We start from the raw sequence: 70,210 nt of genomic DNA, 5'->3' as shown, positions 1-70,210 counted from the left end.
CGGTAGCTCACGCCTGTAATCTCAGCACTTTGGGAGGCCAAGGCTGGTAGATCACTTCAGGTCAGGAGTCTGAGACCAGCCTGGCCACATGATGAAACCCATCTCTACTAAAAATACAAAAATTAATCAGGCATGGTGGTGCGTGCCTGTAATCCCAGCTACTCGGGAGGCTAACGCAGGAGAATCGCTTGAAACCAGGAAGCGGAGGTTGCAGTGAGCAAGATTGTGCCACTGCACTCCAGCCTGGGTGACACAGCGAGATGCCATCTCAAAAAACAAAACAAAACAAAAAAAAACAACCAGCGCTAATATTAGGTTGGTTCAAAAGTGACTGTGGTTTTGCCATTGAAAGTAATGATAGGCCCGGCATGGTGGCTCATGCCTGTAATCCCAGCACCTTGGGAGGCCGAAGTGGGTGGATCATGAGGTCAGGAGATCGAGACCATCCTGTCCAACACAGTGAAACCCCGTCCCTACTAAAAATACAAAAAAAAAAAAAATTAGCCATGCGTGGTGGCAGGTGCCTATAGTCCCAGCTACTCGGGAGGCTGAGGCAGGAGAATGGCGTGAACCCGGGAGGCAGAGCTTTCAGTGAGCCGAGATCACGCCACTGCACCCCAGCCTAGGCGACAGAGCAAGACTCCATCTCAAAAAAATAAAAGAAAATAATGACAAAAATTGTAATTACTTTTGCACCAAGCTAATAGAATGAGAATTCACTTATCCAAATACCTTCCATTAGGCCTTACCTCTAACGTTGAGGATCAAATTTAAACATGAGATTTGGAGGGGACAAACGTTCAAACTATAGCATCTAGTTATGTAACAAATTACTCTCAAACATAGTGGCTTAAAACAAGAATAACCATTTATTATCTGACTATTTCTGTGGGTCAGGAATTCAGACAGGGCACAGTGGGCATTGGGGACGGTTTGTCTTGGCTCTATATGTCTGGGGTGTCAGCCGGAAGATTTGAGGGTTGGGGGGCTGAAATCACTTTTGAAGTCCTCACTCCCATGCCTGGCAACTATTTCTTCTCCATGTGGGATTCTCCATAAGTCTCCTTGAGTGTCCTTCCAACATGGCGGCTGGCTTCCCCCAGAGCAGATGATCCAAGATGGAGTGAGTCAAGCTGATGCTATCCTTTCTATGACCTAGCCTCAGGAGTTACATGGGATCCCTTCTGCCACACTCTGTGTATTAGAAATGAGTCCAGCCCACATTCAAGAGAACTGGGGAGAATTAGTCACCACTTTTTGAAGGTAGGAGTGTCAGACAATATCTGTACATATTTTTAAAACCATAACCATTCCTCTTTCACAGAGCTTATATCCTGGGTGGCATGGAGGTAGAAGGAAGACAGAAAGTACAGAAACAAGTAAGATAGGTCCAGATATGATAATAATTATGAGGATAATAAAATGGTATGTATAAAAGAGAGATCTTTATAAGAAGAGGGACACTTTTCCTAGGGTGGCAGGGAGGTCTCCTTGAGGTGGTAATCTATCCTTAGAATGAGAAGGAGCTGGCTAGGTGAAGACTGTGGTCTGAATGTTCCTGGCAGAGGCAATAGCAAACGCAGAGGCCCTGAGGTGGAAACAAATTTGGCATTTGAGGACCCGAGAGAAGACCCGTGTGGCCGGGGCGTTGTGTGTAAAATACTGATAAAGCTGGATGGAGGTTGGGGGTTCAGTTGTGTCCCCGCAATAGGTATGTTCAAGTCTTCAAGTCCAAACCCTAATACCTGTGGATATGACTTTATTCGGAAAGAGTCTTTGCAGATAGAATCAAGCTAAGATAAGGTCATACTGGATTAGAGTGGGCTGTAATTCAATGACTGGTGTATTTCTTTGTAAGAAGAGAGAAGGCCCAGCATGGTGGCTCACGCCTGTAATCCCAGCACTTTGGGAGTCAGAGGTGGGAGGATAGCTTGAAGCTACAAATTCGAGACCAGCCTGGGTAACACAGACCTTGTTTCTACAAAAAATAAAAAATAAATCAGGTAGCTGGGCATGGTGGTATGCACCTATAATCCCAGCTACTGGGGCGGCTGATCTAGGAGGTTGAGGCTGCAGTGAGCCAATATTGTGCCTCCGCACTCCAGGCCTGGGTGACAGAGTGAAACTCTGTCTCAAAAAAAAAGGGGGGGAGGGGGGAAGTTAAGGGAGATGAGAAGCACCAGGATCAGTCAGGTGTAGTGGCTCATGCCTATAATCCCAGCACTTTGGGAGGCCGAGGATGGGCAGATTGCTTGGGCCTAGGAGTTTGAGACCAGCCTGGGCAACACAGCGAAACCCCATGATATGGTTTGACTTTGTGTCCCCACCCAAATCTCATGTTGAATTGTAACTCCCAATATTGGTGGAGGGACCTGGTGGGAGGTAATTGGATGATGGGAGTGGATTTCACACGAACACTAACACTAACAATAGGTGATGAGCGAAAAAAAAAAGGGTCCGTGCATAATTTTCATGATATCCATCTCCACAGAGAAGCAAACATGTCCTCACATTCATAGCCATCCTGGGCTGAATTTGGCCCACAGACTGCGGGTTGCACAAGCTTGCTCTAGAGCGTCCAGAAGGAAACAGCTCTGCCAACACCTTGATGTTAACCTTGATGTAAGATCATTCCAGACTCCTGGCCTCCAGAACTGTAAGAGAATAAATGTGCTTCAGGCTACTAAGTTTGTCACAATCTGTTACATCAGCAATTGGAAACAAATACAGCTGCCCTCTTGTGCCCTTGAAATACTTGTTAGATATGTGTCCATTTTTTATGTGATCAGTACAGTTTTTTTATTTTTTTATTTTTTTTTATTTTTTTTTATTTTGAGACGGAGTCTCGCTCTGTTGCCGGGGCTGGAGTACAGTGGCCAGATCTCAGCTCACTGCAAGCTCCGCCTCCCGGATTTACGCCATTCTCCTGCCTCAGCCTCCAGAGTAGCTGGGACTACAGGCGCCCGCCACCTCGCCCGGCTAGATTTTTGTATTTTTTAGTAGAAACGGGGTTTCACCGTGTTAGCCAGGATGGTCTCGATCTCCTGACCTCGTGATCCGCCTGTCTCGGCCTCCCAAAGTGCTGGGATTACAGGCTTGAGCCACCGCGCCCGGCCGTGATCAGTACAGTTTTTATATGTAGTAGTATATAGCATAGAAGGAAAGCTTGTGGATACAGGAACCAGTTTATCCTGGTTTGCCCAGAACTCTCCTGGTTTTAGGACTGAAAACTCCACATCCTGGGAAAACTCCACGTCCTGGACAGACCGGGACAGTTGATCACTCTGTATCCTAGCTGCATTTCCTATTTAGTTCTGTAGCATTGAGCAAATTACTTAACTTTCTCTGTGCCCCAGTTTCCTTATCTGCAAAATGGGCATAATAACAGGGTTGCTGTGAGAGTGAATTGGGTTAATATGTGTAACAGTGCCTTGTCCGCAGTAAATGCTTAGTTAATGTTAGGCTTATTATTATGTAAGACCAGGTGTGGTACAGAAATTTCTGGAGTTGGCCAGGTGCGGTGGCTCATGCCTGTAATCCCAGCACTTTGGGAGGCCAAGGTGGACAGATCATTTGAGGTCAGGAGTTCGAGACCAGCCTGACCAACACGGTGAAACCCTGTTTCTACTAAAAGTATAAAAATTAGCTGGGCATGGTGGCGGGCACCTGTAATCCCAGCTACTTGGGAGGCTGAGGCATGAGAATTGCTTGAATCTGGGAGGCGGAGGTTGCAGTGAGCCAAGATCATGGCACTGCACTCCAGCCTGGGCAACTGAACAAGACCTTGTCTCAGAAAAAAATAAAAATAAAAAATAAAAAATTTCTGGAGTTGCTTCATTAGGAAGGAAAGGTAGTGCTCCTCGCTTATCCATGAGGGATATGTTCCAAGATCCCCAGTGGATGCCTGAAACCATGGGTAGCACTGAACCCTATATGTACTATGCTTTTTCCTATACATAAATACTTATGATAAGGTTAATTTATACATTAGGCACAATAAGAGATTAACAATAGTAACTAATAAAAAATAGACAAGTATAACAATGTACGGTAATAAAAATTATGTGAATGTAATCTTTCTCTCAAAATATCTACTCAGCCTTCTTGTGATGAAGAAAGGCTCATTCAGGATGGTGCGAGATTTCATCACGCAACTCAGAACAGTGTGCAGTTTAAAACTCAGGAAATTGTGAATATTGGAAGTACTGCAAAAAAAGAAAAGATAAAAAGTTTATGAACTGGCCGGGCATGATGGCTCACACCTGTAATCCCAACACTTCGGGAGGCTGAGGCAGACGTTCGAAATTAGCCTGGCCAATATGGTGAAACCCCGTCTCTACTAAAAATACAAAAATTAGCCGGGCGTGGTAGCTCACGCCTGTAATCCCAGCTACTCGGGAGGCTGAGGCAGGAGAATCTCTTGAACTCAGGAGGCAGAGATTGCAGTGAGCCGAGATTGCACCACTGCACTCCAGCCTGGGTGACAGAGTGAGACTCCGTCTCAAAAAAAAAAAAAAAAAAAAAGTTTATTTCTGGAATTTTCCATTTAATATTTTTGGACTGTAGTGAAACCTCAGAAAGTGAAATCATGGATAAAGGGGACTGGGGCCGGATGCGGTGGGTCATGCCTGTAATCCTAGCACTTTGGAAGAGGCTGAGATGGGCAGATCACCTGAGCTTGAGAGTTTGAGACCAGTCTGGGCAACATGGTGAAACCCTGTCTCTACTAAAAATACAAAAATTAGCCACGTGTGGTGGCACACGCCTGTAATCCCAGCTCGGGAGGCTGAGGCAGGAGAATTGCTTGAACCCGAGAGGGAGGCAGAGGTAGGCAGAGGTTGTAGTGAGCTGAGATCGCGCCACTGCCCTCCAGCCTGGGCAACAGAGCAAAAACTCCATCTCAAAAAAAAAAAGACTACTGTAGTTTTCTTGCAGATCTCATTTCATGACTTGAATCTCTAACATTTGTCTTTCTTTACCTTCTGATCACCAGGGGGTCCCTCCCTTCTCTCTGAGCCCATGAAGACTTGCTTCATTGGGGGCAATGTGACACTTACTTGCCAGGTGTCTGGGGCCTACCCCCCTGCCAAGATCCTGTGGCTGAGGAACCTTACCCAGCCTGAGGTGGTCATCCAGCCCAGCAGCCGCCATCTCATTACCCAGGACGGCCAGAACTCCACCCTCACCATCCACAACTGCTCCCAGGACCTGGATGAGGGCTACTACGTCTGCCGGGCTGACAGCCCTGTAGGGGTGAGGGAGGTGGAAATCTGGCTGAGTGTGAAAGGTGAGTGGTGGAACTGAGCCTGAAGGAGGAGGGTTCAGAGCTTCAGAGCACCCAGCACCAGCATGGGCACAGCCTGGTGCCTCCCTGCATGTGGGTCACTGCCAACTGGGAGAAGGCATATCTGCTTGCTTATGACTTGACAAGATAGCTGGAATAAATTATTATCCAACCCTAAACTCACTAATATTTACATAGATAGCAAAAATTACATACTATCTATACACACCAAAGAATAGATATCTAGTGTGTATCAGTTGTGAAGCATAACAGCAAAAGGAACACCTAAGAAACTGTCATCCCATTTAGGATATAGAATAGTGCCAATATGCATTAGGTTACTTGTATGTCTCAGGGCCAGATTTGGAAACAACAATAGGACTGAGCGCAGCGGCTCACGCCTGTAATCCCAGCACTTTGGGAGGCCGAGGTGCGTGGATCAGTTGAGGCCAGGAGTTCGAGACCAGCCTGGCCAATATGGTGAAACCCCATCGCTAGTAAAAAAACAGAATTACTTGGGAGGCTGAGATGGGCAGATCACCTGAGGTTGGGAGTTGGAGACCATTAACTGGGCATGGTGGCAGGTGCCTATAATCCTAGTTACTTGGAAGGCTGAGGCAGAATCACCGGAACCTGGGAGGTGAAGGCTGCAGTGAGCCGAGATCGCGCCACTGCGCTCCAGCTTGGGCGACAGAGCGGGAGGTGAAGGTTGCAGTGAGCCAAGATTGCGCCACTGCACTCCAGCTTGGGCGACAGAGCAAGACTCCATCTCAAAGAGAAGAAAATAACAAATAGAACTTGAAAAACAGCATGCCTGCTTAAATTTGAGTTTAGAAAAATAATTTTTTTTTTTTTTTTTTTTTTTTTAGTATAAGTGTATTCCAGATATTTCATGGGACATACTTACACTGAAAAACTATTCATTGTTTATCTGAAATCCAAATTTCACTGGGCATACTGAATTCTACCTGGGAACCCTCCCTGTAGGCCTAGTCCTGGGCCCCTCTTGAAAGGTAACCATGGTCCTGAATTTTAATTTTTACTATAGATGTCTATACTTCTTTCTTTTTATTTTTTATAGAAATGCGGCCTCTCCATGTTGACCAGGTTGGCCTTGAACTCCTGGGCTCAAGTGATCCTCCCATCTCAGCCTCCCAAAGTGTTGAGATTACAGGCATGAGCCACCACACCTGGCCTCTTTCTTTCTTCCCTTCCCTTCTCCCTTTCCCCTTTTCATCTCCCTTTTCCCTTTCCTTCCTTCTTTTCTTTCCTTGCCCTTCCCTTCCCACACCTCCCCTCCCCTTTCTTTCTTTTTCTGAGACAGAATTTCACTCTTGTTGCCCAGGCTGGAGTGCAATGGCGTGATTTTGGCTCACTGCAACCCCCACCTACTGGGTTTATGCGATTCTCATGCCTCAGCCTCCTGAGGAGCTGGGATTATAGGCATGCACCACCACACTTGGCTAGTTTTGTATTTTTAGTACAGATAGGGTTTTACCATGTTGGTCAAGCTGGTCTCAAACTCCTGACTTCAGGTGATCCGCCCTCTTCAGCCTCCCAAAGTGCTGGGATTACAGGTGTGAGCCACCATGCCCAGGCTCTAGTACCAATTCTTAAATAGTGCTTCCTTTGCTCAATACCCTGTCATATATCAAGTATATTTACGTGTGGACGTGTTCCTGGATTCTCTGTTCTGTTCCATGGATCACTCTGTTTATCATGGCATTGATAACTCTCACACTCTTACTTACCATGGCCTTATAAATAGTCTCAATGTTTGGTAGACAGAGAGATTTTTTTTTTTTTTTTTTGAGGCAGAGTCTTGCTCTGTCACCCGGACTGGAGTGCAGTGGCCGGATCTCAGCTCACTGCAAGCTCCGCCTCCCGGGTTTATGCCATTCTCCTGCCTCAGCCTCCCGAGTAGCTGGGACTACAGGCACCCGCCACCTCGCCCGGCTAGTTTTTGTATTTTTAGTAGAGACGGGGTTTCACCGTGTTAGCCAGGATGGTCTCGATCTCCTGACCTCGTGATCCGCCCGTCTCGGCCTCCCAAAGTGCTGGGATTACAGGCTTGAGCCACCGCGCCCGGCCAGTGTTCACGTTTTGTCTGTGTTCAGATGTGCTTCTTTGTGTCTTGCTCCATCATGGTCTCAGAGTGACTTTGTCTAATTTTTTAAAAAGTTTATATCTTTTTGAGACAGGGTCTCATTCTAGTGCCCAGGCTAGACTACTGTGGCACAATTACCTCACTGCAGCCTCAACCACCTGGGCTCATGTGATTCTCTCGCCTCAGCCTCCCAAGTAGCTGAGAATACAGGTATGTGCCACCATTTCAGGCTAATTTCTTTTTTTTTGTAGAGATGGGGTCTTGCTGTGTTGTCCAGGCTGGTCTTAAACTCCTAGGCTCAAGCAATTCTCCCTCGGCCTCCCAAAGTGCTGGGATTACAGGCTTGAGCCACCGCGCCCGGCCGACAGAGATTTTAACTTTCCATTGTTTTTTCACATTCCCTGCTCCATCTCATCCCCACAAACTCTCAGAGGTTGGGTGATAAAATATTTATCTGGCATTACAGACAGGTCATAAGCGGTACCCAAAGTCAGCAATCAAGATAAGACAAGAACTGGATCCACGCAGAGAAAGGGAGGTGTTGTTCTATTTGCACACATATCTGATGGAAGAATCAACGGTGTGATTTGTCTTTACAGAACCTTTAAATATCGGGGGGATTGTGGGAACCATTGTGAGTCTCCTTCTGCTGGGACTGGCCATTATCTCAGGGCTTCTGTTGTATTACAGCCCTGTCTTCTGCTGGAAAGGTAAGGGCTCCCTGGGTCCCTTAGCCTCTTCCAGGCTTTTGAAAAGGTGCGGGTTGGGGAAGGTTGGCCCCTGTCATGCGCCCACCTGAAGTTCTGTTCTCTGGGCTTCTTCGTTGGGTCGAGATGTACGGTAATAAGTCATCTAGGTACCATCCCGGGACACCCTATCACCTGTCACATTGAGTCAGTTTTCTTATTTGTTCCTCTGGTAAATGTTAGCCTGAATAAGAACCTGTGAGGTTGAAGTGGCTGTTACTGGATATTAATGGTTTTTCCTTTCTCTCCTCAGTAGGAAACACTTTCAGGTGAGTGTTCCCTAGACTCAAACCCATTCCCACCATCTGTCTTCACTTCTGTTTTGTTCCCTTCCTTTCATAAGAACAATAATAGCAACTACCACTGAGGACCTACAATGTACTAGACACTGGTGTAGGGGTTTCATCGGGTATTCTTATAAACCCTTTCATCATCCCCTCAGGGTGGTGGTGACGTCTCCATTTTCCAGATAAGGGGATGGAGGCTCAGTGAAGTAATTTCTGCAAGCTCATTCTGGAAGAAAGCAGCAGTGCCTTCCTTCAGGTCCAGGTCTAATCAATTCCAAAGTCTGTGTTCTTTGACAACACCAAACCTCAGGGCTGGACACATTGCAGGTCTGTCATTGAGACAGAAAGACAGTGTGTACATTTTTTTCTAAAAAGAGCTAAAAGAAAGAATCAATCATGGTCTTAGAGTTTTTTGTTTTGTTTTGTTTTGTTTGTTTTTTGTTTTTTGAGACAGAATCTCGCTCTCTTGCTCAGGCTGGAGTGCAATGGCGCGATGTCGGCTCACCGCAGTCCCTGCTTCCTGGGTTGAGGCCATTCTCTTGCCTCAGCCTTCCGAGTAGCTGGAATTACAGGTGTGCACCACCACGCCTGGCTAATTTTTGTATTTTTAGTAGAGACGGGGTTTCACCATGTTGGCCAGGCTAGTCTTGAACTCCTGTCCTCAAGTGATCTGCCCACCTCGGCCTCCCAAAGTGCTGGGATTACAGGCATGAGCCACCAAACCCAGCCAGTTTTACAGTGTTTTAGAGGACTACTATGAGCATGCCTAGAACCCCCTCCCAAAAGGAAACCCCAGTAGGGGCAAAGGAACCAAATGGAACTTGTGTATTACATTTCCTAAGGAGATTCTGGGTGGGAGCAGAGTACTCTTCTCTGTGATCCTATGGAAAAACAGTTCTTTACCTATTCATAACAACAGGATGTTATTGTTCTGGGACCATTTTTCGTAGCAAAACATTAGCTTTACTGCCCTGTATTGGAGGGCCATTCTCTCAGTAAGTCTGTCATTCCCTGGGCTTGTTTCTCACCAGAGGCATCAGTGTGGTATAGGAGGAGACGGCATTGAGACTATTGGACCTGGGTTCAAATGACAGCTGTGCCATTCCCAAGCCCTGTACCCAGAGAAAATCCCTGACCTTCTCTGAGCCTTAGTCTCCTGATCTGTTTCACCAAGGGGTTTGTGAAGATTAAATGAGAATGTAACACAGCTCCTCGGGCAGGTGACTGACCTGTGCTTTCATTCTTTCTTCCTCAAGAAATGCATAGTCCAGGCTGGGTACGGTGGCTCACGCCTGTAATCCCAGCACTTTGGGAAGCCAAGGCGGGCAGATCACCTGAGGTCGGGAGTTTGAGACCAGCCTGACCAACATGGAGAAACCCCGTCTCTACTAAAAATACAAAATTAGCCGGGCGTGGTGGCACATCCCTGTAATCCCAGCTACTCAGGAGGCTGAGGCAGGAAAATCGCTTGAACCCAGGGGGCGGAGGTTGTGGTGAGCCGACATCTCGCCACTGCACTGTAGCCTGGGCAGCAAGAGTGAAACTCCGTCTGAAAAAAAAAAAGTTTGTTTTGCCGGGTGCGGTGGCTCATGCCTGTAATCCCAGCACTTTGGGAGGCTGAGGTGGGTGGATCACCTGAGGTTGGAAGTTCGAGACCAGCCTGACCAACATGGTGAAACCCCGTCTCTTCTAAAAATACAAAAAATCAGCCAGGTGTGGTGGCGCATGCCTGTAATCCCAGCTACTCGGGAGGTTGAAGCAGGAGAATTACTTGAACCTGGGAGGCGGAGGTTGCAGTGAGCTAAGATTGTGCCATTGCACTTCAGCCTGGGCAACAAGAACGAAACTCTGTCTCAAAAAAAGAAAAAAGAAGAAATGCACAGTCCAGGCTGGGCACGGTGGCTCATGACTATAATCCCAGCACTCTGGGAGGCCAAGGTGGGTGGATCACTTGAGGCCAGGCATTAGTGACCAGCCTAGCCAACATGCTGAAACCACATCTCTACTAAAAATACAAAAATTAGCCAGATGTGGTGGCGCATGCCTTTAGTCCCAGCTACTTGGGTGGCAGAGGCAGGAGAATTGCTTGCACCCAGGAGGTGGAGGTTGCAGTGGGCCAATATCGCCCCACTGCACTCCAGCCTGGGCAACAGAGCAAGACTCCATCTTGAAAAAGAAAAAAAAAAAAAAAAAAGAAAAAGAAATGTATAGTCTGAAATGCAAAGTCTGGCTGGGTAGGCAGAGCTAGTGAGCTGACAGTAAATAAGCTACAGTGTGGACGCTAAATGCAATCATTAATTTAGGTCTTTAGCGGGAGAGAGAGGACTTTACTTGTGTCTTCCAAAATGAGGAGGGGGACAGATTTCGGTAAGTAGAGCAGAATGAGGGCATTTCCGAAAAGGAAAAACATTTGTCTATCTGCTGTAAGGGGACATGAAATGGTAGATGCCTGGGACATGGTCACCTGCCCGAGGAGCAAGGGAGTAATAGAACAAACCCAGCATGAGATACCATCATCTGAAGCAATTTGTGGCAGCATCTCTCTCTGCGGTTACCACACCATCATCTCATTACTTCACCAAGCTGAGTGCATGAGGAATTTTCCATATTACTAATGGGGTCGCAAAAAATCTAGTGTTTCCTATTCAGTGAGGGCTGAAGTTGGGAAAAATAGGAAATCTTCTTGATTATTTTTTCCCTTTTGGAAATTAGGGGACAAAACATGGATGATGTCATGGTTTTGGTGGATTCAGAAGAGGAGGAGGAGGAGGAAGATGCTGCGGTAGAGGAAGAGGAGGAAGCACACGAGAGAGAGGAGTTGCCAAAAGAAATACCTAAGCAGGACCACATTCACAGAGTGACCGCCTTGGTGAATGGGAACATAGAACAGATGGGAAATGGATTCCAGGATCTACAAGGTAAGCTCTTTTTCCTTAAACAAACAAATAAACAGAAAACAAAGAAAGGCATGTTGGCTCATGCCTATAATCCCAGCATTTTGGGAGGCCAAGGCGGGAAGATCACTTGAGCCCAGAAGTTCGAGACTAGCCTGGGCAACATAGTGACACTCTGTCTCTACAGAAAAAAAAAAGAAAGAAAGAAAGAAATAAAAATTAGCCAGGCATGGTGGTGTGCACTTGTGATCCCAGCTACTTTGGAGGCTGAGGCTAGAGGATCACTTGAGTGTAGGAGGTCCAGGCTGCAGTGAGCTATGATCACGCCACTGCACTCCAGTCTGGGCAGCAGTGGGACACCTGTCTCAAAAAACAAACAAACAAACAAAAAAAACAAAAAAAGCCCACAAACCTCTGAACTGCTGCAGTGAGCTTCTCAGCAGGAAATCTCTAAGGGGTGAGTTTGGTTTTGTAAAGGCTGGGGAAGATAGCTAAACTTTAGTCTGGAACCTGAGACTACTATCAACTACTAACATGAAAATCAAATTGACAAACTCTTATCAAGGTCCTGGTCTAGGGTAGGCACAATATTGGCATTGTGGGAGAACAGAAAAGAGAAACTGGTAGTGTCTTCATGTAGGGAGCTTTACAAGACCAGTTCAGGCCGGGTGCAGTGGCTCACGCCTATAATCCCAGCATTTTGGGAGGCTGAGGTAGGTGTATCATTTGAGGTCAGGAGTTTGAGACCAGCCTGGCCAACATGGTGCGATCCCCCATCTCTATTAAAAATACAAAAATTAGCTGGGCATGGTAGGTGCATGTAATTCCAGCTACTTCGGAGGCTGAGGCAGGAGAATCACTTGAACCCGGGAGACGGAGGCTGCAGTGAGCTGAGATTGAGCCACTGCACTTCAGCTTGGGTGACAGAGTGAGACTCTGTCTCAAAAAAAAAAAACAAAAACCAGTTTAGGTGAACAAACTAAAACCCACAGGGGAAATGGAAACAGGAGCAAGACTGAACCAACACTTTGAGAGAGCAGTAGAAGAGCTGTTGCAGAAAGATATTTGATTAATTGCCTGATGGACAATATTTAAAAATTATAGGTGCGGTGGCTCATGCCTGTAATCCCAGCACTTTGGGAGGCCAAAGTGGGTGGATCACTGGAGCCCAGGAGTTTGAGACCAGCCTCAGCAACATGGCAAAACCCGTCTCTACTAAGAGTACAAAAAATTAGCTGGGTATGGTGGCATGTACCTGTAGCCCCAGCTACTTGGGAGGCTGAGGTGGGAGAATCCCCTGAGCCTAGGAAGTCGAGGCTGCAGTGAGCTGAGATGGTGCCACTGAACCAAAAATTATAGGACCTCAGAGAAAGATAAAAGCCTGGAGAGGTGCACTGGTCAGGGGAAGCTTTATGGAAGAGGTGGACATGAAGCAAGGCTTTAGGACGGCTGAGCTGGAATAAGCAGAAAGGAGAGAGGGTGTTTCAGGTGAGGGCAGGGGCATGAGCAGAGGACATGAAGGATGGCTGGTATCAAGCATGCCTAGAGGTTTTGAATGTAGAAAACAGGTGAAAAGGGGAAAACATACCCTACCCCACCTTCTTCTCCATGAGATCCCATTCTGTGACTCACCAGGAAAGGACTAGAAATCACTGAGATGATTGATGAATGATGGTTGAAATAGGATCACACTCTGATTACAAAGCATTGGGTTTATTTCCCCCCTGTGCAGATGACAGCAGTGAGGAGCAAAGTGACATTGTTCAAGAAGAAGACAGGCCAGTCTGAAGAAGAGGATGGTCCATGGTTGTCTTGCTTGGAAAGCTTGGAAAGCTACACTGAAGATGAGATCTTCATTCAGCTTTGACTCGACCTGCACACCCCTGGCCGGGGCTTGCACTAGCAACATTTGGGTCTCAGCAAAAAACAAAACCAAGCACACACATCTTTCCTTCCATTTATTGAAAAACGTTGGTTTGATTTGCTCTAAGTTTTCCCGATGATGTTTAAAAGCTTTGAGAAGGAAGGCTGCTTTGGTGTCTGAGGTGCCACTTCTGCTGTGAACCCTGGCTTTATCCAGGTTGATCTACTGTGATAGATGCTTATTTGGAGGGAGCAGAGGTCAGGGAAGCACTGGGTCTTGGTGCCTTTTGCCACTTTTTTTTTTTTTTTTTTTTTGAGACTGAGTTTCCCTCTATTGCCCGGGCTGGAGTGCAATGGCACGATCTCGGCTCACCACAACCTCCACCTCCCGGATTCAACCGATTCTCCTGCCTCAGCCGTGCCACCATGCAAATATCAATTCCTTGGAACAGGTGAAGTTCCAGGTACCAATGCCAATCAGAGGAAGGCAGTTTGGTTCAGGCTTTGGAGTTAGAAACACCTGAAGTCGAATCTGGGCTCTGTTGCTTCCTTCTTTCATGGGCTAGGGCACGATTCTTTATCTGTCTGTCTCTTGGCCTCAATTTCCTCACCTATAAAATAGATGAGGAAATTGCTCACTTATTGTCATCTCGTTCGGAAAGCTCGGAAAGCTACACTGAAGATGAGCTCTTCATTCAGCTTTGACTCGACCTGTACCCCTGGCGGGGGCTTGCACTAGCAACATTTGGGTCTCAGCAAAAAAACCAAGCACACACATCTTTCCTTCCATTTATTGAAAAACATCTTTGTAAGATCCATTCATTGAAAAACATAATCCATTTATTGAAAAACATCTTTGTAAGATCACCTGCTAAATATGAAAATCTGACTTGAATTTGTACTATTTAATATTGAGTATCTGCTCTAGTGGGCAGGACCTAGGGCTTAAAGGGGAACTTCCTTTCTCCAATTCTAGGAACTGGGACTCTAAAATGAGAAGCTGGTTGTCTGAAGTAACCCTGAAGGTGTTGTTGGGGAAGGTCTGTTTTCTTGGATGAAGGAACTAAACTAAGCATATCAGCACTGTCTTAACCATTTTTATTTCCCTGGAGATAGAATTCTTTTAAAAAGAGTTAGGGAGCTGGTAATAGGAAGTGCCTTTCATTATAACCACATTTTGCAGAGCTTCATATTTATATACAAGCCTCCTAGGTGATACACTATTAGCTTGCAGACTTTCCTATGCTTCATTTCTCCTGTTGCTTTCAAAGAAGGCAGGAGACATGTTTAATAACGGAGTATCTGGTGATAAGAACTGCTTGGGCAAACCAGCTCATCTGGACTGTTTCTCAATCTTGGAAATGGGAAGAGGAAAACTTGTTTCCTTCCTGCTTCTTAAGGATATTCTGAGGGTACACTGATCAATAACACTAAATTTGGAATGAAAATACCATGTGATGAGTTTAGCCTGCTGATGCTTCCAGTAGATCCTTGTATAGTTTCAATATTTAAGTTTTCTGATTTCATATAAATTTCTTAAAGTCAAGGATCTTGTAAGGATGCAGTGGATGTTTGTTAAATATGAAAAACTTACTTGAATTTGCACTCTTTAATGTTGCGTATCTGCTCTAGTGGGCCGGACCTAGGGCTTAAAGGGGAACTTCCTTTCTCTAATTCTAGGAACTGGGACTCTATATGAGAAGCTGGTTGTCTGAAGTAACCCTGCAGGTGTGGTTGGGGAAGGTCTGTTTTCTTGGATGAAGGAACTAAACTAAGCAAATCACTAGAAGTATGCCCTGTCCCCTGCTCAGAACACTGGGGAGCTCAAGAGTGGGCTGCAATGTGCACCCCTCAGGAATAGCTGTGAATTGCAGTTCTACTGGCTTTTGGCTTTTTGTCTTTTGCTGCAAGGCACCCACGTACTTAACCATTCTCAACAGTGTAAATCAGTGTCAGTTTAGAATGAGATACTCGGCTTGCTTCTAAAGTCACTGAATACTGAGTGAGTCTCTCCTTTAGAGTCTTTGGCAACCAAATTCCAGAACTTAAGAGTCTACTACTCAGAGGCAACAAGATTAAAAAAAGAAAACACAAAAACTGTTGAGGTGAAAAAAAAAAAAACCCTAACTGGGAACACAGAGAATGTTTTGTAAGATCACTGGGATATTTTCCACAACTTCCTCTTCTCTTGCACACACATCTGTTGATAGGAAATATTTGAGCGTTTTTCCACTACCAAATGGGAGCTTCATGGTCCTGGTGCCAAACACTATAAACCTTTGACCAGCTGAGCTGTGACTGCCGTCACATATCTGAATCCTGTGTGCACATTAATATCCTGGGTCAGGTAAAATCCAGGTCTTCAAGTTTTAAGGATTTTTGAAGAATTCGGGCTTCTTTAAGACGATCCATGCCCAAATCCACAAGCTTGTTGACAGCAGATTACAGTTTGTGTGGCAAAGTCCGAGTTGTTACACTGTGCTTTAAAAAAAATCTTATCTGCATGTATTTTTAACTTAGAGACTGTGAGATCTATTTATCAGGACCAGGAAGATAAACACTTCAGGTCCATTGCAACTGACTTTTTTCTTGTTTTTCTCAAAACCTGGTGGACCCAGGGAAGGGAGCCGCCACAATTCTGTGGCTTTGATATTGGCTCCAATTCTCACAAGCACATACAAGCCCCATAATTGCCGCAGGAAAACACAAGATGGAAAATTGCAATAACCCATGCACTGAGACTTAGAAAATCATCCTTACTAGGTAAAATGTATTACGATGCAATAAGGGCCAACTGATATTTCTCACGTTGGGACTGGCCAGGAACTGCTGCAAAGAAAAAAAAGCAGCTCCTTCTGCATTATTTACATTTTAAGATGTGGTGGGGGGAGATTGGGAGAAATTAATCCTGAGGTTATCATATGCATTTTTTAAAAGATAATGGAATAAAGCTATTTTTAAGTAAGTGCTTTTGTGATCTTGATTGAGACCTGCTTAGTAAATTGAAAGACTTGGAAAAACGAACTTGACAAAAAAAATTTTTTTTTTACTAGCTTTTTAAAAATTGGTTAACAATATTCTTCTTCTCGCCTCAGCCCCACTTTTTTTTTTTTTTTCTTGAGACACAGTCTTGCTGTATCGCCCAGGCTGGAGTGCAATGGCAAGATCTCAGCTCACTGCAACCTCTGCCTCCTGGGTTCGAGTGATTCTCCTGCCTCAGTCTCCCAAATAGCTGGGTTTACAGGCGCCAGCCACCATGTCCAGCTAATTTTTGTATTTTTAGTAGAGATTGGGTTTGGCCATATCGGCCAGGCTGGTCTCAAACTCCTGACCTCAGGTGTTCTGCCCGCCTAGGCCTCCCAAAGTGCTGGGATTACAGGCATGAGCCATCGTGCCCTGCGCCCTTACCCTTTTATTCTTTTCCATGATGTGTACATAAAAATGAGGCCTGTAAGTCTCCAGGAATCGAAGGAATTTGGAAGACAAAAAATGGAGACTCAGAAAATTAGAGAAAAGTGGGAGGGGGGAGGCTGGACAATAAAACGGGGGTCCTCAGGAGGCAGGAAATTAGCGATTAAATGGGAGCAGAGGTGGAGGAGGCCGACACTGGTGCCAGAGATAGAAAGTGGAGACCCAGAGGAAGGGGTGTGCTGGTCCGTTTTTAAAATTAGGAAACATAAAAAATACCCAGTGGAAAATGAAGGGTGAGAACGGGACAGGCTAAAGTTAAAATGGGCGGCGAGGAAGGGACAGGTAGCCAGCGGAAAACGGGGAGGCTGAGAAACCGGCAGGTTCAAAAAAACAAACAACAACAAAAAAACCGGCCAAGCGGGGTGAACAGGAGTGTAACGCAGGAGGCCAAACGGGACACAAGAAGGACGGGACACAAGAAGGAAGTACCCAGGGCTCATAAAACAGGGTCCTGGGTAAAAAAACCAAAACATCAAAACGGAGAGACCATGGCGAAAAAGAACACGGGAACCTCAGTTACCGCAGAAAACACAGGTTGCGTTAGAAAGCAAAGAAGTTTACAATGGAACCACTGCGATCCGGAGCTCTGGGACCAGTGACCGGGAAATGGAGACGGCACTTGGAGGGAAGTGAAGAAAGGCGGGGAGAAAGGAATGAGAAGCGCGAGAGTGACTTGAATGAAGCTGACACCAAGAACCGCGGGAAGAGCTTGGACTCAAAGCAGGAAAGGGAAGCGCTCGAGTCGGGGGTAAAGGGAGGCATTTTGAGGACAATGAGCTGAGCTCAGTAAGAAATCCCCAAGCCACTGACACCACTGGGGACCGGACAACTAAGAAATGGGGTCTTTCAGGCAGGAAAAGCCTCCATGATGACTCTTGCCCTGGCCCTGGAATGTTAGAAAGGGGGCGTCTGACCCAAGCGAGCCATTGCTTGAGGCTATGCAGGTACACAGGGAGCAGCTTTCTCAGGGGGACGGGGACAGGAGAGGCTGTCGCAGTAGGTAGTTAAGGGGACAGTCTTCTTCCGAATCGCCCCTGCCCCGTTTTTTATCTCGTTCCCACCCCCACCCCGGTTTTCACCCTGCGCTCTTCTTCCCACTGCCCGTTTTCTCCTCACTTCCCTCCCCCATTACCAGAGCCATTGAGCGGCCCCCCTTGTTTTACCCTAGCCTTGACCCTCGCCGCACCCCCCCGTTCTTATTCATGTCCTCCCCCAAGCCCCAGCACCCGGTTATTACACTTTCCTTCCACCCCCTCCCTCCGCATTTTCGCCTAAGCCCAGCTCTCCCCCAGGTTTCTTCTCGGCCAGTGTTCCCTCCACCCTATTTCTCCCGCCCCCATTTTTACCCGTTCCCCCCTCATCGGGCTTCGCATGGCTCCATTTTCACCTGCCCCTCCCCTCGACTTCGCTTCAGCCCCTTTGGTTCCCCTTCCCCCCACCGCCCTCAGTCCCCCTCTCTCCGTTTTCCCCGGATCGCCGCTTCCCCCGCTTGGTTTTTCCCTCAGCCTGGCTCTACCCACTCTCCAACACCCCCTTTTCCCCTGAGCCCGGCTTCCCCTACTCCGGTTTCTGTCGCTCCCCTTTCCCCGGTTTCCCTCAGCCCAGTTCACCTCCCTCCCTTCCCCGTTTTCATCCGGCGCTGGTTCCCCTCAGGACCCCGCACAACCCCTGGGTTTTCTCCGGCTCGCGCCCCACCCCGTTTCCGCTCACCTCCCCCACCCCTGCCCCATTTTTATCTGGTTCGCGCGTCTTCCCCGCCCCCGTTTCCCCTCAGCAACCCCTGGGCTTTTATCCCGTCAGCGTACCGCCCCCCCGATTTTCCATCTTTTCCCTCAGCTGCCTCCCCACCGTTTTTATCCCGTCCGCACCCCCTCCCTCCGTTTCCCCAGCGCCCCGCCCCCGCGCGTCTCCGCCCGCGCCCACCGCCATGTGACGGGAAGCAGCTGATGGCCTCTCCGGGCGGCGGCGGCTGCCGGGCCAGGGCGGGCGGCGCGGGGGCGGCATGAGGGCCCGCGGCCCGGGGGGCTGAGGCGCCCGCCGCCTGCCGCGGGGGCCGCGCGCGTCCTCCATGGAGGCCGGAGGTGAGTGGGGCCCGGCGGCCAGTTCCCGCCCGGCGGGGCCGTGGCCCGTTCTCCCCGGGGAGGGGGAGGCGACCCCGGGGCTGGCTCGGCGGGGCGGGGCGGGGGCTGGACGTGGCGGGGGCGTCCGGCCTGGGAGGTCCGCGCGGGGCCGGCGGGGGTGCGCGCCCGGCGACCAGCTTTGTTTCACTTTCGTTGTCAGTGGCCGCCACCCCGACTCCCGCTGGCGACAGGATCGGGAAGATCGGGCTTCTGCGGGAGGGGATCCCCCGACCGGGACAGAGGGGGCTCCTGGGTGGGGAGCCCAAGCCCTAAAACGGAGATCCCCAAGGGGGTGGGTGCCCCTGGGTACCCAGGTGCCAGGGGACGCACTCGCATGTCTAGATGGGAGTCACCTCTGCCCCTCACAAGCTGTGTGATGGTGACAGTGGACGAACCACTGAACCACCGCCACCCACGTCTCAGTGTTGTATCTGCAAAATGGGATAATTCTAGTACCTGCCTCGGAGGGTGGTTGGAACCCGGTAAAAATGGTGTCTGGGTTCCCTGTTGAAACAATCCATTCCCAGCCTCTCCCACTGGAGATTAATTCAGTGGAGGTGGGGCGGGACTGGAGATGCTGATCCCTGGCGATATGTATGATCAGGCAAGTTTAGGATATATTGATGGGTGAGGACCTTGCCTCTATTCTTGTTGACTGTCATCCCCATCAGAAGACAGCGTGGAAGTCAGGATATTGGATATACCTCAAACCAGCTCAGATGAACATTTAAATCTCAGTGGGAAAGGTGTGTCTCTTATGCAAGGGGAAAAAAACCTCAAGACGCATGGCACGCCTCCGCCCTCTCCCCTCCAACGACCCTCCCTCGGAACCCCACCTGTATAGAAACTTGGGATAGATTTAGAATTGATTCCTGGCGTCCCAGCTCTTGAAGGACCCGAGTTTAAATGCAATTTCCTTAGGAGAAATTTTCAGAACGGGGTCAAGGCCCAGGGCTCAGAATTTGTTCCAGAACTTCATTGTAATCTTGCAGCCAAGTTCAAGCTTCATCCTGGTCTGGAGGATTCTGATTGCTGATGGCTTGTTATTGTGGGTGGGAAGGTTGAAATCTGGGTATTCCCTGGGGTGGTGTTACTTTTTAATTTAGGAAATGACATTTCTTTGTTTGCTGAAGTCAGGCATTGAGTTAAAGGCAGCTCTCTCCCCTTCCCATCTAGATAAGGGCTTTCTTTTCAGTGAGTGTGTTACCCGTAGAATTCTTTTTTAAAGGGCCCCTACTGTTTGTGTAGATCCTGTGTGAATCTTTTTATAGCTTCCGTTTCATTTCCATTGCCTCCTTACAGTTCAGTCTGAAAGCAATCTGTAGCTAGCCTCCCTTTTTAACAGAAATCTGTTTCCAGTTCTGGGGTTTTCCTAAAGATTGACAACTTCGTTTTGAGGGTGTGGGCAGGGTTGTTGAGAGCTGCCAAGTTACTGTACAAAAAAGGCCAGAGTTGGCCGGGCGCGGTGGCTCAAGCCTGTAATCCCAGCACTTTGGGAGGCCGAGACGGGTGGATCACGAGGTCAGGAGATCGAGACCATCCTGGCTAATACGGTGAAACCCCGTCTCTAAAAAATACAAAAAACTAGCCGGGCTAGGTGGCGGGCGCCTGTAGTCCCAGCTACTCGGGAGGCTGAGGCAGGAGAATGGCGGAAACCCGGGAGGCGGAGCTTGCAGTGAGCTGAGATCCGGCCACTGCACTCCAGCCTGGGCGACAGAGCCAGACTCCGTCTCAAAAAAAAAAAAAAAAAAAAGCCAGAGTTTTAACTTCTTTTCAAATGGAATAAAGCCCATTGTAAAGGAAATACAATGGGCAACAGTTGAAATCTTAAGAGCAATGGTTAGAATTCATTTATTCATTCAACAAATATTTGTTGAGTGTCTACTATGTGCCAGGCACCCTCTAGGCCAGCCCTGACCAACACAAGTTTAATGTGAGCCACGTATGTAATTTAGAATGTTCAAGTAGCCACATTAAAAAAGGAAAAAAGAACTAGGTGACAATTTAAAAACTCTTTCAATCCAACATGTCTAAAATATTACTGCTACATGTAATCAAATAAATTGTAATGTTTTAGATTTTTTTTGTGTGCTAACTGTTCAAAATGTGTTGTGTATTTTATACTTTCAGCCCATCTGAATTCTGACTTGCCACATTTCAAGTGGCTAGTAACTACATGTGATTTCCCTATTAGACAGTGTAGCCCAATAGCAGTGAACTGGCAAGTTTGGGTGCATTGAGAAAGAGATAGACAATAAATATGTAAAAATGACAGGCAATCAAGAAAATATCAACCAAACATGCTGGGGTGGCTCACGCCTGTGATCCCAGCACTTTGGGAGGCTGAGGCGGGCAGATCACTTGAGGTCAGGAGTTCAAGACTAGCCAGCCTCACTAACATAATGAAACCTCGTCTCTACTGAAAATACAAAATTAGCTGGGCGTGGTGGTGCGTGCCTATAATCCCAGCTACTCAGGAGGCTGAGGCAGGAGAATCGCTTGAACCAGAGAGTGGGAGGTTGCAGTGAGCCGAGATCGCGCCATTGTACTCCAGCCTGGGCAACAAGAGTGAAATTCCATCTCAAAAAAAAAAAAAAAAAAGAAAGAAAGAAAAAGAAAAAGAAAATATCTAAGTGATGGTTATAAAGAAAATCAAATGGTTAAAGGAAAGTGAATAGTGCCAGGCGCAGTGGCCCAGCAGTTTGGGAGGCCAACTTGGGTAGATCACTTGAGCCCAGGAGTTTGAGACCAGTCTAGGCAGCATGGCGAAACCCCATCTCTACAAAAAATACAGAACTATAGGTGTGTAGAATGCGGCTGTAGTCCCAGCTGCTGGGGAGGCTGAGATGGGAGGATCATCTGAGCCTGGGGAGGTCGAGGTTGCAGTGAGTCATGATCGCGCTACAGCATTCCAGCCTGGGTGACAGAGCAAGACCCTGTCAAAAAAAAAAAAAGAAAATGAATGGTCACTTTAGATAGTGAGGCCAGGATGGTCTCTTGAGAAGGTGACATGAGGACTAATCCCTGAATGATAAGATGGAGCAACCGAGGAAAGCTTTTGAGGCCGGTGGAATATCTAATGTACATGTCACAGGAAAAATCACCTAGCTTCCTGCTGGCTGGGGTCATAGCTTTCATCTCTGTGTTAAGGCTAACTGCTTTGCCTAGAAGAGGCTTATAATATATACCTTTCCACTCAGCCTGATTGTCCAAACACGTCCCATTGTTTAATTAGTAAACCCTGATCCAGGCCCAGGTGTGATGGCTCATGCCTGCAGGAGGATCGCTTGAGCTCAGGAGATCAAAACCAGCTTGGTGAACATAGCCAGACCCCCATCTCTATTAAAAATTTAAGTTAAAAAAAAAAAATTAGCTGAGTGTGGTGGTATGCCCCCATAGCCCCAGATACACAGGAGGCTGAGGCCGGAGGATCACTTGAACCTGTGTGGGAGGTTGAGGCTGCAGTGAGCTGTGATCGAGCCACTGCACCCCAGCCTAGGTTTCAGCATAAGACCCTGTCTCAAAAAAAAAAAAAAAAAAAAAATATATATATATATATATATATATGTATGATACGGTTGAAATTTGCTAAGAGTAGATTTTAAGTGTTCTCACCACACAAAAATAAGTGTGTGAGGTAATGCATATATGGTAATGAGCTTGACTGAGCCATTTCACAATGTATACATATATCAAAACATGTTATATGCCATAATATATACGATTTTTATTTATTAATTTAAAAAAGAAGAGGCCAGATGCGGTGACTCACTCCTGTAATCCCAGCACTTTGGGAGGCTGAGGTGGGCAGATCACCTGAGGTCATGAGTTTGAGACCAGCCTGGCCAACATGGTGAAACCCCATCTCTACTAAAAATATAAAAATTAGCCAGGCGTGGTGGGGCATGCCTGTAATCCCAGCTACTCAGGAGGCTGAGGCAGGAGAATCACTTGAACCCAGGAGGCGGAGGTTGCAGTGAGCTGAGATCGTGCCATTGCACTCCAGCCTGGGCGGCAGAGTGAGACTCTGTCTCAAAAAAAAAAAAAAAAAAGGAGAAAACAAAGAAACCCTGATACGTAGGCCTTTTCACCAAGAAGGGTCTGCAAGTACCATACCAGATGAAGCTAGATCCCCCACCCCAGTTCTGTTTTTGTTTGTTTGTTTTGTTTTTAAGTTCTGCACTAATTAGGGCTTTCTCTCCCTGTAGCCAAGTTTAGTTTGGGCCCAGACTCCAAGAGACAGGAGTCACTGAGTTTGTTCTTCTTTTAGCTCTTGGATTCCTGAACCTGAAATAGCAAGAGATTAAATCCCTAAATCACAGAAATAGAGTGTGAATTCTGAGTAGGGCTTGTGTTTAAGGAGCATTTCATGTGAAGTGTTTGGCATAAGCATCATCAGAGTTTAAGGGGCTTTATTTATTTTTTATTTTTGGGGGACAGAGTCTTGCTCTGTCGCCCAGGCTGGAGTGCAGTGGCGCGATCTCTGCTCACTGCAACCTGTACCTCCTGGGTTCAAGTGATTCTCCAGCCTCAGCCTCCCAAGTAGCTGGGATTACAGGCGCCCACCACCATGCCCGGCTAATTTTTGTATTTTTAGTAGAGACGGGGTTTCACCATGTTGGCCAGGCTAGTCTTGAATTCTTGACCTCAAGTGATCCGCCTGCCTCGGCCTCCCAAAGTGTTGGGATTACAAGCATGAGCCACCATGCCCGGCCAGCTTTATATTACTTTTTTGTTTAAAGAGTTATACCATATGTATTTTTTAGACAAATATTTACTTAACTGCCTGCCCTCCACCAGGAACTCTGCCAGGTCTGGGGATAAATATACAAGGTTCCTGCTCCCTGGAATTGATGTCCTAGTAGAGGGGAGACAGATGGCAATCAAATGGTGTTAGGGCTGTAAAGAAAATAAAGTGAGGGGTTGGGAAGGAGGTTGACAGGGGTCAGAAGACTCTCTAAGCAGTTGTCATTTGAGCTAGACCTGAATAAGAGTAGATGCCAGCCGAGGAGAGGCATTCCAGATGAAGGGAATGGTTGGTGCAAAGGCCTAGGGTCAGAACGAATTGAGCATTGGCAGAGGGTAGAGAGAAGGGCAATGTGTTGGAGCCAGGGGCAGGGAGAGAAGTACAAGCCCAGGGAGGTTCAGATTATGCTGGATTTTGAGGGCAGGGTGAGTAGCTAGAGTTTTATTCTAACAGTGAAACTGATGACTCTGGAGGCAAGGAGAACTGATGGTGCGGGGCTAGAGGGGAAGCAGGGAGAGCAATTGGAAGGTTGCCTACTGGGCCAGGCGGGAGATGGTGCTGCATGGATGAGCGTAGAGATGGAGAGGGGTTAGATTTGACAAGTCTTTTGGAAACAGACTTCAAAGAACTTGCTAATGGATTTGGTTTGGGAGATTAAAAAAAAAAAAAAAAGGTCAGGCATGGTGGTTTATGCCTGTAATCCCAGCACTTTGGGAGGCCGAGGTGGGCAGATTGCTTCAGTCCAGGAGTTTGGGACCAGCCTGGCCAAGATAGCAAAAACCTGTCTCTACTAAAAATACAAAAATTAGCTGGGTGTGGTGGTGCATGCCCGTAATCCCAGCTTCTTGGGAGGCTGAGGCTGAATTGCTTGAACCCAGGAGGCGGAGGTTGCAGTGAGCCGAGATCGTGCCATTGCGCCATTGCAGTCCAGCGTGCGTGACAGAGCGAGACTCCATCTCAAAAAAAAAGAAAAAAAGAGGATAATGTAGAGGAAGTGAACCAACTGTGAATGTTATCAGGATGGAAAAAAAAAAAAAAAAAAAAAGACATTTTCATTCTGGTCATTTGATCCGGAACTCCTGGTCTCAAGTAATTCTTCCACCTCTGCCTCCCGGACCGCTGGGATTACAGGTGTAAGCCACATCCCAGGCCATCCAGGTCATTTGAAAATGTTTCTCTAGATCAGTCAATGTCATTTAATACTTGACTACATCTGGGTTTCTTAGCCTCAGCATTGTTGACGTTTTGGGCCAAATGATTCTGTGCTGTGGGCTGTCCTGTGCACTGCAGGGCCTTGAGCAGCACCCCTGGCCTGCACCCACTAGACGACAGTAGTAGCATCTCCAGTTGTGACAACCAAAAATGTTACTGCCAGATGTCCTCAAGGGGCAAAATAGCCCCCAGCTGAGAACCCTGGGTCTATACAAATAGCTATACACATGTGATTGTATAAATGAAACTATCACACGTGCAAATGTACAGATTTCTAGGAGGATTTACCTGGGTCTATACAACAAGCTGTTTACACAGACCATATATATATATATATATATATATATATATAAATTTCTTTCTTTCTTTCTCTTTCTTCTCTTTCTTTCTTTTCTCTCCTTTTCTTTTCTTCCTTTCTTTTCTTTCTTTTCTTTCTTTCTCTTTCTAGAGATGGAGTCTTACTATGTTGACCAGGCTGGTCTTGAACTCCTGGCCTCAAGCGATCATTCCATCTCAGCCTACCAAAGTGCTAGGATTATAAGTGTGAGCCACCATGCCTGGCCAGACCTAATACATTAAAACCCAGATCTACACGTAGAACCTCTGAGAATGAATATTCTCTTTACAAAGGCTTGATATGATTTATTAACATTATATTTAAAGACAGAAGTTTCAGCAACACACACCTATTTTATATAACAAGATATACCTATGTTATTATTTTCCTATAAATGCGTATACTAGAATTTATTTATTTATTTGAGACGGATTTTCACTCTTGTTGCCTAGGCTGGAGTGCAATGATGCCATCTCGGCTCACTGCAGCCTCTGCCTTCCACCTCCCGGGTTCAAGCAATTCTCCTGCCTCAGCCCCCTGAGTAGGTGGGATACAGGCATGTGCCGCTACGCCTGGCTTATTTGTATTTTTAGTAGAGATGGGGTTTCTCCATGTTGGTTAGGCTGGTCTCGAACTCCTGACCTCAGGTAATCTGCCCGCCTTGGCCTCCCAAAGTGCTGGGATTACAGGCATGAGCCTATTTTTTTTTTTTTTTGAGACACAGTCTTGCTCTGTCACCCAGGCTGGAGTGCAGTGGCGCAATCTCGGCTCATTGCAACCTCCGCCTCCTGGGTTTAAGTGCTTCTCCTTCCTCAGCTTCCTGAGTAGCTGGGACTACAGGTGCCCGCTACCATGTGTGGCTAATTTTTTTTTTTTAATGTATTTTTAGTAGAGACATGATTTCACCATGTTTGCTAGGCCGGTCTTAAACTCCTGTCCTGAAGTGATCCACCTACCTTGGCCTCCCAAAGTGCTGGGATTACAGATGTGAGCCACTGCACCCGGCAAAAATATTTTATAAATATACACATATGCATCTCTACCATCTGCTTTACTGAATCCAAGATACCATGGATTGTATTATCATCATCTATAACTGAGAAAAAAATACTACGTATTTAACTATGAAAAGTCATTGATTGTAAGATACATCCTGATTTCGGCAAGGTCAAAATGTAGAAGATGTATAAAGATGTGTCTTAACTTATGTGAAATATGGGTTTTAAAAATGAGTATCTGTCTGGTAACAGCCAGGGTCAAAGTCTTCCACATTCCACATTCCTTGTGTGGAATGCACACATCAGGAACTGACCTCATTCAGGATGGAAGCCAGTTTTTGTATTAGTAAGCATCACAGTCATAATGGTCAAAAAATTCATTCTGAAGACCTTTAATTTATGAGCTTCCTCAGCCATTGAGAATCTTCCACCGGAGTAAAGAACTGAACTAGGAACTGTGGGTCAGTCAATGAAGAAGCTCCAATCTGGTGCCTACTCTTTCACAAAATGGTGTGCTAGGTCCTGGGAGAAACAAAGAGGAAATGATCTGGGTGTTGGAACAAGGTATTTAGACACTGATAAGGAGGGCCGGGGGCAGAGGGAAATTGGTTACACAAGAGAGAACGAAATAAACAAGGTGCGACTTATTTCCGTTTCGATAGTGTGAGATCAGGGTACGCTTCTTAGTTGTGAATCTAGGTGGGATTATTACTTTTTCTTTCTTTTTTGTTACTTTGAGAAGCTAGGGATTCTCATATGCAAAAGTGGGTCCAGGTGTGAACGTAAATAAGCCCCTTGCATGTCAAGGAGATTTTGTGGCCACAGTGTGGCCTGCAGGGAGGGGATAAGGGAAGGAGTCTGGACCGACGGGCTGGGGCAGATGGCATGTGGTGGAAGGCCTGGGCTCAGTTGCCTTTATGATGTAGGCAGGTGGGAGCTTTCAAATGTATTTGAAAGAAATGATGTGATGGTATGTGTATTTCAGCTTTAGCGGCGTCTCTAGGGGTAGGAAGACCGATCAGGAGACTGTAGCAAAAGATCTGGGCAAGATGAGATGAAGGTTTAACCCCGGACAGAGGATGTGGAAGCAGGAGAGATGGGGAGATGGAATCCATACTTCTGAGTGTGAGGAAGCAGGGCAAGGGCTGAGCGTTTTTAGCTTTAATGATGGGGAGGATGCAGGCAAGTGAGAGGGAGCCTTTGAGTTTCATATATTCCTTCTTTGACAGCAGCAGGTTCTTTTTTTTTTTGAGACGGAGTCTTGCTCTGTTGCCCAGGCTGGAGTGCAGTGGCGCGATCTCGGCTCACTGCAAACTCCGCCTCCCAGGTTCACACCATTCTCCTGCCTCAGCCTCCCAAGTAGTTGGGACTACAGGCGTCCACCACCACGCCTGCCTAATTTTTGGTATTTTTAGTAGAGATGGGGTTTCACCGTGTTAGGATGGTCTCGATCTCCTGACCTTGTGATTCGCCCACCTCAGCCTCCCAAAGTGCTGGGATTACAGGCATGAGCCACTGCGCCCGGCCCTAGCAGCAAGTTCTTTTGAAGAAAACTGAAATGCATTGGAAGGCCTTGCTATTTTGGCCCCATAATCAGCACTATCTAGCATATTCCTGGTCTGGCTATCTCTCCACTTTTCTCCCCTTCAAGTATTCACAGAAAAATGAGGCCTCCATTCACTGAGTTCACGGGCACAAAGGTTACTGTGAGTCATGGTTAACCAGCAGTGAGGAGTGCCAGGATTGAGTAACCATGGTGGAATGTGGCCTGTGGCTGCTGTTACTGCCCTGGGTCATTTAAGTGACAACTCCCTCTGGGAATGGATAGTGTCGCTCTTTGCCACAGGGAGACGGTGGCTTTCCTGTGTCTGGGTGGTCAGGGAGCAAGGGGTTATGTACGCGAAGCATGTTGTCTCCTGCCCCAGAGGAACCGCTGCTGCTGGCCGAACTGAAGCCCGGGCGCCCCCACCAGTTTGATTGGAAGTCCAGCTGTGAAACCTGGAGCGTCGCCTTCTCCCCAGATGGCTCCTGGTTTGCTTGGTCTCAAGGACACTGCATCGTCAAACTGATCCCCTGGCCACTGGAGGAGCAGTTGTAAGTGTTCTCTCACTGGGGCCCCATCCAGCGCATTTCCAAACACCCCTTGTTCTTTTGCCATCTCCCTGCCCGAGAACCAGAGAGAGGGAAGGTGGCTCATGGTTCAGGAATTGATCATGGGGGTTTCCAGAGCCCCAAGTTCTGTATACGTGAAAGTCAATTCGGTCAAGATTATGTTACCCCAAGTTGGCTTTTTTTTCCATAGCTTTATTGAGATGTAATTTATATACCACACAATTTGTCCATTTAAAGTATACAATACAATGGCTTTTAATCTATCTGCAGAGTTGTGCATCCATCACCATCATCAGTTTTTACTTTATTTATTTATTTTTTGAGACAATCTCCGTCTCCTAAGCTGGAGTGCAGTGGCGCAATCTTGGCTCACTACAACCTCTGCCTCCTGGGTTCAAGCGATTCTCCTGCCTGCTTCAGTCTCCCGAGTAGCTGGGATTACAGGCGTACACCACCATGCCTGGCTAATTTTTGTATTATTAGTAGAGATGAGGTTTCGCCATGTTGGCCAGGCTGGGCTCGAACTCCTGACCTCAAGTGATTCACCTGCCTCGGCCTCCCAAAGTGCTGGGATTACACATTTCTCCCATGAGTCACTGCACCCAGCACATAATCAATTTTAGAGTATCTTTATTTCCTCAAAAAGAAATCCTGTACCCCTTAGCTTAGATCCCCTAACCCCCCATGCACTCTCCAGGCAACCCTAATCTACTTTGTCTCTCTAGATTGACCTATTCTAGATGTTTCCTATTCATGGTTCATACAACACGTAGCCTTTTTTGACTAGCTTCTTTCATTTTACATAATGTTTTCACAATTCGTCTGTGTTCTAGCATATACTAGTATTTCATTTCCTTTTATTGCATCATATGGAGATGACAAATTTTGTTCATACATTTATCAGTTGATGGACATTGGGTTGTCTTCATGTTTTGGTTGTTACAAATAGTGCTGCTATGAACATTTATATAGAAAACTTGTGTTTTCTATGTTTAACTATTTGAGGAAGTGTCAGACTGTTTTCCAGAGTGGCTACACCATTTTACTTTCCCACCAGCAATGGATTCAGGTTCCAGATCCTCTACATCCAACCCTTGTTATTGTCTGTCTTTTTATCCTAGTGGGTAGCCATCCTAGTGGTGTGAAGTGGCATTTCATAGTGGTTTCGATTTGCATTTCCCTGATGGCTATGGATGTCAAGCATCTTTTCTTTTTTTTTTTTTTTTGAGGCAGAGTCTCACTCTGTTGTTCAGGCTGGAGTGTAGTGGCATGATCTCTGCTCACTGCAACCTCCACCTCCTGGGTTCAAGCAATTCTCCTGCCTCAGCCTCCCAAGTAGCTGGGACTACAGGTGCACACCACCACGCCTAGATAATGTTTGTACTTTTAGTAGAGACGAGGTTTCACTGTGTTGGCCAGGCTGGTCTCAAACTCCTGACCTCAGGTGATCCACCCGCCTTGGCCTCCCAAAGTGCTGGGATTACAGGTGTGGAGCCACTGCACCTGGCGGAGTATCTTTTCAGGTGCTTACTGGTCCTTTGTATACGTTCTTTGGATAAATGTCTACTCCGAGCCTTTGCTCATTTTTGTCTCTTTATTATCAACCAAGTTTATTTTATTTTATGTTATTTTTTGAGAGAGAGAGAGGGGGTCTTGCTCTGTTGTCCAGGCTTGAGTGCAATGGCTCAGTCATGGCTCACTGCAGCCTCAATCTGCTGGGCTCAAGCTATCCTCCTGCCCTAGCCTCCCAAGTAGCTGGTAATACAGGCGCACCACCATGCCTGCCCAACTTTTAAATATTTTGTAGAGACAGGGTCTCGCCTAGGCCTGGTCTTGAACTCCTGGCTTCAAGCAGTCCTCCTGCCTCAGCCTCCCAAGTAGCTGGGATTACAGGTGTGAGCCATGGCGTTTGGCCAAGTTTAGTTTCTGATACTAGTTTTTCTTTCTTTGGGATGGACAAGCCCTAGTGTCAGAATGCTGTGAGCTCCCATACAGATGGTCCAGCATTTGTATGTTTTCATTTGTCCCAGGGCAACTCTATGTCTGTATTCATTCATTCAGCCAGCCTTGGTTGCGTAGGTTCTTTCTTTTTTTTTTTTTTTGAGATGGAGTCTCGCTCTGTTGCCCAGGCTGGAGTGCAAGGGCGCAGTCTTGGCTCACTGCAATCTCCGCCTCCTGGGTTCAAGCAATTCTCCTGCCTCAGCCTCCTGAGTAGCTGGGATTACAGGTGTGCACTACCACCTCTGGCTAATTTTTTTGTATTTTAGTAGAGACGGTGTTTTACTATGTTGGCCAGCCTTGGTTGCATAGTTTCTTTGCGTAACACTGAGTTAGGGACTGAAAGTCCTGAGATAAATCAAACATGGCCCTTGCCCTTAAAGCTCTCATTTATTTTGCTTTAAGCATTTTTTATAAATAACATTAGATTTAAGGTTTTTATAAGTTGGATATGAAATTTGCCTTGATAAGAGGGAATGTTGACAGGAGTTTGTTGAGATGTGTACTCTGCATGCTGCTAGGGTTGAGGGGGATAAATTTGTGCAGTTTCTGGAAGGAAGGCTGGCAAAACGCATCAAAGACCTGAAAAATGTACTTCTGGGCCGGGTGTGGTAACTGATGCCTATAATCCCAGCACTTTGGGAGGCCGAGGCAGGTGGATCCCTTGAGGTCAGGAGTTTGAGACCAGTTTGGCCAACATAGTGAAATCCCGTCTCTACTAAAAATACAAAAAGTTAGACAGGTGTGGTGGCGTGCACCTGTAATCCCAGCTACTCAGGAGGCTGAGATAGGAGAATCGCGTGAACCTGGGAGGCGGAGGTTGCAGTGAGCTGAGATCCGGCCACTGCACTCCAGCCTGGGTAACAGAGCAAGACTCCGTCTCAAAAAAAAAAAAGAAATCTCAGAAATGGTGTCATCCATTTATATACACTGATCTTCATTATGAAATTAGTTGTATATTAAGAAAATTGGAAACAGTTTGAAATCCAGGAATGAGAGGGCGGTTAAGAAAATTTTACCATTTCCATATGATATTTTTGCAGCCATCAAATTTTGTTATGTGTTTTTAATCAGAGTTTTCAGTTCCTTCTGTGGTCAGTTTAATGATAATGCCAAGGTCATACATTGTTTACTAATTCCCCACTTGAAATACAAGGGTTGCTCCTTCATTTCAAGACTTGACATATAAGTAAATTTACTATATGAATTTATAGTCTGTTTTTTTTTTTTGAGACAGAGTCTCGCTCTGTTGCCCAGGCTGGAGTGCAGTGGCGCAATCTCAGCTCACTGCAAGCTCTGCCTCTCAGGTTCTTGCCATTCTCCTGCCTCCTGAGTAGCTGGGACTATAGGTGCCCGCCACCACGCCCGGCTAATTTTTTTTTTGGTATTTTTAGTAGAGATGGGGTTTCACCGTGTTAGCCAGGATGGTCTTGATCTCCTGACCTTGTGATCCGCCTGCCTCAGCCTCCCAAAGTGCTGGGATTACAAGGCATGAGCCACTGCGTCCGGCTTAGTCTGCTTTGTTTTTAAAAAGCACAACCTGGAAGATCTGTCAGTTTCCTGAAAATCACTCTTGTTTTCAAATACGTGCATTTCTATAGGTAAATATATCCTTTCACTATTAACTAAGGAAAATGGAAAAAGGTATTTGAGTATTAACCATTTTTTCATATTTATTATTTAACATAATGAGCTAAGTGTTATTTTTTCCTGTGTTGAGTGAGAAGTTACTGGTTTTGGAGAAAAATCACACTTTTTTTTTTTTTTTGAGAGAGTCTTGCTCTGTCGTCCAGGCCAGAGTGTACTGGCGCATCTCGGCTCACTGCAACCTCCGCCTCCTGGATTCAAGCGGTTCTCCTGCCTCAACCTCCTGAGTAACTGGGATTACAGGCGTGTGCCACCACACTCAACTAATTTTTTTTGTATTTTTAGTAGAGACAAGGTTTCACCATGTTGCCCAGACTGGTCTTGAACTCCTGGCCTCAAGGGATCCACCCGCCTTGGCCTCCCAAAGTGCTGGGATTACAGGCGTGAGCCATTGCACCCGGCAAAATCACATATTTTGAAGAACAGTATTCTGAGAAAATGTTTGCAGTATGAAGCTTATTGAAAAAAAAAGAGGCTATATGGCCGGGTGTGATGGCTCATGCCTGTAATCCCAGCACTTTGGGAGGCAGAAGTGGAAGGATCACTTGAGGCTAGGAGTTCCAGATCAGCCTGGGCAACATAGCAAGACCCTGTTTCTACAAAAAAAATTTAAAAATTAGCCCGACGTGGTGGCACATGCATGTGGTCCTAGCTATTCAGGAGGCTGAGATGAGAGGATCACCTGAACCCAGGAATTAGAGGCTGCAGTGAGCTCTCATCATACCAGGCCACTCCAGCCTGGGTGACAGTGAGACGCTGTCTCTTAAAAAAAAAAATAAAAAGCAGTTTGTAAAACCATGTATGCAGTATGATATCAGATTTGTTTTTAAAAGACGTGTATATACACAAAAATTTATAGTGAGATGTTTAGAATGGTGGTGTTAGGATTATAGGTAATTTTTACTTTATTTGTCTCATTTTCACATTTCTCCCATGTTTCTCTACTATTTTTATTTATTATTTTTATAATTTAAAATAATTGCATTTTTTGGGGGGCAGAGACAAGGTCTTACTCTGTCACCCAGGCTGGAGTACAGTGGCATGATCATAGCTCAATGCAGCCTTGAGCTCCTTGCCTCAAATGATCCTCCCTCAGCTTCCTAAAGGCGTAGCCACCACACCCCGCCAACAATTGCTATTTTAAAAGTCTTTTAAAAGAGAGAATTTGGGGCATTTATATTCTAGTTAGGGTAGTTTTACATTTTTTAAAAATCATATTATGCAGTGCTTTTGATATTGAGCAAATAGTTGATATCAACCAAATAATTGTACTACTTTTCGAAATAAAGTTTTTAGAAACTTTAACTTCAGTGAAGCTAAATTCTGCCAATGAATCTGTCTTGCCTCATCAGCCCTTTCCCACGGTCCGACCTCCCTGCTTTTCATGTAGCTCATCCCTTGATTCATTAGCAAACTCAAAGTATTTGTTAAGCATTAGGCCAGGATACCCAAGACCTTAGTTCCAGTTCTGCTCCTGATTTTGTGACCCCGGGAAAGTTAATAACCCATAAAATGGAGATTTTAGTATCTCGTTCTAGAAAAATTAAATTTAGGATATTAAAATGAAATGACAAATATGCCTTAATTCTTTTGGAATAAAGTAGCTACAGGTGTATTCCTTAATTCAAATACAGAAATTAGGGCCAGGTGTGGTGCCACACGCCTATAATCTCAGCACTTTGGGAGGCTGAGGTGGGATGGATTGCTTGAGGCCAGGAATTAGTGACTAACATGGGCAACACAGCAAGACCCTGTCTCTGCAAAAAATTTAAAAATTAGCTGGGTATGGTGGCATGCACCTGTAGTCCCAGCTACTCAGGAGGCTGAGGTGGACGGACTGCTTGAGCCCTGGAGTTCAAGGCTGCTGTAAGCTATGGTCACACCACTGCACTGCAGCCTGGGTGCCAGAGTGACCGTCTCTAAAAAAAACCAAAGTAAATAAAACAAATACAGAAATCAGGATTTTATAAGAAATAAAATAAATTTAACTGGTGGCTCCAAGCTGTCTTAAACCTCTTCCCATAGCCTGCCTCTTAAGTGCTTCTTCTCGTGACAGCAAACTCAGTGGCCAGTGCCAGGGCCAGAGCCAGGTAGGTCTGGACAGTCTGTGGAGAGGCAACCGATCAAAATGACATTCATGGTCACATTCAGATTGGCCAGAATAACAAGTTTCAGCCTATATTTGGCCATTTAGACCCAGAGGTTGGCAAACTTTTTCTTTTTCTTTTCTTTTCTTTTCTTTTTTTTTTTTTTTTTTTTGAGATGGAGTCTTGCTCTGTCATCCAGGCTGGAGTGCAGTGGTGCGACCTCAGTTCACTGCAACCTCTGCCTCCTGGGCTCAAGCGATTCTCCTGCTTCAGCCTCCCGAGTAGCTGGGACTATAGGCACCCCCCACCATGCCCGGCTAATTTTTTGTATTTTTAGTAGAGACGGGGTATCACCATGTTGGCCAGGCTGGTCTCAAACTCCTGACCTCAAGTGATCCGCCCACCTTGGCCTCCCAAAATGCTGGGATTACAGGCGTGAGCTATAGCGCCTGGCCAACTTTTTCTGTAAAGCAAATAGTTTAGGCTTTGTAGGCCATAAGGTCTCTGTCTTGACTGTCGAACTCTACTGTCACAGTGTGAAAGCAACCTCAGACAATACCTAAACAAATGCGTGTGACTGCGTTCCAATACAACTTCATTGCCAAGAACAAAGTCTGTCATTTGCTACAACATGGATGAACCTGAGGGACTTTATCCTAAGTGAAATGAACTAGGCACAGAGAGACAAATACTGCATGATCTCACTTACATGTAGAATCTAAAAAAGTCTAACTCATAGAAACAGAGAGTAGAATGGTGGTTACCGGGGGTGGGAGAGGGAGTGGGGAGATATTGATCAAAGGTATAAAGTTTCAGCTAAGCAGGGTAAGTTTGGAAGATCTATTGTACAGCATGATGACTGTGGTTATTAATAATGTACACTTGACAATTGCTAAGAGCGTAGACCTTTTTTTTTTTTTTTTTTGAGACAGGGTCTTACTCTGTCACCCAGACTGGAGTACAGCGATGTGATCTTGGTTCAGTGCAACCTCCGCCTTCTGGCTCAAGCAATCCTCCCATATCAGCCTCCTGAGTAGCTGGGATTACAGACGTGTGCCACCAGGCCCCTGCCACCACACCCAGCTAATTTTTGTATTTTTAGTAGAGACGGGGTTTCACCATATTGGTCAGGCTGGTCTCGAACTCCTGACCTCAGGTGATCCACCCACCTCGGCCTCCCAAATTGCTGGAATTACAGGTGTGAGCCACCGTGCCCGGCCCCTCCCTTCTAATTTTGTAAATGAGCTTGGTTAAAATCCTTTTGTGTCTTTCACCACACAATTGACAAAAATATGATTTAGTTAGAATTTTTTGGGAACATCTATAATATTGGGTTGGTGCAAAAGTAATGGTGGTTTTTACCATCTGTAATATTGGGTTGGTGCAAAAGTAATGGTGGTAATTGCAAATACTGCAATTATTTTTGCACCAATTAATACATAAAGTTGTCAACTACTTATGCATCGAGTTTAGGATTTCTCATGGAACCAAATCTGGCGTTCAGCTTTCTCATCTCCATTTCCCTCAGTTTAACCAACCAGAGTGTGGTCAGGTCACATGGAGACCTTTGTGCTGTGTACTGCAAACAGTAAGCTTCATGTTTTCAGGCTCAACCCCAGGGCCGGCCCAGTGCTTGTGCATTTGAGACACTGTTTCCTGGGCGCAGTGGCAGCCAGGGCCCCATGTTTTAGCTTATCTGGGCCTGTTTCACTGTAAGCTGAATTGTAGGAGAAGGTCGGGTTAAGAGATCTTCCAGGACAGGCTACCTCTACGCAGCCCTGTGAATTCCTTTTCTCTCTTGACTACCTTGCTGTTTGATTCTTGTGCGGGTTACCATCAGGGAAGTAAATGAAGGAGCCTCATTAATCAGTTGGAACATAGTAAAGGTGGAAATTAACATGTACCAAACAAACGGTGTTGGCAAGACAGGGGTTTATTTTCCAGCTCCTTGAGGATTTCTAAGCTAGAGATAAGGGAACTCATCAGGCAGGAGAGTGGTGGCTATTCAGGCTCTAAGTTCTGCCCTAGTTCCAAACCTGCATTGCGCTTTCTTACTCATGGGAAAAACTGAGTGTCTTTTTCCTTCCACTCACCAAAACCCAAGATAACTTTCTGAGCAAGCATGTGACTCCCTGGAGCATCTGTGATTTAGTTATCCCACAAGGCAGGTCACCCCATTGCAGGGTTGCAAATAGATTGAGCCATGGCCAGTATAGCCTGTGTTACATCAACTCTTTTTTTTTTTTTTTTTGAGACAGAGTTTTGCCTTTGTTCTCTGGGCTGGAGTGCAATGGTGTGATCTTGGTTCACTGCAACCTCCGCCCCCCGGGTTCAAGCGATTCTCCTGCCTCAGCCTCCCAAGTAGCTGGGGTTACAGGCACCCGCCACTACACCCAGCTAATCTTTTTTTTTTATTTTTAGTAGAGATGGGGCTTCACCATGTTGGCCAGGCTGTTCTCGAACTCTAGAACTCAGGTGATCCACCTGCCTTGGCCTCCCAAAGTGCTGGGATTACAGGCATGAGCCACCATGCCCAGCCTACATCAACTCTTAAAAAGAAACAAAAAGAAGTCACAGCAAATTGCACCAAAGGCCAGCTTGTTTCTAGGATTTAAAATCTTATGTGGCCCAGTGGGGTGGCTTATGCCAGTAATCCCAGCACTTTGGGAGGCCAAGGTGGGCAGATCACTTGAGCTCAGGAGTTCGAGACCAGCCTGGGCAACATGACAAAAGTCCATCCTACAAAAAATACAGAGTTAACAGAGCCTAATGGCACATGCCTGTAGTCCCAGCTACTTGGTGGAGGCTGAGGCGGGAGGATCAGTTGAGCAGGGAGGTCAAGGCTGAGTGAGCCATGATTGTGTCACTGCATGCCAGCTTGGGTGACAGACCCGTCCCTCCACTCCCCAAAAGTCTTACATGTCCCAGGATGAAAAGTTGATAGACTTGGTAACAATTGCAGATTCATTAAGAAATCTCTGCTTCTCCCAGCATCCCTAAAGGGTTTGAAGCCAAAAGCCGCAGTAGCAAAAATGAGACGAAAGGGCGGGGCAGCCCAAAAGAGAAGACGCTGGACTGTGGTCAGATTGTCTGGGGGCTGGCCTTCAGCCCGTGGCCTTCCCCACCCAGCAGGAAGCTCTGGGCACGCCACCACCCCCAGGTGCCCGATGTCTCTTGCCTGGTTCTTGCTACGGGACTCAACGATGGGCAGATCAAGATCTGGGAGGTGCAGACAGGTAGGTCATTCCTGGCTGGCGCAGGGTTCTGGGAGGCTCGGGTGCATGTTCTCACTGTGACGCCTCCCTGCTCCACTCATGTTGGCCGAGGGGTGTGGCCGTGGCAGGCACACCTTGTGCCCCCTCTCTGGCTGACTGAGTGCCCCTGCTCTCATGCCAGGGCTCCTGCTTTTGAATCTTTCCGGCCACCAAGATGTTGTGAGAGATCTGAGCTTCACACCCAGTGGCAGTTTGATTTTGGTCTCCGCGTCACGGGATAAGACTCTTCGCATCTGGGACCTGAATAAACACGGTATGGGAAGAGAAGGAACTACTTGGCAACTCCAAAAATACTGTATTTGCTTTCTCCACTTTACCAGTTTCATTTTGATCTAAAACAGTGTTTCTTGATGTTTTTTTCTGTGATTGCCCCTTAAGGAGCCTTTTTAGACAGTTTTTTCCTAATTGCCCCTGCCCGCCCCAAAGATAATACCGTATCAAAGAGAGTTTAATACCAGACATATACTGTGTATCTATTTAGGCTATTGTAATATTGAAGATCTATTGTATATCTGCTTATGTGCTGAATGCATGTCTATGCTTTGTATGTAAAAAAATGTTAAGATTTTTTTGGCTACCAAGAACTAGTTTGTACCCTCTTGGGGTGAATTGCCCCTGTTAAAAATATTTGATCTAGAACAGGTTTTCTCATCGGCACTATGGATATTTTGGGCTGGATAACCCTTTGTCGTGGGCTCTCCTGTGCATTCTAAGACGCTGAGCAGCATGCCTGGCCTCTTCTCTTTTGATGCCAGTAGCATCCTCTCCAGTTGTGACAAGCAAAAAAGTCCCCATGTCCTGTGAAGGGCAAGGTCTCCCCAGGTTGAGAACCACTGATGTAGAAGTCCCTGTTGGGTGCTTCCTGTTAGACTTTCTTTTTGAAGCAGACTCTAAGCCTAGAATAATTCTCTCAGGCTACAGGGCGTCAGGTTTGTGAAATTCTGCCTTGAGCAAACTATATACGGGGGTGGCCCAGTAAGGAATTCCATACATCTCTGGTTTGATCCTTAACTAGAAAGGTGATATAACAGGCCAGGCATAGTGGCTCACGCCTGTAATCCCAGTACTTTGGGAGGCTAAGGCGGGTGGATCACCTGAGGTCAGGAGTTCAAGACCAGCCTGGCCAACATGGCAAAACCCCATCTCTGCTAAAAAATACAAAAATCAGCTGGGCGTGGTGCTGGGCGCCTATAGTCTCAGCTACTCGGGAGGCTGAGGCAGGAGAATCACTTGAACCCAGGAGGCGGAAGTTGCAGTGAGCCGAGATTGCATCACTGTACTCTAGCCTGGGCGACAGAGCGAGACTCTGTCTCAAAAAAAAAAAAAAAAAAAGTGACATAAGAAAGGGGAATTGATTGCAATGCCCTTTTTCCAATCCCTCCAGCCCTGGATGGGGCTCAGGGGCTGGAGGGATTGGAAGGAGGCAGCGGTAAAGGGTCATGAAGAGGATCAGGGGCAGGAGGGATTGGAAGGAGGGTCATGAAGAGGCCACTCATCCCCATGGTGTGAAGGCACTGGCACTCTCTCCCAAGTGATGACTGTCCAGCTCCACACAGCCATGGGAGGAACCTTTCCCCTGCTCTTTTAGCAATGAGCCCAAAAACTTGTATCTTAGTCAGTGCCAGAGACTGGGTGGCTTAAACAACAGACATTTATTTCTCCCAGTTCTGAATGTTGGGAAGTCCATGAGCGAGGTGTTAGTAGTTTTGGTGTCTGTGAGCACCAGCTGTCTGGTTTGTAAACAGCCACCTTCTCTCTATATCCTCATCTGGCAGAGATCTCTCTCTTTCATGTCTCTTCTTCTAAGGGCACTAATCCCATTCCCGAGGCTTCACCCTCATGACCTATTGACTTCTCAAAAGCCCTGCCTCCTAAGACTATCACACTGGGGACTAGGGCTTTATGTGTGGGGGACACATTTAGTCCATAGCAAGTTGTCAAACAAACTAAGGCATGTGCATCCTCATCTGAAGGCATCTGATCACAAAGATAACTCTAGGTGGTTTTTGTTGTTTTGTTTTGTTTCTTGAGACGGAGTCTCACTGTGTCACCCAGGCTGGAGTGCAGTGGCACGATCTCAGCTCACTGCAACCTCCGCCTCCTGGGTTCAAGTGATTCTTGTGTCTCAGCCTCCCAAGTAGCTGGGATTACAGGCATAAGCCACCACACCTGGCTAATTTTTTGTATTTTTAGTAGAGCCGGGGTTTCACCATGTTGGCCAGGCTGGTCTCGAACTCCTGACCTCAAGTGATCCGCCCACCTGGGCTTCCCAAAGTGCTGGGATAACAGGCGTGAGTGAGCCACTGTGCCTGACCTACTCTAGTGGAACCTGTAATCACACAGCGTAAGATATGCTGCTGATCAGGGCACCTTCTCCAAGGCAGTGCCTTTTTTTTTTTTTTTTTTTTTTAAAGACAGAGCCTCCTACAGGTGTGTGCCACCATGCCTGGCTAATTTTCATATTTTTGGTAGAGATGGGGTTTTGCCATGAAGGTAAGGTCAGGCTGGTCTTACACTCCTGACCTGAAGGGATCTGCCCACCTCAGCCTCCCGAAGTGCTGGGATTACAGGTGTGAGGTACCACGCTCGGCTGGCAGTGCCTTTTTAAATGCTGGCTTAATGCGTGTACTGAAGCAGCTTGCCACCATCTCAGGAAGGTCCATGCCGTGGCTCTGGAAATCACTTGATGACTTGGAAGAAAAGACCAAGTGAGAGTGACCAAGAGTGGGCGGGATGGAGCAGGCCAATTATGAGAGCTTTTCAAGGAGAGGAGGGGAATAAAGTTGCGTTCCCAGCTGCTGGGCGCTGCCCCACTGACCTGACAGGACTTAATTTATTCAGTACTCACAGCACCCTGAGATTTGACGGCTGAAGAAACCATGATTGACCTTTATTTTTTTTTGAGACAGAGTCTCACTGTGTTACACAGGCTGGAGTGCAATGCTGCGATCTCAGCTTATTGCAACCTCTGCCTCCTGGGCTCAAGTGATCTGCCTCAGTCCCCCGAGTAGCTGGGACTACAGGCACCATGACTTTTTAAAAATATTAATTAAAGCACTTTGGGAGGCCAAGGCAGGCAGATCACTCGAGGTCAGGAGTTTGAAACCAGCCTGGCCAACATGGTGAAACCCTGGCTCTACTAAAAATATATAAAAATTAGCAGGGCGTGGTGGCAGGTGCCTGTAATTCCAGCTACTCGGGAGGCTGAGGCAGGAGAATCACTTGAACCCGGGAGGCAGAGGTTGCAGTGAGCTGAGATCATGCCATTGCACTCCAGCCTGGGCAACAGAACAAGACCCTGTCTCAAAAAAAATAAATAAATAAAAATAAAAAATAAAAAGTACTAATTTTTGTAGATCCATACATCCGCATAAACTTCAATAAATTCATATATATGACCATGTACAGGCATATAACAATTCTTTTTTCTTCTTTCTTGCTTGGCTCTTTCCTTCGCAATTCTCTCTCTTGCCCTCCCTGCTGTCGTCATCCTCCCCTCTTCTCCTGCATCCTGGTACCCCGTTAGGAGCCTAGTATATACCCTTCCATATTTTTCTCTCTGCTTATATAATCCTGTGCACACACATTTGCATTCATGGCTTTTGGGTCATTGTTTCACAAAAATAGAATCATAATATCTTCACGATTTTCCCCTGCATCTCGCATTTTTCATTAAACGGTAGGTACCCCATGGAAAATCTGTCTCTAATTCCAACTGCATTAATGGGGTAGATATACTGCCATTTATTCACCCATCCCCTATATGGACGGGCTTTTTTTAAAGCAAGAGCTGGAGACATTGTGTGAGTCGCCCTGGGTTATGTGCTGAATTAGCAGGGGAGTCAGGATTCACACCCAAGCTGTCTGACTCTAGAATGTGTGCCCCTAATGACTCCACAACACTGCTCATCCGAACATCCTGGCAAGGCTGGCAGGGTGACAGTCTGCAGCAGGATCCTTGTGATTACAGAGAAACCTTTACAGTTTAAATGAGGGAGAATTGAAGATAAACTCTCTCAAAATTGGGAATGATGCTTCAGGGTACTCGAGGTGGTTGGGGAACCGAAAAAGAACATCCTCTGCTATCAAAGGCTCCCTTTGATATGGTTTCCTATGAGGAAACCTTTAAGGCAATTCAAGATTATATTAAAAAAGTGATCAACACCTGAGGTCAGGTGTCCGAGACCAGCCTGGCCAATACGGTGAAACCCTGTCTCTACTAAAACTACAAAAATTAGCTGGGCGCAGTGGTACGTGCCTGTAATCCCAACTACTCAGGAGGCTGAGGCAGGAGAATCACTTGAACCTGGGAGGCGAAGGTTGCAGTGAGCTGAGATTGCGCCACTGCACTCCAGCCTGGGAGACAGAGTGAGACTCCATCTCAGACAAAAAAAGTGATCACCATACCCCTTTGCCTTTACTGATCTTATAGATTGTGTTGAAGCCATAGATAATGGTTTCCGTGGGGAATTAGAATATCATATTCACAGATTACAGGTGTTTAAATGACAAATCTGGTCATATTTCTTACTCTGAATTGAAAATTGGACCCTTGGGCCCAGCTGATAGGAGCTGATAGGTATACTGGGCGGGGGGCTGTTACCACCCCAGTTCTCCAGTCTTCCTGCTTTGTTGTTTTGAGGATTGGCTCATCGTTTGCTTCTTTTTTCTGCCAGGTAAACAGATTCAAGTGTTATCGGGCCACCTGCAGTGGGTTTACTGCTGTTCCATCTCCCCAGACTGCAGCATGCTGTGCTCTGCAGCTGGAGAGAAGTCGGTGAGTCTCCAGCATTATTGCTTTAATTCACTGAGACGTGGAGGTCTGAAGTGGTGGCCTGGTGTGTGTGAGTGTTCTCAAAATGGTCCGCACATCCACCCCAATAAAAGGCATGCTGGTGGGCCGTGGCTGCCACCTGCAAAACTCCCTTGTGACTTGCACTTTAACATGAACCCAAAGACAGGAGGGATTTGGAAACAGGTTGCTCCTGTCGTCAGAGGTCTGTTTCCCTTTACAAAATGGGAAAATGATTGCTTTTTAAATTTCTTTTCTTCTTGGAGTCTGAGATTTTAAAAGTTGCAGCCCAGATGTGAGTCCAAATTTCCTTTGAACCATCAAATTTGAATCTCTCTAATTTGGATTTCCAATTCAAATCGTGTCAGTGCAGTTACTTGTTGAACTTTGTCCTGAAATCCTGTTAATTGAAAAAACAAACAGGTATTAGAAATCCAAGAACAATTTGAGAACAGTTTCTGTTTGAATTTTGTGTTGCGTTGAGCCGCTTGCGGTGACTGAAGGGAAGGTTGAGAGTTCACTATTTGGTACAATCCAGGTGGCTCATCATTTATTTGTGGTTTGGAACTATGAGGGTTTTCTTTTTTTTCCTTTTTTTCTTTTTTAGACAGAATTTCGCTCTTGTTGCCCAAGCTAGAGTGCAGTGACACAATCTCGGCTCACTGCAACCTCTGCTTCCCGGGTTCAAGCTATTCTCCTGCCTCAGCCTCCTGAGTAGCTGGGATTACAGGTGCGCACCACCACGCCTGGCTAATTTTTTGTATTTTTAGTAGAAATGGGGTTTCACCATGTTAGCCGGGCCGGTCTCGAACTCCTGACCTCAGGTGATCCACCCACCTCGGCCTCCCAAAGTACTGGGATTGCAGGCGTGAGCCACCGTGTCTGGCCTGAGGGTTTTCTTAAAGGAATGAAAATAAAATCCTCTTAATGCTTCTCACAAAGGGTTAAAGTGATGAGCTAGGTCAGAGGCGCAGTCTTGGGACAGATTTCCATGGTTCCATACACAAGGTGGGGGGTGTAAAATGCCTTGACAGGCTGCCACTACTTTGTGGGGTGGCCGCAGATTTCACTTCTGACCCTTTAAAAAAAAAAAACTGGAGACAGTCTTCCTCTTAGGCCCAAGCTGGAGTGCAGTGACGTGATCTCAGGTCACTGCAGCTTCCACCTATCAGGCTCAAGTGATTCTTCTGCCTCAACCCCCCAAATAGCTGGGCTTACAGGCGTGCACCACCATGCCTGGCTAATTTTTGTATTTGGGGTTTTGCCATATTGGCCAGGCTGGTCTCAAACTCCTGGCCTCATGTGATCCACCCACCTTGGCCTCCCAAAGTGCTGAGATTACAGGCGTGAGCCATCATGCCTGGCCACCAACTTTTAAGTGGAATAAGATAGCACTTGGCTCAGGTCTTCATCAGCACGTACTACCCTATTGGCGAACAGGACTCAGAAGCAGACTCAGAAGTCTCTGCACGTGCGTTTCAGCCGGGGTCTTCCTAAGGCTGGTCTGGTTTATTCTCTCTTATAGTGAGCTCCTTGAGCATGTCTGTTGGTTTAAATCCTCAAAAATCCAGACCAATTACCTTATTTAAACCTATACGACAGGTTCTGGAAGAGCTGTAGGAAAGGGATAGAGAATCAACTTGACCTGGCCACAAGGCCTGCAGAAGATTTGGTGGTGGTACCTTTCCCTCCCTCCATTTGAGTCCTAAGCACTTCGCTTCTGCCCTAACCAGGCACTTCTTGCTTTCCACAGGTCTTTCTATGGAGCATGAGGTCCTACACGTTAATTCGGAAGCTAGAGGGCCATCAAAGCAGTGTTGTCTCTTGTGACTTCTCCCCCGACTCTGCCCTGCTTGTCACGGCTTCTTACGATACCAATGTGATTATGTGGGACCCCTACACCGGCGAAAGGCTGAGGTCACTCCAGTAAGGACTGAATCCTGCTATGACTTTTTTGTGGGGGGACTGATGAGGAACCTGCCTGGGATTAGACATGTCTCTTTTAGAGTCTGGGACATGGGAGGGGGAAAAGCTGGATAAAAAGGCACAGTGGGTCTCTTTTTCTTTTGAGATGGAGTCTCGCTCTGTCACCCAGGTTGGAGGGCAGTGGTGCAATCTTAGATCACTGCAGCCTCCACATCCCAGGTTCAAGCGATTCTCCTGCCTCAGGCTCCTGAGTAGCTGGGACACACACAGGTGTGTGCCACCAGGCCCGGCTAATTTTTGTATTTTTAGTAGAGATGGGGTTTCACCATGTTGGCCAGGCTGGTCTCAAACTCCTGACCTCAGGTGATCCACCGCCTCAGTCTCCCAAACTGCTGGAATTACAGGCATGAGCCACTGCGCCTAGACTGGTTCATTGCTTCTAAGTGATGCCTTGTCAGTTAAGCCCTCTCAAGTAGCTTTGAGTGTCTTCCCGTCTCCCAATTCAGGCAGCTGCGTGTACTTCTTTGGAATCAGCATTATGAAGCCTCAATATGACTCTTTATTTCCATTTACTAATAACTGTAGTAACAAGTTCAGAAAGAGCCTCTTATCGAAACTGTGCTTTCCAAAGTGAGTTTCATGTTCTCATAAACTTGGTCTCCTTTTTCCTTTTGTGTCTGTTGTTTTATGAAGCAAATAATAGGCAGTCCGATAATTATCATGTATCTTAGCCTAAAAAAGACTTGCAGTTTCTACTGTGGCATTAAAGTGAGGGCTGACCTACTTTGCATAAGCAAATTAGCACAAGGAAGTGTTCGTAACCCTTCAGTCCCTCCACAGGACACCTGGAGCCTTCTGAGATATCCTTTTTTTCCCCAGTGTGCAAATCCCAAGCTTTTCCACGAGGGGCACACAAGTGCATCTTGAGTCCTTTTATAGCCACGGCAGTTTGGCTTCCTGCCTGGGGTGACGATGGAGGGTGGAGAGCAGCCATCACTCCAGGCCTGCCATCCTGTTTCTTTCCTTCTCAGCCACACCCAGGTTGACCCTGCCATGGATGACAGTGATGTCCACATTAGCTCACTGAGATCTGTGTGCTTCTCTCCAGAAGGCTTGTACCTTGCCACGGTGGCAGATGACAGGTAACAAATAGAACTCTCTTTATGTGACCTCAGAACAAGTGCTTGCAAGTAATGGCAGCAAGGCCCTCCTGGTCTTGCCCTGGGTCAGCTAATGTGTGGATGTTCTGTCTCCCCATCCAGACTCCTCAGGATCTGGGCCCTGGAACTGAAAACTCCCATTGCATTTGCTCCTATGACCAATGGTCTTTGCTGCACATTTTTTCCACATGGTGGAGTCATTGCCACAGGGTATGTATTTGTTAGCTGAACAGATGGGTGGTGGTTTCTGCTGAGTATACCATGGAGCTTTTTAAGGAAAGAAACCATCTAGAATTTTCTTGCCTATGAGGAAACCTTTAAGGCAATTCAAGATTATATAAAACTCAAATGATCGATTTTGCTAATACGGTGTACCATTTTCTCTGAATATTTAACCTAAATGTAATTAAAGACCTGTAAGTCATGCCACCTAATGGGCCAAGTTCACAAGGGAGAATAAAATTGAGATGATGCATAATATATGGGAAACCATTTAGGGCTAAAAGACCACTTTACAGGTAACATCTATAATTCAGTAGGTGGCACTCTTCCCCCTATTACTTTTGAATTAACTGTGGTCAGATTTAGAAAGGGCTGTGCGGAGAGAGAGCACTTTGGTATCAAAGGTGTCTTGAGTTTTTCTAATCCTATCAGCAGCCTTAATTATTCAGCACCACAACTTTTACATCCATTTCCACGGTCAGGGTTACATTTGACTCTCTGAAGACTCCTGCTCTTTCTAGTCAAAACAGAAACTTGAGTATCCATCCTTATGAAAACGTGAACATCCAAGCTCTGTCTTTAACACAGCATCGGTTTGTTTCATTTCAGGACAAGAGATGGCCACGTCCAGTTCTGGACAGCTCCTAGGGTGCTGTCCTCACTGAAGCACTTATGCCGGAAAGCCCTTCGAAGTTTCCTAACAACTTACCAAGTCCTAGCACTGCCAATCCCCAAGAAAATGAAAGAGTTCCTCACATACAGGACTTTTTAAGCAACGCCACATCTTGTGTTTCTTTGTAGCAGGGTAGATCGTCCTGTCAAAGGGAGGTGCTGGAGTAATGGGCCAAACATCTGGTCTTGGATTCAAAAAGCATTTCTTCGGGATTGTGAATAGAATGTAGCAAAACCAGATTCCAGTGTACTAGTCATGGATCTTTCTCTCCCGGGCATGTGAAAGTCAGTCTTAGAGGAAGAGATTCCACTTGCATGGCAACAGAGCTTTACCTTAAATCTTCAGTCCAGTTACGAACAGCAAGTGTTGAACTTTCTAGTCGTTTTGATTCAAAGTGCAGTTACTGATGTTTTGATTACACAAGTAAGTAGGCCTCCAGAGCCTCTCTAGTGGCAGAGCAGCTCACACTCCCTCCACTGGGAAGGATGGCTTCTGCCTAGTACTTATCCTTGTGTTACTGATGCAGTGGTAGCATTGGTTCAAGTTCTCTCCTGCTGTGGTCAGAGTTGCTTCGACATTGGCCAAGTGCTTTTCTTCTTGGGCTCCCTTCTGACCTGCAGGACAGCTTTCCTGGAGCCATTTGGTATGAGGTATTAATTTAGCTTAACTAAATTACAGGGGAATCAGAGGCCGTGCTCCTGACTGATCCAGACACTATTACTGGCTTTTTTTTTTTTTTTTTTTTTTTTAACAATGGTGTGCATGTGCAGGAGATGACAAATTTGTATGTCAGATTATACAAGGATGTATTCTTAAACTGCATGACTATTCAGATGGCTACTGAGTTATCAGTGGCCATTTATCATCATCATATTTATTTGTATTTTCTCAATAGTTTTGGCCAGACCTCAACAGATGTTAAGGTACAACTGTGTTTTTCTCGATTATCTAATAACCGTAGTACTTAAATTGAACAGTTGCAAAGATGTCTTAATTGTGTAAAGACTTGGTGTAGTCATGACTTTAGCTGATACTTTTATGTACGAGATCTGTCTCTGCTGTTTAACTTCATTGGATTAATCAGCTGGTTTCAACTCTACTGCGAAACAAAAATAGCTCCTTAAAAGTACTGTTCTCCTTCAGTGGCATGTAGTTATCTAATCAAGACACCTCATTCAAACAAAACCTGCCTTAGGAAAATTTAATATATTTTAAATTATTTTAAAAGAAATACAACATCTTATTCTTTAGCTTTCTTAATCGGTGCTTTATGGAGGCCAGTGTAACATTACATGACTTGTTGAGAAAGTTGAGGAATTTCCTCTACCACCTTTGTTGCTTGAAGAAAAACATGTCTTTTCAAAATGAGAGGCTTTCATTGAAGGAAAGAAAAAAAAAAGCTTTTGGCTCTGTTTCATTTTTTTCCATTAAGAAAAAAAAAGTCCCCTTTTAAAACAAGCAGGGCTGGGTGTGATGGCATGCCTGTAATCCCAGCACTTTGAGAGGCTGAGGTGGGAGGACTGCTTGAGCCCAGGAGTTCAAGATCAGCCTGGGCAACAGAGTGAGATGGGACCCCATCTTTATTTAAAAAAAAAAAAATAGCCAAAAAACTTAGTGTGGTGGTGGTGTGCACGGTAGCCCCAGCTACTCAGGGGGCTGAGGATGTGGTGGCATGTACCTGTGGTTCTGTGGTTCCAGCTACTCAGGAGGCTGAGGTGGGAGAACTGCTCCAGCCTGGGACATGGAGGCTGTAGTGAGCCATGATCGTGTCACAGTATTCCAGCCTGGGTGACAGAGCATGATCTTGCCTCAAAAAATAAACAGATAAAACAAGTAGTACAGTGGAAGAGCTGGGAAGCAACTGGCCAACGTTTGCATTTCATGGTTATCTTGAAGTTCCAGGTATAGCAGAGGCTGAGTCTCTGGGTGGTTTGAGGCTTGGTTGGCCATCAGATTTAGCTTCAAACTTTGCCACTGTCCTTAAGGAGGTGAGTCCTCCATGAATAAAGGGAATAGTGACTTTTTCCATTAGACAGTTTAAGAATTTGACACTTATCTAAAGAACAGCATCCAAAGAAAGTTTATTCTGTGATATTAGAGACGGAAGGTTTTCATAAAAATGCAAGTTTGACAAAGTCAGCATCTTTCTGCCTATCTAAGGAAGAGTCACTTGTAACACAGCCAGCCAGCAGGCTGCTTTGTCTTTTAGAACACTAACACAAATGCAGTATGATTGCTATAAAATAAATGTGAAATTTGTACAAAAGTCCCAGTCCTCCCGCAGTTCTAGGTTTATAGTCAGGCTCAATCTTACTTGCCCCTCTCCTGCATGAAAACAAGTGTGTTTTATATAGCCTCTGCCCCCCAGTGGCATAGTTTAAGGCTCTATATTATATTTAAAATTAAAATTTTTTTCCTATCATTCACATCAATTTGGAACCTGCTGGTAACTCTTCTACCACAGAAGGTAAATAAAAAGACCAGTTTTTAAAGTCAGAGAATTCAGCTCATCTTATAAAAGTATAATAGTTTTGGCCAGACATCCGTTAACATCTGTTTAAATTAGATAAAGACACAATGCCAAATATTAGAATCGTAAATGTAATTTTGGAGATGATGTTTACCTTGAGTAGGAAGACACTTGGACCATATTAGATTTGAAAGTCTTCTGTTCCAGACCAAAATGGGGTAGGCTAATTCCCTGTCATCCAAGCAACTAAAAGGTAAAAAGCCTTATAACTGTAAAATAAAAAAGGTTATTTTTTTCCCCTATAAAAGATGGGCAGTATGAGTTATACATTAAAAGTATTTTGTACATCTCTGCTCCAAACCACCACAAAAATGGTACTTTTAAAAATGCCTGCCCATCCTGTCCTGGAAGGGAGTTTTTCCAAGATTAAGGGTGACTGGTTCATCCCACGATCCCAGGCTGCAGTTCATCCCGGAACTGTCCTCTGTTCTTCCGTCACTGCGGAGCCCTGAGAATTGTGAACAGCCCTCGGAGCATCTAGGCCTCTGCAACAATCAGGTCTCTGGTGACTTGAAATGCAGCAATGAGGGAGCTCAGCTGGATCTTCTCATTGGTGCCAACAGAAAGCCTGTACCTAACAGAAACCAAACACACAGGGTAAGAAAAAAGACACCACACACAGCTGCCTTTTCTTAAGGGAAAAAGAGATCTAGGACTGAAAATCTGTTGAAGGAGTGGGGATGGGAAGTGATAAAACAAATTTACCCTGGGCTGCAATCTTGTATGTGTCCCCCTAACATTTTCTTCTTTGCCCTACACATTGATTTATAAATGTGATGTTTCAAACTCGTAAGGACAGATTCAATTTTAAAAATTATTAGGTATCAGACCGGGCACGGTGGTTCACACCTGTAATCCCAGCACTTTGGGAGGCGGGCCAATCACTTGAGGCCAGCCTGGCCAACATGGTGAAACCCCCATCTACAAAACAAACAAGCAAACAAAAAACAAAAATTAGCCAGGCGTGGTAGTGCATGCCTGTAATCCCAGCTCCTCAGGAGGCTGAGGCAGGAGAATGGCTTGAACCTGGGAGGCAGAGGTTGCGTCACTGTACTCCAGCCTGGGCGACAGAGCGAGACTCTGTCTCAAAAAAAGAAAAAAAGAAATAAAGTATTAGGTATCAACAGTGGTGTTCTGAACTTAAGTTTGTCCTAACTATACAGATATACAGAATTTATGTAATGAAGGATTATTCTGTCGGCAAAATACATTAAGAGGGAAACAAAATGGAGATTTCCTTCCTCTTAATTAAGCCATTTCACTGGGAAGTTTGGCTGATATATTGGTGGGTCCGTGGTCTAGTCAGTAAAGCAGGACACTGGAGTTCCTCTCGCCACCTTTTAAATGCCCAACCACTGAGAGCAAAATCGTCATATTCACAATGCAATGAAGAGAGGTGACCTAATTTGTGCCTGTGAAAGCCAATGCCACAAATTAGAGTTGGCCTATGCTGACGTCTCTGTTGAACCCAATGCTGTCTACTGAAATGATAGCTGCCAGCTTCGCTGGGGGCTAATAACAGTGTTTACGGAACCAGGCAAAGCAGAAAATTTACTTTTCCCCCCAATATGCTTTAGCATGCCAAAATGCCTTCATAACAGCTGGGTGGTTGAAGCGAAGCAGGCCTCCCAAATAACAAGGGCATTTTCAGAATCAGTGTGGGCCGAGCCTGTGAGGTCCAAGGAAAGGCCTTCATCTCAGATATGTAACTGATCTGTACTTGACCTGTGAGTTTATCCCCATGTTCTTTAAGCAGCTCACACCCTTCCCCACATTCCATTCAATATCACCAGACTGGATTCTACTGTATGTGAACGATTTAGGAAAATAAAAAAAAAAAAACTGAAACCAAGAAAGTTGAAACAAGTAACTCACAACAGGGAGAAAAAGGAGGAAAAGAATGAAAACTGGGAGAAGTACTCACTCAATGTCTGCCATTTTGGTCAATAAATGTATTCGAACTGAAGATGGAAAGTCAACTGAGGGAAAAACAAAATCAAACAAGTTAGGTCTGTCACTCTCTACTGTCAAAAAACCCACAGAGGACAAACGAGTTTCAACATCAAATCCTTAATACTGAACTAGTCCCGAGGCCTCAGCCTGCTCACTAGATACCGCACCTCTGAGAGTAAAAACGGTGCCGGTTTCATACTTTTTACCCACTCGATTTTGTGCTGCTTTATAGGGTAGTCAAAAAGGAAAATGAGCAGATACCAAAGTGATCCCGAGAACACCAAAGATCACACCGTTCTTAGCAGCTGGGTAGCTCTACAAGTTAACCTGAATGCTGAGTTCCCACTTGGTGTTTTTATTCTATATTTTACTTTATTTTGAGAGGGGGTCTTGCTCTGTTGCCCAGGCTGGAGTGCTGTGGCATGGTGTGATCATGACTCACTGCAGCCTTGACCTCCTGGGCTTGAGGGATCCTCCACCTCAGACTCTTGAGTAACTGAGGCCACAGATGTGCACCACCACGCCTGGCTAGTTTGTATTTTTTGTAGAGATGGGGTTTCACCATATTGCCCAGACTGGTCTCAAACTTCTGGGCTCAAATGATCTGCCCATTTCAACCTCCCAAAGTGTTGCGATTACAGGCGTCAGCCATCATACCCAGCCTGTCCCCATTTAAAAACCAAGCACAAACAACAGATTTTTTTTAAAGTTGGTTGATGCTCAGCTTCCACAATCAAGGTGCAGAGCAGGGCCTGAGCCAACCATACCTTAGGCAGAAGGCATGGCATGGGCCAGCCAGGAAGGGGTCTGTGAAGGCCTGGGCAGAACCAGCATTCATTGACCCAGTTAAGTCTCCATCTGCAGTTGGCCACTTTGGAGGGAAGAGCTTCTCCGAAAGCCTACACAAGTCACCTGGGAGCTTAGAGAATACGGATGCCTGGTTCTCCTCCGAGAAGCTGACTTAATTTGTCTGGAGTGGCCCCTATCTGCTGCCAAGGTTGAGAACCAATTCTCTGTGTAGAAGGTACAGGCAAGCGTGGAACTTAAGATGTTTTCCTTAAGCCTGCTTTGGTTTACATGTTTACATATTTTCTCTTTCTTTTCTGGGAATATATATCTAGATAGATACATAGATATAGATAGAGACTTTTTTTTTTTTTTTTAGAAATGTGAATTAATATATACTTCTTACTGCTATAAAATACAAACCCCTAGAGGAAATAAAGTTAGCCTCCAGGAGTTTTCACTCTCCCCAGCAGTTCTAGATATTAAAAGAGGGTTTATGGAACAGTTTTTTTTGTTTGTTTGTTTTTTGGAGACAAACTCTAGCTCTGTGGCCCAGGCTGGAGTGCAGTGGCAAACCTTGGCTCACTGCACCCTCCACCTCCCAGGCTCAAATGATTCTCCTCAACCTCCCAAGTAGCTGGGATTACAGGTGTGTGCCACCATGCCCGGCTAATTTTTCATATTTTTAGTAGAGATGGGGTTTCACCATGTTGCCCAGGCTGGTCTTGAACTCCTGACCTTAGGTGATCTGCCTGCTTTGGCCTCCCAAAGTACTAGGATTACAGGCTTGAGCCACCCTACCCAGCTCTGGAACAAAATTTTAAACAGTGGCAAGACAGAACTGCTAACAAGAAGGGGTCTGATTTACACTTCATTAGTTTCTTTGCTTCAAGAATGAAGCCTCCTGTCCTAACCATCCTTAACCCCAAAGCAGGTTACTTTCTCCACAGCTTCTCAGCTGGGGGCTAATGTCAGTTACCTCTATGCACAAACAAGTGTATCTCTGTCAGGATATCATGCAGTGCCAACCCCTTCAGAGTTTTCAACTCTGTAATATCTAGAGGAGCAGTTAAGGCAAAGGGAACAAGTTCCAGAACAAACATACTGCAGAGAATTTTGAATCCAAACCCTGGCAAGTGACTTTTTAAAGTAGGACTTTTAATCCCAACAACTGTTTCTCTTTCAACTTGAAGTTGCACGTGTTGGACTCCGATTCTTTATTTTTCTTTGTTTCATCTTCAGTAAGGGCTTTCTGAAAGATAGAGTTGTACCTCCTTCTAGTAGAGAATAAAGCCAACTACATTTTCTTTTTCTTTCTTTTTTTTTTTTTTGAGATGGAGTCTTCCTCTGTCGCCCAGGCTGGAGTACAGTGGCATGACCTCGGCTCACTGCAACCTCTGCCTCCCGGGTTCAAGGAATCCTCCTGCCTCAGCCTCCCAAGTAGCTGGAACTACAGGCACCCACCACCACGCCTGGCTAATTTCTGTATTTTTAGTAGAGACAATGTTTCGCCATGTTGGCCAGGCTGGTCTCGAACTCCTGACCTCAAGTGATCTACCTGCCTCAGCCTCCAAAAGTGCTGGGATTACAGGCATGAGCCACCACACCCAGCCCCAGATGCATTTTCAAAAAGGCTTCATATCACCATTCCCAGCCTTTAATTTCACAGCACAAGAGCTATCACTATCACTGACCACTTGAAAATTACTGCATCTTCGATGCCAAGGCCTAAGCTTTTCTCCCATCTGGGAGTGAAGCTGCTTCAAGCCTTGCCCTGACTTGAAGGTCAGAGCCCCCCAAGAACTCTGGAGTGCTAAAGACAAGTACGCACTCCACCTACAGACATCTCACTCCCACAACAAGCTGACCAGAGTCGCCTGCAGCCGGTTGTGCTTTGCCAGCAAGGTGTGGGTGCTGGCTGCAGCCTGAACTCCTGGGGCCACCTTCAGGTCTCGTTGGCCAGGAGGTTATGAGAAAGGATACTTCTGTAGGCTGTGGTGAAATCTTGATTCAACATCCAGTCCAGGATGTTGGCGATATCTGACTTGAGCGGGTGCCCGGTGCAGGTGTAGACAGTCTCCTCTGTCACCTTCCCAAAGGCCATATTGGTGCTCTGTGCAGACAGGGGGAAGGGGGAGATCACAGTGGCTGTCACAGCAGCCACCAAGCTGCAGGGAGCCAAGAAGAAATTGCCAAGGCAGCAATACAGGTGGGCAGCAAAGTTCCATGGGCATAAGGCAATTAGAACCCCACACGTTCTACACCGGGAAGAGCCGCCTCATCAGAGGATGCCACAGCCTGTTGGCTATTCCAGTGCCAAATCCTTTTCTCCCTTTGCCTTCTTTTTTTTTTTTTTTGAAACGGAGTCTTGCTCTGTCGCCCAGGCTGGAGTGCAGTGGCCGGATCTCAGCTCACTGCAAGCTCCGCCTCCCGGGTTCACGCCATTCTCCTGGCTCAGCCTCCCGAGTAGCTGGGACTACAGGCGCCCGCCACCTCGCCCGGTTAGTTTTTTTGTATTTTTTAGTAGAGATGGGGTTTCACCGTGTTAGCCAGGATGGTCTCGATCTCCTGACCTCGTGATCCACCTGTCTTGGCCTCCCAAAGTGCTGGGATTACAGGCTTGAGCCACCGCGCCCGGCCTCCCTTTGCCTTCTTTGCCAACAAATGACTCCTTTTGTTTTTAAAACATTTTCTTTTGCTCTCTGTTTTTTGAGACAGGGTCTTGCTCTGTTGCCCAGGCTGGAGTACAGTGGCATGATCACGGCTCACTGCAGCCTCGACCTCTTAGGCTCAAGTCACCCTCCTGCCTCAGCCTCCTGAGTAGATGGGACTACAGGCATGCACCACCACACCTGGCTCATGTTTTTTTAGTGGAGAGAGTCTCACCATGTTGCCCAGGCTGGTCTCCAGCTCCTGGGCTCAGGTGATCCACCTGCTTTGGCCTCCCTAAGTGCTGGGGTTACAGGCGTGAGCCACCATACCCAGCCTTGCAACGAGTGATTTTTTCAATTAATCAAAATACAAAGTGAGGAAGGGGAATCCAGCAGGTTATAAGATCAAGGTCTTACCAGTTGTAGATTTCTAAATTTACAGATTGATCATGCCTTTGCTTAGGTCTTTCTTAAAAAACTATTGCAAAACAATGACTCAGGATTTGCTGGGACCAGGCCGGGCACGGTGGCTCACGGCTGTAATCCCAGCACTTTAGGAAGCCGAGGCGGACGGATCACTTGAGGTCAGGAGTTCGAGATCAGCCTAGCCAGCATGGCGAAACACTATCTCTACTAAAAATACAAAAATTAGCAAGGCGTGAAACACTATCTCTACTAAAAATACAAAAATTAACAGGGCGTGGTAGTGGGCGCCTGTAATCCCAGCTGCTCAGGAGGCAGGAGATTCGCTTGAACCCAGGAGGCGGAGGTTGCACTGAGCTGAGATTGTGCTGCTACACTCCAGCCTGGGCGACAGAGCAAGACTCTGTCCAAAAACAAAAGGATTTGCTGAGACCATACCTGCAAAATGTTCAGAGCCCTGCGCATGTCTCCGCTGGAAAGACTGACTAGTGCTTTCATTCCATCTTCACTTATATCAACTCTGAAAGAAAGAAGCAGAAGGGATTTGTGAGGTCCCCTGAGAGCACCAGCATTCACCAAAGGAACAAGATGGCCTGGAATGATTAAGGCTTTAAAGGAATGAAGGAAAGAGAGGAACAGAGTTAACAATCTCCTGATCTATATGATCTAGAATTCACTCTGGTTTTTAGGGACCTGGGCTTCACATTAGTAGTCACAGCCAACCAAAACCGAGAACAGCCTGCATTTAGGAACAAGCATTCTCCCATGGAGCCAGTCGCCTTGAATTCTGCTCTCTGGGGAGCAGAGGCCTGGCACAAGCCATGATCACACAGCCCAAACTCCTCCTTTACAACAAGCAGCTGCTCAGGTCGGCTACTTGCTTGGCATCTGATTACACAGAATGTGATGTCTCAGAACCTTCCCTTCTAGTCTAAAAGGGCTGGAGGCATCTTTGCAGAAGGGACTCAGCAGCCTGCAGTTTCCCATGACAAAGAAGAGTAGGAGGAAACTGGGCAGCTTCCAGGGGAGGAGGATGGAATCAAGAAAAATGAAGCACCAAAAGACTTTTATGAGGAATGGCCTTGAGACAGCAGAGAAAATGATAGCAGTAGACGCTCCCCAGTGCCTCCCCTGTGCTAGGCACTCTGCAAAGTCGTTTTCCAACATCCTCTCCTCTACAAAGGAACCATCAGTCATCCCACAAGCCTGTTTCTACTACACTGCATCCCCAAAGACCCGCAAAATACTCACTTCTCTTCTTCCACGACATGTTCCAGGCGGGGAACCATGAGTTCAGGAGTCAGGGGACCGAACCGAAACCTCGTGCAGCGGGACTGCAAGGCAGGGATGATCTTTGACAGATAGTTACAGATGAGGCAGAATCTGGTATTCTCTGTGAATTTCTCTATTACTGGTAAGAGAAAATAAAACCACCTCATGTCAAAGTCCATTCTGATTTTTCAGAGTCCAGAAAACTTGAATTTTTCTGTTGTCACAAGGGTAGAGGAAAAGATTCAAGACTGCAAACAAGTGAGGATGTTGGCCGGCCGCAGTGGCTCACGTCTGTAATCCCATCACTTCGGGAGGCTGAGGCGGGAGGATCACTTGAGGTCAGGAGTTCGAGACCAGCCTGGCCAACATGGCAAAACCTCTATTGAAAATACAAAATTTAGCCAGGTGTGGTGGTACATGCCTGTAATCCCAGCTACTTGGGAGGCTGAGGCAGGAGAATTGCTAGAATCCAAGAGGTGCAGGTTGCAGTGACCCAAAATCATTCCACTGCTCTCCAGCGTGGGCAACAGAGTGAGACTCTGTCTCAAAAAAGAAAGAATGTAAACAAATGAAGATGCAGCCGGCAACAAGACAGGGCAGCTCTGTCCTCTTCAGATCAGAGATTAGTCACTCCTCTTTTTTTTTTTTTTTTTGAAACAGAGTCTTGCTCTGTCACCCAAGCTGGAGTGAAATGGTGTGATCTCGGCTCACTGCAACCTCTGCCTCCCGGGTTCAAGCGATTCTCCTGCCTCAGCCTCCCGAGTAGCTGGGACCACAGGCACGTGCCACCATGCCAGCTAATTTTTTTTATTTTTAGTAGAGACGGGGTTTCACCATGTTAGCCAGAATGGTCTTGATCTCCTGACCTTATGATTCACCCACCTCGGCCTCCCAAAGTGCTGGGATTACAGGCATGAGTCACTGCGCCAGGCCAATTTTTGTATTCTTAGTAGAGACGGGGTTTCATCATGTTAGCCAGGCTGGTCTCAAACTCCTGACCTCAAGTTATCTGCCCGCCTCAGCCTCCCAAAGTGCTGGGATTACAGGCATGAGCCACCGCACCTGGCCTAGCCACTCCTCTTTCACAAACTGGTAAACATGCCTCCGTGGGATTTTACAAAATGCTTCCTTTTTACCATTTACCATGATTCTGGCACTTTTGCCATGTAATCCCATTAAGATTATGAGATCTCTTCTTGTCCTTTTACATAAAATTATATTTGGCAGGTTGATGATTCTTCATCTTCTATGGGCAGGGAGGGGGACGGCTTTTTGCAGACTTTTCCATGGAGACTGTCTGGAGGCCTCAGAGCATTCAAGGGAGCAATAACCCGAACAAAGAGTTGCTTATGACACCAGTTCCATTCTGTAGGTACCCAATGTTCTTACACGGGGATCTGCCCAGAACGACAGTCACTCGGCAGAACAAGATGCCGAAGAAAGGCTGCCAAGCTTCTAGGACCAGAGGGATGCTCACTGTCCTCCTCAACCTCCTCCTCCTCTGCCTCCTCCTCCTCCTCCCCCTCCTCTCCTCCTCCACCTGCCCCTACCCTTCTCCACCTCCCCCTACCTTCCTCTCCCCCCTTTCTCCTCCCCCTTCTCCTCCTCCCCCGCTCCTCTTCCCCCCCTCCCTCTTCCCCCGTCCTTTCCTTAAACATGTGCTGCCATCTACTCCCTCCCCACAAACTCCTAAAGATCGTTCTTCTCTCAAAGCTGATTCACTTGGAATCTTAATGAGAGATGACAAGTGTCCTTTAAGAGAAAAGAACGGCACAGGGTCCCCGAAGACAGACAAATCGCAGGGTGCTCTCCCTCCCCCTGCCAAATCATTCACTTGGCAAGCAGTGAAGTAATGTCAGCTCTCCGAGCACCTCAACTTCAGATATTCTTTTCCTAGCTATTATGGTTCAAAGGGTACCATTAGCAGAAAGGAAAGGGTACTATTAGCAGAAAGGACTACCCGATAGTTTAGGGATGAAAGATTTTCCACACCCCATCCCATGGAAAGATATGAATTCTCAACCCTGAAATTGAACCCAGTGTCAAAGGAGGTTGAATACCAGTGATCGGCCAGACTTAAAAGTCCCCACAGGGCTTAGTCCTTAGGCTGCTGAAGGGGAAGGTCCCACTACAGAGATATCTCGCCTGTATCATCAGATAGGAGACACAGAGAAAGGCATAGAGATTTCTCTGGGCCAGATGAAAACTGAAAACAAGTCATGCCATATCTCACATCCAAAGTTCCTAATTCTCCTGTAATCCCAGCACTTTGGGAGGTCGAGATGGGCGGATCACCCAAGGTCAGGAGTTCGAGACCAGCCTGGCCAACACGGTGAAATCCCATCTCTCCTAAAAATATAAAAATCAGCCGGCTGTGGTGGTGCATGCCTGTAATCCCAGCTACTTGAGAGGCTGAGGTCGGAGAGTCGCTTGAACCCAGGAGGCAGAGGCTGCAGTAAGCCGAGATTGCGCCACTGCACTCCAGCCTTGGTGACAGAACAAGACTCTGACTCAAAACCATCCCCTCCCCCACAAAAAAAACAATAACAACAGCAACAAACACAAAGTTCCTAATTCTCCTTCCAGTGTGCGCGCCAGCCCACACGCTCCGCAGTGCCCCTGCTTACCTCTTCTCAAGGCATTCTGGGCATCCTGAGTCATGGCGTCTGCCTCATCCAAGATCACTAGCTTAAAGCCTTTCCTAGAAAAACAAATGGTGCTGTCTAAAGATTTCTTCAATCTCACCTCAACATCTGGGCTCAAACCTACATCTTCCCATTTGTGCCATCGGGTCCTGTCTCGGAAAGGCTATTTCTTCTAGCACTTTGGCCAAGACAGACATCTTTGGTCACTCAGAGAGGAAGTGTCCCATCACTCCTTCAACACTTGGTGGGAACGGAGGACTGACTTCTCTACTTCTATGCGCTGTGTCCTCTGGCATCTTCACTTTCCTCCACATACCACCCTACCATGCTACTGCTTTCCCCATCTCCCTCACTCACAGCGGAGTCTCTCACCCTTTCGCTTTTTTTGAGACGAAGCTTTTGCTCTGTTGTCCAGGCTGGAGTGCAGTGTCACAATCTCGGTTTACTGCAACCTCTGCCTCCCAGGTTCAAGCGAGTCTCCTGCCTCAGCCTCCCGAGTGGCTGGGATTACAGGCGCCCACCACCATGCCCAGATAATTTTTGTATTTTTAGTAGAGATGAGGTTTCACTATGTTGGCCACACTAGTCTTGAACTCTTGACCTCAGGTGATCCACCTGCCTAGACCTCCCAAAGTGCTAGGATTACAGGTGTGAGCCACGGTGCCTGGCCCTCACCCTTTTTCTTTCTTTTTTTTTTTTAGCCACCATCCTAGTTGTCTTTCCTGATCTCAATTTATTTTAAAATTCAAACTAGCTCATCCAGGCTTAGGGTAATCTAACCAGTTCTCAGGAACTAAAAATGAAGAATGCTTCCCTAAAGAACTTGGTAATACAGGCTGGGCTCACATCTGTAATCCCAGCACTCAGGGAGGCTGCAGTGGGCAAATTGCTTGAGCTCAGGAGTTCGAGACCAGCCAATGCAACATGGCAAAACCCCATGTCTACTAAAAAATACAAAAATTAGTTGGGCGTGATGGCTCACGACTGTAGTCCCAGCTACTCAGGAGGTTGAGGCTGGAGGATCGCTTGAACCCAGGAGGTGGAGGTTGCAGTGAGCCGAGATCATGCTACTGCACTCCAGCCTGTATGATACAGGGCAATCCTGTCTCCAAAAAAAAAAAAAAAAAAAAAAGAACTTGTTAATACAAGTGTAGACAACATTCATTTTATTCATTTTATTTTAGCAGTTGCATTATAATACTTCTTACTACCATCCCTCTCTTTTATCTCTTTTCCATGGTTGCTTTGGACAAAGTCAGTTTTTTTTTCCAACCCATATAAACTGGCTAAGGAGAGGATTAAAAAATTAGGCCATGTCATCTTACTAATGAAAATCAAGGGAGCGAAATTACACAAATAATTCTTACTTAAATATTGTCCTCGTGCTAGCAAAGCTCAGGATTGGTCCTCGAACGATGTCTATTCCTCGGTCATCTGAAGCGTTCAGCTAAACGTGGAAGACAGAAGCCAAAACAAAAAGCATGTTGCTATGCTATCTGTGAGTTCTTGGTTTTAATGTATCTCCTCATCAGTCCAGCTCAGCAGGTTAGCTCTCTATGTCTAATGATGGCTAAGAGATCATCACAAAATAAAAAATCAGTTTTATACACAACTCACTAAATCAATAAAGATGGCTATATTACCCCCACCGTTTGAGGGCAATGACTGACATAAACTGGAGAAATAATTAATTGGTATGGTTACACTGAATAGCACCTCTGGTATGAGCAGAATGATACAAATTTCAGCTACCACAATCCCAAGGTTACCAAGTTCTTAATAAACTGAAATAAGGACATTAGTAGCAGCAAAGTTCTGAGACCCGCGTCTAAAAAGTAAATTAAACTTTTCTTGCAATAGACAATATTCAGAGTTTTGAATCTAAGTATGTTAGTCAAGGTCGCAGCAATATACAGATGGCATACTCAAACGCAGCCATTTGAAGAGAATTAAACAAGGAGATCTTTTTAAAGGAGCGATATAGGAAAACCATGGGGCTGTGCAATACCTGTGACCCTTAAGCCTGAAGGGGTTAGTGAAGGGAGTGGCTGTAGGCACCTGGAGAGGGCTGCAGGAAAGGTACCACCTGTGAGATGTACCCTACAGATGGGCCATGCTGCCAGCCTGTCAGCCCCCAGGGAGGGTCCCGGCATCACTCACTTCCCTTCCCCTACCCCTGCCAAGGCCTCTATTGGCCAAACCCAACCAGGAGCCAGAGGGTAAGTAAGCTTATACTCAGTAGAGCTCAGCCTTCCCTACAGGAATAGGGTGGAGAGATGTGGAGAATTGATCTGGAGGGGCCGTGGCAGACAGGCAGCAACCAAGTAACCATAAAGGAGGGTTGGGGTAGAAGTTGGCAACAGCAAAGAAAAAGGTGCCTAGCCCTACAACTGCCCTCTAGCTGACCAACACTAATCCAGACTAAAATGACCATTATAGGAAAAAGGGAATTAAAATATCTTTTTTCGAATTTACTTCCTTCCTAACTGTCCGTGGGGCAACTTCCTTTTAAAGTAAAATAAAACCAGCAGAACTGAAATTCAGAGACTGGAGTCCTAAGTTATTTGTAGAGTAAGAACAATCATATTTACCTCCAAGACCATGGAGCCAAATTCTTTGTCTTTATACAGCTGTTTCGCACAGGCTAGGATGGTAGATGTCTTGCCTGTCCCTGGGGGACCATAGAGAAGCAAGTGTGGCAGTCGGTCTTCACTGATAAACTTCTGAACTGAGGATCAGGAAGGAAGAAGGGCTCCATCAGTCTTTGGGAGCCGCCTCATTCACCCTGGGCCGGAGTTGGGCTGAAAGCTCTTCAACCCAATGCAATGTCCAAATCAGAGGCAGATGCAACTTGATGTAGGGGCCTTGTCTCTGCGTTCCTGGGGCAACTGGAATTCACTCAATAGTGCAGCCAGCCAGCAAGTATTTACTGAGTGCCTACTGTGTTACAGGCACCTTTCTGGGTGCTGACAACTCTGTGAACTTAAATGATTCGCTGTAATGCTATTTTTACTCCACTGTGTTGCAATTTTATGCTCATGTTTGTGACTTACCCACTAGACTGCAGCTATCTGAAGAAAATGAATGAATGATCTTAAAGCCACATTCTACAAAGCTCAATCAGATTCTTTGAAGTTATTACTTAGGAGAGACATCACCAAGAAATTTACACAGGTCCCTCAACCAGGACAAGAGCAACTGACACATGGATACTTACTGGTACTCAGAATGTCCTGATGAGAAATGAGATCATTCAGGGTCTGTGGCCGGTATTTTTCAACCCTGAAATACAATTTAGTATGTATGATGACATATATACACGCAAGAATATTTTATGTGTAAAAGAATCCTTGCAGGTCAGGCACAGTGGCTCACACCTGTAATCCCACCACTTTGGGAGGCCGAGGCGGGTGGATCATTTGGGGTCAGGAGTTCAAGACCAACCAGACCGACCAACATGGCAAAACCCTGTCTCTATGTCCACCTCCTAGGGTCTTTGTAAGGATCGAACATCTAACAGGGCGTCTGCTAACCCAATAATATGCCATTCAATGAAAAATACCCAAAAATACAAAAATTAGCTGGGTATGGCGGCATACCAATGCAGTCCCACCTACTCAGGAGGCCGAGATGGGAGAACTGCTTGAACCCGGGAGGTAGAGGTTGCAGTGAACCGAGACTGCACCACTGCACTCCAGCACTCCAGCCTGGGTGACAGAGTGAGACCCTGTATCAAAAAAAAAAAAAAAAAAGAATCCTTTCATATCCTAATTTAAAAAGCAAGAAAAACAAAGCACTTTAAGTTTGAACACAGACCAGTGGTTCTCAACCAGGGGTGATTTTGTCCTCCTAGGAACATCTCGTGATATCTGGAAACGTATTTAGTTGTCACAGGTGGGCGGAGGGTCCTATGGCACTTAGTGTGTGGTCTCTAGGAATGCTGTTAAACATGCTACGGTGCGCAGGACAGCTCCCCCAAACCCACCCAGAGTATCTTGCCCAAAATGTCAATAGCGCCGAGGCTGAACTCTGTTCTAATTTCATCTTTCCAGCTGTTTGTCTATAATCTCAACCTGATGGGCACCTACTATTTCAAAGTGCATTTGAAACTGAACTCCTACCCAAATAGCCTTCAACAGAAGAATGGAGAGGTAAAACCTCTTCTGTCCATACAATGGAATATGATTCAGCCATAACAAGAAATGAACTACTGATACAAGCAGCAACATGCATGAACCTTGAAAACATGATGCTGAGTGAAAGAAACCAGACACAAAAGGCCACACAGTGTAGGATTCCACTTACATGAAATGTCCAGAATAGGCAAATCCATAGAGACAGAAAGTAGATTAGTGGTTGCCAGGGGCTAGAGGAAGGGGAGAATGGGGAGTAACTGTCAATGGGCACAGGATTCCATTTGGGGTGATGAAATTTTGGAACCAGATAGTGGGAAGACTCCACAACAGTCCACTGCATTCTGAATGTACTTAATGCCGCTGAATTGTACATTTTAAAATGGTTACAGGATGGGCTTGGTAGCTCGCCTCCAAAAGTCCCAGTTCTTTGGAGGCTGAGGCAGGAGAATGGCTTGAACCCCAATGTTTGAGGTTACACTGAGCTGTGATCACGCCACTGCACTCCAGCTTGGGCGACAGAGCAAGACCCTGTCTCTAAAAAAATAAATATGTAAATACATGAAATAGTTACAACTGTCAATCTTTTGGGTTTTTTTAACCACAATAAAAACAAATTGGCCGGCCACGGTGGCTCAAGCCTGTAATCCCAGCACTTTGGGAGGCCGAGGCGGGTGGATCACGAGGTCTGGAGTTCAAGACCAGCCTGGACAATATGGTGAAACCCCGTCTCTACTAAAAATACAAAAATTAGCCGGGCGGGGTGGCGGGCGCCTGTAATCCCAGCTACTCAGGACGCTGAGGTAGGGAACTGCTTGAACCCAAGAGGCGGAGGTTGCAGTGAGCTGGAATCGAGCCACTGCACTCCAGCAACAGAGGGAGACTCTGTCTCAAAAAAATAATTTTTTTTGAACTAGTTACTAGACAATGACAACTTGGAGCTTTTCGAAGCCAAGCCAAATTGCTTCAAAGTCCTGAAAGCATTGCTAGAACATAGTTGTTGAAGTAGCATGGTTAAGAGTACAAGCTCTGAATTCAGACTTCCTAGATTCACCTCCAAGCCAATTTTCTAGCCTTGGACCACAGGGAAGTCATTTAACCTTTCTAAAATGCAGTTTCCTCCTGTGTAAAATTTGAAGCGGTGCCTACCTCTTACGGTCTTTGTAAGGATCGAACATCTAACAGGGCGTCTGCTAATCTAATAATATGCCATCCAATAAAAGTTGACCAGGGAGCCTCATTACTAGTTTAAAATGTGACCAATAGTCGCATCGCAGGTTTTGAAGAGTGGGAAGAGGGCACTTTGGCATGGAGGCCATTGCAGGTGTCAGGAGACGCGGGATCGAACCCCTGTGCTGTCACCAGGTGCGAAAGCCGACTTCTTCGGCAAATGGAGCTGGGCGTCAAAGGGTGAGGGCTGGCAAAAGTCCTAAACAGAACGGACGAGTCTGGGGAGCTGGGGGGTGTCGGGGGAAACCTTTGCGGCTCGGTCCCGGCTGCAGGCCCGGGGAAGACGGGAAGAGGTCGGGTTGGGGTCCGATCACCTGCCCACTCCAGCCACCTCCTCCCCGCGCGGCCGCCCGGCCCCCTCTGCCCACAGCCGCCGCTCGGCCTCTTCCTACCAGGGCAGGTTCCTGATCTTGGCCGCCACGGGCTGCTCCTGCTGCTTGAGCGCTGAGGTCTCCATGGCGGGGAGACGATGGTGACCAGATCACCGAGATCGTCGCGTCACCCAAGCGCCTGCCCAGTGACCAGCCGCGACCTGGCCCTGAGACCCTGGCACTTAGAGTTCGCGCGCAAAAGCAACTCTCGCGAGCCGTGGCCACCAGTTTCCGACTTCCTCCCTCGGTCCCGCCCCCTCGCGTTGCTAGGGCGCCGGTTGCTAGGTTACCGGGAGGCGCGGGCCGCCAGCGTCCCTCCAAGCTCCGCCCCTCCAGCCTGCTCCAAGCTCTCAGCTACCCAGGCGCTTTCAGAGCAGAGAAGCGGGAGAGGCAGGGCCCCCTGCAGCCCCAGTCATCATTACATATTAAGATCTCACGGCCAAAGCCAATTCCTCCATCGCCAAGCGTCAAACACATTCAAAGGAACAAAAGCTGGTGGGGCTACAGAAAAAAAAAAAAAAAATCTAAGAATAAAACAGCCCGGAGTAACATGGTTGGGTCTTGAATATAGACGCCCTTGTGAAAAAAGGCTCGTGATACCTCTCGGCCCCAAAGCTGGGAGGTGAATATTTGGAAATGAAAACAACCCCAAACAAACACAACTGCAACCTACCTATCTCCGGAATCCGTGTCCCTCACCCAACAACATTTGGAGAACCAACCTCCAGAAAACATCTCCAGAGAAAAACAGACAGCAACTTCCAGTTGGGTTAATCTGTGTCGCTGGAAGGATCTAGTTCATGAACACAGAGGAAAGGGTCCCTGTGATCTGAGATACTGAGGAGAATCGATATCAACATTTTAGTTTTCTTTCCTGAAGCGAGGAGAATTCTAGATCGCTTTTATTTTCTTCTTTTTTATCGGTCTGTATTTTCTTTTCTCTTTTTGGAGTCTCGCTTTGCCACCCAAGCACGATCTTGACTCACTGCATCCTCTGCCTCCCAGGTTCAAGCGATTCTCTGCCTCAGCCTCCGGAGTAGCTGGGATTACAGGTGTGTGCCACCACGCCTGGCTAATTTTTGTATTTTTAGTAGAGACGGGATTTCGCCATGTTGGACAGGCTGGTTTCGAACTCCTGACCTCAAGTGATCCACCCGTCTCAGCCTCCCAAAGTGCTGGGATTACAGGCGTGAGCCACCATGCCTGGCCTGGTCTGTATTTTCCAGCAATGAGCATGCAAAGCATCCATACTGAAGTCTTTTTTTTTTTTTTTTGAAACGGAGTCTCGCTCTGTTGCCCAGGCTGGAGTACAGTGGCGCGATCTCGGCTCACTGAACCTCCGCCTCCCGGGTTCACACCATTCTCCTGCCTCAGCCTCCCGAGTAGCTGGGACTATAGGTGCCCGCCACCATGCACAGCTAATCTTTTGTATTTTTAGTAGAGACGGGGTTTCACCATGTTAGCCAGGATGGTCTCCATCTCCTGACCTCGTGATCCACCCGCCTCGGCCTCCTAAAGTGCTGGGATTACAGGTGTGAGCCACCGTGCCTGGCTATTTTTTTTCTTTTAACATGATGAGGAAGACAAAAGTCCTGGGAGGAATTTTGAGGCTGGCCTGAGGTCAGCAGTGTTCTGATTAGGACGTAGCGGTACTCCTTGCACTGGATTACATCACTGTCACCTGCTTCAGGAACACAGCAGAGGGACAGTGGCAAGTATATGATGGCAGTTACGGCTTCACCCTAGCCCCTGCCTGCGGACCTCGAAGAAGGGGATCAGCTAGGGCTTGTGATGTGACAGTGCCCCTACTCTGCTTTCTCCCAGGAAACTTTAACACTGGGGGCTTAGATCATTAGCATGTAATTTTAAAAATTTTCTCTCTTTCTTTTAAGATAAAACTGGTTTTATTCATTTTTATCTCCAGGAAAGGAATCATAAGTGATTAACAAGTTTTTTTTTTTTTTTTTTTTAATACTAAGGCTAAAAATCAGCACATGTTTACAATTAACTTGCTGACACATGCTGAGGTGAGATATAGATGCTTCTGAATTAAAGTCACAGAAACGCATTAAATATTTGTCATGTATTGCCAAATTCTGGGGTCTGTGGACACTCCTATGGTTTTGTTTTGTTTTTGAGAGAAGGTCTCACTCTGTCACCCAGGCTGGAGTACAGTGGCACGATCATGGCTCGCTATAGTCTCTAACTCCCAGGCTCAGGTGATCTGCCTGCCTTGGACCTCCTAAAGTGCTGGGATTATTGGTGTGAGCCACCACACCCAGCCCACTCCTGTTTGTTAAAAGGCATAAAATACAAGTGGTGGGTGTATAAAGGAAACCAGCTGATACAATTTTAGAAAACAACTGATATGATAATTAAGCAAAATTATGAACGATTACTAAAGAAATAAATGGTGCTGTACCCTCCTCACCAATGATCTAATTGCTGAGAGGCAGGCTTTACCCTGGGGTAAAATCCTAAAGGGTGGCTGATATGGTTTGGCTCTGTTTCTCCACCCAAATCTCATCTTGAATTGTAATCCCCAGGTGTCGAGGGAGGGAGGTGAGTGGATCATGGGGGCGGTTTCCCCCATGCTGTTCTTGTGATGGTCTGATAAAGAGCTCTTCCTACTTCGCTCTTTCTTCTCTCTCCTGCCTCCTTGTGAAGAAGGTGCCTGCTTCCCCTCCGCCTTCCACCAGGATTGTGTTTCCTGAGGCCTCCTCAGCCATGTGGAACTGTGAGTCAGTTAAATCTCTTTCCTTTATAAATTACCCAGTCTCGGGTATTTCTTTATAGCAGTGTGAAAATGGACTAATACAGTGGCTTTTGAAACTAAAGGAGAGGTCATCAAGAAAGCATTGCTTTGGGTGTCAGAAGACCTGCTTCAAATCAGTTCAACTCTAAAAATCTTTACACAGCCTATGGAGAGAAAACTAAGCAAGTCCCTGAATCCTCAAGTGTTCCAGGAGAATGAAAAGAATTATAAAGGCTAAAGAATTGTTAGAATCAGTGCAGTGAACATGTAGACCAGAGCATTCCTACATGCCAGGAAAATGGTGCGTTGAAATGTTTTTGCTTCTCACAAGGAAGGCAATTTAAGTTGCAAGGCAAGGGCAAACTTTTGAAGATGACCACGTGGACTTCTTTGTTCATGATTTGTTCTCCCTTCAGTGGTTCTGCTCCTTGCCAAACATTAGGTACCCTTGGGGTGAGATGCCACTTTTTCCACTTAGCCTTGGGCAGATTGCTTCTCTCCTTGTCCAGTAATATTTACTCAAGGATGGTTATAAGGATTACATGAAAGAACAAGTGTGCAGCATCCAACACATTGCCACCCTACTCTTCCCTTCCCTCCTAACGCTCTCTACCCAAACCGTTCTGGTTTCAAATTTGTCCTCTCAAACAAAACCCAAAGGATTGGCTAGTGGAACTATGCCATAACCTGCCCTTACTGATGGTTACAGCCATCCTTACCATCATGGTACGAGCCATTCATGGTAAGAGCCATCCTTCTAAGGATCTTTGCATTAGAAACTTGATGCTGCCACCTCTTTGAGCTGGAAGATTCAAACAAGACCAGAACAACTTATCATAAAACTCTGTGTGCATCTGCTGTTGCATTAACTTGGAATGTAGAGTTCTCCTGTGTTGACATTAGATTATATGTTGCAAAATCATCTATTGTATGCCTTCCCAGTGGAATGTAAGCTTATTGAGAGGAGAACCTTTGACTTACTCACCACTGCACTTCTGGTGCCTGAAACATTACCTGGCTCAAAGGAAGTACTCAATTCATAGTTGTTTGATGAATGAATGAATGAATGAAAATGACTCATATCCATTAGGCAGTTACTATGGCTGAGACACTGTTCTGAGCACTTTACATTTATTATGATCACTCAATTATTGCAAGAAGCCCAAGTTACTATCATTGGCCCCATTTTGTAGATATGTTAGGTACCTTGCTTAGGTTCTCATTTGTACGGGGCAGAACTGGATCTTGCTAATATAGTCTGATTCTATACAGCCCATGCTGGAACAACAGCATCAACAGCAGCTCCTGGGAACTTGTTAGACATCCTAATTATTCTTCCCTCCACCTCAAACCCAGGAAATCTTAAACTTTGCAGGTGGGGCCCAGCCATCTGTGTTGTGACAAGCCCTTGAGGGGATTCTGAAGCGCTCAGGTTTGAGAGTCATATCACTACACTACCCTCCTTCTCAGTCCTCAAGCACTCCAGGAATTTGATTTCCCGTATTTATTTATTTAAGAGAGGGATCTCACTTTGTCACCCAGGCTGACCCAGGCTGGAGTGCAGTGACACTGTCGTGGCTCACTGCAACCTCCACCTCTAGGGCTCAAGTGGTCCTCTCGCCTCAGCCTCCCTAGTAGCTGAAACTGCAGGCGCATGCCACGATGCTCAGCTAGTTTTTGAATATTTTGTAGAGACGGGGTTTTGCCACGTTTCCCGGCTGGTCTTGAACACCTGGGCTCAAAGAATCCACCCACCTTTGCCTCCCAAAGTGGCTCATGCTGGGATTACAAGCAAGAACCACTGCGCCCAGCCCCAGCACTTCACTTTCTAAGAAACACAATGGATGCTGTCTAAAAACAAAATTTTATCAAACTGAATTGAATGATCTCATTGTCTGTTATTTTATATATTTTGTTTTGTTTTTTTTGAGACGGAGTTTCATTCTTGTTGCCCAGGCTGGAGTGCAGTTGGGCAATCTTGGCTCACTGCAACTTCTGCCTCCCAGGTTCAAGCGATTCTCCTGCCTCAGCCTCCTGAGTAGCTGGGATTACAGGTGCCTGCCACCATGCCTGGCTAATTTTTTGTATTTTAGTAGAGACAGGGTTTTGCCATGTTAGGCAGGCTGGTCTCCAACTCCTGACCTCAGGTGATCTGCCCACCTCAGCCTCCAAAAATGCTGGGATTACAGGTGTGAGCCACTGTGCTGGGCCGTCTTTTATTTTCAATTCATGAATCGGGCAGTATCCCATCTGTATAACAAAAAGGTGCTCCAGCGAGCTGAGCAAGGGATGGGTTTTATATGCAGAAGAACTAAAGACGGCAGAAACACAGGCTAGAAAGTGAACTGATCATTTCAAAGCTACTTTCCTTGTAAGATTAAAGCAGAGGAGACATTCTTATGCTTGTTTAGCTTGACTGGGCCCTTTTGGATTGGTTGCTGTAAATCTGGTTTTTTGACTACTGGCATTTTTTTTTTTTCTTTTCTTTTCTTTTTTTTTTTTTTTTCTGAGATGGAGTCTTGCTTTGTCATCCAGGCTGGAGTGCAGTGGTGTGATCTCAGCTCACTGTAGCCTCTGCCTCCTGGGTTCAAGTGATACTCCTGCCTCAGCCTCCCTAGTAGCTAGGATTACAGGTGCCTGCCACCTCATCCAGCTAATTTTTGTATTTTAGTAGAGTCGGTGTTTCACCATGTTGGCCACATTGGTCTCGAACTCCTGTGGTTCACCTGCCTTGACCTCAAGTGGTCCACCTGCCTTGGCCTTCCAAAGTGCTTGGATTACAGGCATAAGCCACTGCCCCTAGTCAAAAACTGGCCCATTTTAAAGTTCCATTTGATTGCATGGCAGTTAGCACAGGTGACTCCATTTTGGTTTGGTCTGTTCTATCAAGGCCTAGTGTAGGAACTTAGTCCAAACAATACCTCTCATAAGTTTTATTTAATTTTTAATTTTTATTTTCTGAAAACATGTCAGGTTCATACCATAAATTTTATTTAACAGTACTCACATGTATATTCTGGAAACACAAAGTTGTTCTATTATTATTACTATTATTTTATTTTTATTTTTATTTTCGAGACAGAGTCTCGCTCTGTCGCCCAGGCTGGAGTGCAGTGGCGCAATCTCCACTCACTGCAAGCTCCGCCTCCTGGGTTCACGCCATTCTCCTGCCTCAGCCTTCCGAGTAGCCTGAACTACAGGTACCCACCATCACGACCGGCTAATTTTTTGTATTTTTAGTAGAGACAGGGTTTCACCATATTAGCCAGGATGGTCTCAATCTCCTGACTTCGTGATCTGCCCGCCTCAGCCTCCCAAAGTGCTGGGATTACAGGCATGAGCCACTGCACCTGGCCTAGTTCTTCTAGTATTATTATGATTTAAAAAATTTTTTTTCATACAGACGGAGTCTCATTGTGTTGCCAGGGCTGCTCTCAAACGCCTGCCCTCGAGGGATCCTCCTACTTTGGCCTCCCAAAGTGCTGAGATTAAAAGTATGAACC

General features: G+C 46.3%; 3 protein-coding genes across 4 annotated transcripts in view; 2 read left to right on the top strand and 1 right to left on the bottom strand.

Annotated features, from left to right (window-relative positions):
• The window catches only part of VSIG10 (V-set and immunoglobulin domain containing 10), a 46,252-nt gene extending 31,990 nt beyond the window's left edge, over positions 1-14,262 (top strand). Inside the window, exons 5-9 of the mRNA XM_023204411.2 lie at positions 4,994-5,287; positions 7,991-8,101; positions 8,391-8,406; positions 11,137-11,342; positions 13,051-14,262. Of these exons, the coding sequence (XP_023060179.1) occupies positions 4,994-5,287; positions 7,991-8,101; positions 8,391-8,406; positions 11,137-11,342; positions 13,051-13,106 (683 nt within the window). The 3' untranslated portion in view covers positions 13,107-14,262. The remainder of the gene's footprint in view (positions 1-4,993; positions 5,288-7,990; positions 8,102-8,390; positions 8,407-11,136; positions 11,343-13,050) is intronic.
• Positions 14,263-18,416: 4,154 nt separating this feature from the next.
• On the top strand, positions 18,417-47,568 carry WSB2 (WD repeat and SOCS box containing 2). 2 transcript variants are annotated; one of them, XM_023204397.2, is made up of 9 exons: positions 18,417-18,733; positions 27,992-28,160; positions 36,902-37,146; positions 37,307-37,438; positions 41,862-41,962; positions 43,731-43,903; positions 44,935-45,045; positions 45,166-45,273; positions 45,895-47,568. In XM_023204397.2, the coding sequence occupies exons 1-9, from the start codon at positions 18,721-18,723 to the stop codon at positions 46,055-46,057; spliced, it is 1,215 nt and encodes a 404-aa protein (XP_023060165.1). In that variant the 5' UTR covers positions 18,417-18,720; the 3' UTR covers positions 46,058-47,568. The 2 variants fall into 2 exon arrangements, with proteins under 2 accessions (XP_023060165.1, XP_023060156.1); XM_023204388.1 differs by lacking the exon at positions 18,417-18,733 and having other exon boundaries at positions 27,972-28,160.
• Positions 47,569-48,015: 447 nt separating this feature from the next.
• On the bottom strand, positions 48,016-64,166 carry RFC5 (replication factor C subunit 5). Its single transcript, XM_023204376.2, has 11 exons — positions 63,974-64,166; positions 61,436-61,500; positions 60,810-60,946; positions 59,586-59,665; positions 58,201-58,274; positions 55,553-55,712; positions 54,740-54,821; positions 53,211-53,340; positions 52,207-52,284; positions 50,413-50,467; positions 48,016-49,062 (listed from the first exon to the last, which is right to left on the bottom strand). The coding sequence occupies exons 1-11, from the start codon at positions 64,036-64,038 to the stop codon at positions 48,966-48,968; spliced, it is 1,023 nt and encodes a 340-aa protein (XP_023060144.1). The 5' UTR covers positions 64,039-64,166; the 3' UTR covers positions 48,016-48,965.
• Between the last annotated feature and the right edge of the window lie 6,044 nt (positions 64,167-70,210).

Source organism: Piliocolobus tephrosceles, chromosome 10 (genome assembly GCF_002776525.5).
Source record: "Piliocolobus tephrosceles isolate RC106 chromosome 10, ASM277652v3, whole genome shotgun sequence".
NCBI classification, from domain to species: domain Eukaryota; kingdom Metazoa; phylum Chordata; class Mammalia; order Primates; family Cercopithecidae; genus Piliocolobus; species Piliocolobus tephrosceles.
The sequence above is the reverse complement of the archived record's forward strand: the minus strand, read 5'-3'. Positions and strand labels throughout refer to the sequence as shown.

Coding starts and splice junctions, on each gene's coding strand:
- WSB2 (XM_023204388.1), top strand. CDS start 27,973: ATGTTGTCTCCTGCCCCAGAGGAACCGCTGCTGCTGGCCGAACTGAAG. Junction 28,161..36,901: donor TGGCCACTGGAGGAGCAGTT/GTAAGTGTTCTC, acceptor TGCTTCTCCCAG/CATCCCTAAAGGGTTTGAAG. Junction 45,046..45,165: donor GCCACGGTGGCAGATGACAG/GTAACAAATAGA, acceptor CTCCCCATCCAG/ACTCCTCAGGATCTGGGCCC.
- RFC5 (XM_023204376.2), bottom strand. CDS start 64,038: ATGGAGACCTCAGCGCTCAAGCAGCAGGAGCAGCCCGTGGCGGCCAAG. Junction 55,713..58,200: donor CCAGAATGCCTTGAGAAGAG/GTAAGCAGGGGC, acceptor TTCTCTTACCAG/TAATAGAGAAATTCACAGAG. Junction 54,822..55,552: donor CATGTCGTGGAAGAAGAGAA/GTGAGTATTTTG, acceptor TCTTTCTTTCAG/AGTTGATATAAGTGAAGATG.